Source organism: Rhinoderma darwinii, chromosome 4 (assembly GCF_050947455.1).
Source record: "Rhinoderma darwinii isolate aRhiDar2 chromosome 4, aRhiDar2.hap1, whole genome shotgun sequence".
NCBI classification, from domain to species: domain Eukaryota; kingdom Metazoa; phylum Chordata; class Amphibia; order Anura; family Rhinodermatidae; genus Rhinoderma; species Rhinoderma darwinii.
The window spans coordinates 334894458-334966546 of NC_134690.1; the positions used below are offsets into that span (position 1 = coordinate 334894458).

The window sequence follows — 72089 nt, forward strand, 5'->3', positions numbered from 1 at the left end:
ATATTAAGGCATATGTTCATCAGAGGGGTGTGGATTCCATGCTCAGGACCACCCCTTTTATGAGCCAGAGAATAAAGATCTGTTGGCGATTGCCTCAGGAAGCAGCTACAGAACCGCTTATGATTTAATCACATGCTATGGTGACATGCAGCACAGGTCTGCTTTTGCCTGGATTCCATGTGTGTAAAACCTCTGCTTTCTCCAAGTTGCACTTTATCTGGTCTATGATGACCCGGAAATCTCCCATCATCTTCTTTTGCATCTGTGATAAAGCCTGCTCCACCAGATTTTTCCTGAGCGGTGCTTGTACAAGATTGCCTAGGAACCTCAACAATAAATAGATCTTTGCATTAGTGCACAACCACAACTCAGGAATGAACTGATGAAGGCGGCTTTATCATAGGCCTGCAAGAAGATGGGTTACGGATCTATAACAGCGCAGACCAGGTACGTAAACCGCATTGAATTCTGCCAAAAGCTGACTGTGGACTCACATCAGGAGCATCAGTAACTTTACAGCCAGTAAGAATTACTTAAAATGGGTTGTCTGGTTTAAGCTATTTAGTGTTTTTGTATAATAAAAAGAAAGTTACACAATTCTCCAATATACTTTCTGTATTAATTCCTCACGGTTTTCAAGATCTCTGCTTCTTGGAATTCAGTAAGAACATCCATTGTTTTCTTCCAGTGGATAAAATTCTGTCCATGGTCATGTGATGAACGCAGTTACTGGCATTGTTAGAAGACACAGCTCTGATACACTGTAACGAGGTGTGCACCTGTGTGTCCATCACATGACCATGGACCGAATTTTATCCACTGGATGTTCCTACTGAATTACAAGAAGCAGAGATCTTGAAAGGAACGAATACAGAAACTATATTGAAAAATGTATATAAAAACATTGGCTGAAACTGAACAAACTCTAAAATGTAAACATAAATAACAAACACAAACTATGGACTATTTTATTAAAGAAAAATGTATGAATAACATTTCTAAATAAATATACACAAAATATAAAAAACAAAAAAGTTTTTTTGCTTAGCCGATTGCAAAGAAATGTTGAGGTCCTAAAAACAAAAATCGATATTTCGGTCAGGCTCAAGGTGTGGTCTTTGTGCAATCATATGTAGAATTTTCTGTAACAAATATGGAGTGGATCATTGTGATATGGAAATGTGCAGAACACGCACATAACGGAACTAACACACGTTACAAGAAAGTGCATAAGAAAAATAATAAAAAACACAAAGTACAGCAAGCAGCATATGAGTCAAAGTGTCAAACAAAAGAATATTAAAACACTGTTTGAACTTACAATAGTTTGGAAAACGCTCAAGAAAATAAAACCTTCAACAAGAATATCCGTATCAGAGCAGACAAAAACCGGAGACGTTGTCAACATCAAACCGATTCCAGCGATCACACTCCAGAGTGGGTTAAATGCAATGATCGGATTGGTTGCACATTTTCAGTTTCTCTCCAGTTTTCTTTGCATTAGACCCACGGTCTCCTCCAGTTTTATATGTGTAGTACTTCTGCTATTTAATGCATAGAACACATTATGCAAAGAGGAACATAAAAACACTCAAAATACAATATCAGATGTGTTGCAGTTAATGTGAATAGACCCGGTTATATGCATGTGCGCTTAATAGTTCACTTCACAAGGCATTAAATGGGACATTTCTGGGGTACATACCCAAAGAATGTCAAGGAAGCAGATCGCAACATTGTATTCCGCTTTAGAATAAGCTTTCTACACTATGTAGTTAAAAATACGATTGAGATCCAGAGAAGTATTTTCTGGTAAATCACAAGTGAATTCCTCGTATATGTGAATTAAAGCATAACAGTGATGATAGCCATTCTGTGGCCAGAACCAGCCAGAAGCCAAAAACATCAGATCACTAGGAACATGATTGTGACGGAAATCTCTGCAGTAATCATTTTTGGTTGTCAAATATTAAAAAGGCATAAGCTACGCAGGCAGTTTTTGGTAGTGAAAACATCCAAGCGCAGTCATCTGCATTTGGACATAAAGAAGTTATCCATACGTCCTATAAAGGGTATCCAAGGCAATACAGAAAATCTGCAGCGTTGTACAGTGGTTGAGATTTGAACAAATCTCATCCACACACTGCGGGGGGGGGAAAGGAAAAAAAAAAAAAATAAATAAAAAAAAAAAAAAAAAAAAAAAAAAAAGGAGCTGCAGTTTTGTATTGCAGTTTTACTGCAGATTTTCAGTGACAGAAAATGTACAGCATATCCGCACTGTGTGGATTAGCCTTTCGGGTATATGGACATCTTGGGAGGGGGGCATTTTCAGTTTTGCGATCACACAACCACAACTCCCTTGTGGAGCTCAGGTCTTGTGCCGCATTCTCATCAGAACTGGTTAAGGCTACACACTGACTGTATTCACTTATGTTATTGCCTACTGGAAATTTTCACATACTCAATTCTCCTACGAAAAGAGATTGTGTATCCTATGACGATATAAAATGACATAATCCGATCCATTAGACTCCCGTAAGTAAAGTTATCTGTAATTCCTTTTAGCCAGTCTGAGTCACAATCAGACTATCAAAGATGAGCTCACCATTCAATTCTAAGAACCACGTGAGCTTCCCCTGGACATTTCCCTCAAACTAATATAAGCCATGGCTCTATGAATGATTTAAGGCATATGATGGAAGCCTGTATAATTAATGTCCTGTTACTACTTGAGTCTCCAGCGCTGCTCATTGTATATGGATTTAGAAAAATTCTTTCCTCCAGTAGAAGTGCTTTTATGATGGTAAAGGCACTTGGACAATGTTCGGCACTGCTTATAGCATCATCACCATCAATGGTGAGCAGGAACAGAACAGTCCTTATAAACATGGCAGAAAATGTTTAAATGATAAGAAACCACTTTCCTCGAGAAAAAAGAAAAACTCCGGGAAAACACGGTTAGAAAATAACAGGAGACGCCCTCCGGACGTATGGCAAAATTATATATTCTCCAGTATCCAGTCATCATTAGAAATACGGGGTACTGATAGAGTGAGGTTTCCTTCAGAGTCCTCCCTGACACCTTTATGAAGGGCACCGGCTTCTTGATAATATTCCTCCTCTTCATCAAAAAATCCATTTTCCATGGCGTACGTACATTCTGCACTGGAGGCAGCCTGGCATGCGCCTTTATATTCCTGGATAGATTCATACAGTGAATACAGTTGACAAAGGAGAGACATGTCAAGTTGTCTTAGTCCGACCTGGGAAAACAAAACAAAAAGCCAATTTATGCACTACACAGCGTGAGGAATATAATACATTACATGACGGGCGCGCACACAAAATACCAGATCTCTCAGATCAAAGTCTCCAGTATTTATTTTTATTTTATATAATAAAGTTGTCCATAGACATAAGCTAAATGTCCGAGGAAACGGGTGACTTCGGCTGTCATGTTCTTTATTAAAATTACTGACCTAACCTAAAGTTTATGGTCCAATTATTGACCCAGCAGATTAGGGTGTTTTGTTTTTTTATTTCTCTCCCCATTACATCTGGAGATTTTTGACTGTGCGCACTAGTAAATGCCTGTAATGTTATCGGCCATACGTACATTTGCATTTCTGATCAGTTTTGTGTCAGACATAAGATGAAAACCGTCAGATTAAGAAAAGGCAAGTAAATAGACTGAACGGTCATTGACGGAAATTGAAAAAAAAACCAAAAACAAAATTACACTCCCTCTGGTCAGAGCATAAAATGGTTAAAGTAAATGTCCATTTTTTACTATTATGTTGTTTATAAGCCCAACTACTGTGCCTTTAAATTCTTGATATATTTTTATAGCGGTCGGGGCGGCATTTTTCTGCTACAATGCTCCAAATCTCCTGACTAAGGCAAATGATTGAAGTCAGCAAGGATTCCGTCACCAATAGGGGGAGCTTACATCTATGCACGGGACTTTAGAGTGGTGCTTCAGAAAAACGGCGCTCTTATGCCCTATAAAAGATATTTTTAAAAAAATGTAGCAGTGCAGAATTTTGAAACTAGATCTTTAGAAATACCTCAAGTAAATGCAGATAGCAATGCCTTAAAGGAACAGTGTCATCACATTTTTTTTTTTAATATGTTAAAGATGTTAGTGCTTTATTAAAAACGTTTATATTTATTTGTGTGTTTGTGTTTTACTTTTTCTTATTTTTACACTTTTTCTTCCCTATGGGGGCTGCCATTTTTTGTTCCATTTCTGTATGTGTCGATTAACGACGCATACAGACATGGAATACGGCAGCCACAGTCCCATAGGGACTGGGAACGGGTCCCGTCCCATCCACTTCTGTGTACGCCGTCTGTGTGGGAACTGCGCATGCGCCGCTCCCACACAGTCCAATTTGAAATTGGCGCCGTCCGGCGCCATTTTCCCGTGGACCGGAAGTCGCGTCCGGACAGTAAGATTACTACTTCCGGTCGCGGCTTCCGGACTTGTGCACTTGGACCAGCGGCAGCAGACGGAGCGGACAGGCCGGAGGGAGCCGCGGCGGCAGGAGCAGGTAAGAGATTTCAATGTGTGTTTGTGTACGTTTACTACTGTATGTAAACCTACTACACTGTGTGTTAGCTCAAAAAATGGCGACACACAGTGTAGGAGGTTAGACCGTTCAAACCCCTCGTTTATCCCGGCACTAGCCAGGATAAAGGAGGGGGGGGGGATGCTGAGAGCTCACTAGAGCGAGGGCTTTTTACCCAATTTTGCAATGCTGCAATTTTGGGAATAGCTCCATCTAGTGACCAGCAATGGGAAATATTATAAATTAGAATCTAATTTATAATATTTCCTGACTCGTGAAAAAAATAAAAAAAATTTGAACAATGTTTAATCACCTACACACTAAATGTTTAATTAAAAAAAAACAAACATGTTTTTCTGGCAACACATTGCCTTTAAAGTCTACCTCTTGCTACATTTATAAAATAAAGGACATGGCTACCTGCACATCATAAGTCAACAGCAGGCACAACCCAGGGTCTGTAAGGTTAGTCTTTTATAAAGTGAAAAAATAGAGAGCGCAGGTCACCAAGACTTCTATTATAAGGAATAGAAGCTTTGCAGAGGCTCTAGTACAGAATATGAAAGCCTAGGGAACCTGCGGTTTTAAGAGTGTTACTATTGGATTTTCTCTGGTTTGCCAAAAGATGCTGAGAAGCAGTTGAGGTACATTTCATTTACTGTTAAGTGTAAGCCACTGTCTATACCCTTGCCACCGGATCTCAGTGCAACCATGGAGAATCTGAATTCCCTGTGGCTACTCATCTGCATGTTTGGATCACTCCTACTGCCAACGATATATTTGGAAACGACATTCATTTATGACATTCTCTAATATATTATGCAAAACACCCACAATAACTAAATTATATTGATTTTATTTGCATGTAGAACAGTTCCAGCCTGGTATTCACATCTCAATAAGATTAGTATTGTAGAACTAGATATGGACCGCACATCCACAAAATATACTTTATAATCTATAGCTGCTAGGCAAGAATTTATAAAATGTGAACATGAACGTGAAATGTAACATTTTGATCAAATTGTATAAGCCCACTTGCCACTTCACAGCGACCTCTTTAAAGTGGGTCCCTACACTATTGGTTGCAGCACCTCATGGTGGCCACTATAACACCGCTCCATACCTCCCAACCGTCCCGATTCCGGCGGGACAGTCCCAGTGTCTCACCGTGTATGGGCCGGTATTCAAAATGTCCCGCTGGGCTCTGCATCAAAACAGCTGATCGCTGCTGACTGCAGCAGCGATCAGTAGAAGGCAGGAGTTGGTGTTCTCACTGGGATCGATGCCGGCCCGGGAGTGGACCAGTCCAGTCACCTGACCTCACCGGTCAGGTGACTGGACTGGTCCACTCCCGGGCCGGCACCGACACCAGTGAGAACACCGCCGCAAGACTCCTGCCTTCTTCTGACGGTGAGTGAAAGCAGAGCGGAGAGTGGCAGCAGTGGGGCCGGCTACCTATACCGTTCTCCGCACATAATATAAGGGGCTGTGTGTGGCGCGATCTACAGGGGCTAACACAAAGACGATATAACCGGATCCATAAAATCTGTGATATCCAGACAGTCTAGAGATCCGCAGTGAGAATGTGCGCGTGTTGTTTGCAGAGGGATCTGGCCGTAATTTGATGTGTTTATGCCGGATATTGGGCGTGGTTAGGGGCGTGGCTTAAAATGTCCCTCTTTTCCGAATTCAAAAGTTGGGAGGTATGCCGCTCCCGCAGAGGGAGCAGCCTAGAGGCCCAAAAGCACCCATGCTACTAGGCCACGCCAAGCTTCCTTGGCACTGAGCTCTTGTCTCTCCACAAGTGCAGCACTACAGCAACAGAAACCACAACATGTGAACAGATTGCATAAGCTCACCTTACCATGCCCTCCCAGGGACCAACAAAGCACAAGAGCAGGAACACTTATGAAGTCATTCCCTAATTTAAATTACCTGGGCCAAGTGTGTGGAGTGCCGGTGCCAAGTAAAACCAGAAAGAAAAATTTGGCCCAGGTGATTTTAATTAGGGCGAGTCGAACGTGAGAATTGGACCACGCTAGTGCATGCTGCGATCTTCTCTGCAGACTGATGGTCAGTGCAGAAAAAAAAAATCAGACATGTAAATGAGCCCAATGACTTTAATGGGTCAGTGTTCAGTCCGCGTGCTGTCAGTTATACACTCCGGCAGTACCAAGACGTGAACAACCCTAGTCCGATTAGGCTGCATATACGAAATTACCCTGGTCTTCTTGCAAAATACCCCTCTTATAACTTCTATTGTTTGGCAATGTTTTTTTCCTTTTCTTTTAAACATACGGCTATGTTCACATCTGCATTGATGACCGTTTGTATCCCTGTTACAATTAGAAATGGAAGCCATGACGATACTGTGAACATAGGCTTACATTTTCAAATAGATCATCCACTTTAGGTCTTATAAGGCTTTACTTAACTCTTCTATTCTCGGATTGTACTGCATCAAATAGTTCTACGTAAATAATAGCATAGTACCTCTCATTTTAAAAATCTCTGCAGAATTTACAAGTATATCGTAACCGGAGCATACTTTTCGTTAGTACATAACAGATACTTCATTCCCTACACGTTTAACTTGACAAAAAGTCACTTCCACCACTAGGGGTCTCCAATCTGGTGTATATGACAGCTAATAACCTGAAAAGGAGCTGTATGGGGATTCAACTTCTTAGAAGCTAAAACCACGGCCGGCTTTTTGACAAATTAACCAAGTGGAAGATCTGTGCACTGGTACCTATTAAATACGTTACAAAAATGTTTCGATTCTTCTAGTCTCCATGAAGTGGGAGATTTACCTTAAAAAGGTAAATTCGATATGCTACTACTTGAATTCATGTCATCTGAAGGAACAGCTTTTTTTCTGCCATTGAGCATAATAAAACGTCACCCAGAGTTCTCCTGGTTAACTGGTAACTGCTCAAACATGCATTAAAGAGGACCTGTCACCTCTCCTGACAGGTCTGTTTTAATAAATTATTGTATTCCCCATGAAACAATTCTGGAGCATTTTTTCTTAGAACTCTACGTTGTGCCGTTCTTCGGTTCTTTTTAGAAATACATTGACAGCTGGGTGTTACAAGGTAAATGGTAGCATCCAATTGTCAATTTATTCATACATTTCTAGGAGGAATAACAGAGGATTGGAACACAGTTATGAAATTATGTTCCAGTATTATTTTATGGGGGATACAAATATTTAGCAAAATAGACATGACAGGAGAGGAGACAGATCTTCTTTAAGTGACAACAGCAGATCTCTGATCTGCCATGGTCACTGAGAAATCATCTTAGGAACATGTCCCTAGATGACAGCTGGCCATATGCCAGCCATATAAGTCCACGCTGCTGCATGAATCATTTAATACAGCTGTCTGAAGAGAAAAATGCAGAAGCTAATTTTTACTGTTTGGTTGAAGTTCTATGTCAGCAAGATAATAATCAAGAAATTAAGTAACCTAAAACCATTGGGGGGAGGTGATGACTTACAGTAACCATGCAAAGGGAAAAAACACACAAAAAGACGAAGGAGCCTTGAACTTCAGTAAACTAAAATCCCTCATCTGAAACGCTCACGTAATATAACTCATATTCGGTCATATAACTAAAAGGTCCGTTTGGCATGACTACAATAGGGGAAGCTGGACTGTTAAAATAAAATTTCTATGTACGGGCGTTCCTTTAATTTTGCTTTTAATATGTCACAACTGACCTCTAAGTGAAAATACAGGGACCAGCTCTACAGAAACACTCATTCACATTGGAAAATGCTTATGGGACTTTAGGTGAACCTGAGCTAATATATTAAGGCCTCATGCACACGACTGCATTGGTTTTGCGATCCACAAAACCACGGTACGTTGTGGTCCATCGGACCGTAAAAAAAGAAGAAAAACTTTTGTTGTGCATCCGTGTGTCATCAGGACTCAACAATTCACCAGTATTGGTGAATCCGCAAATTCGGACCGTAAAAAGACTTGTCCCGGGTTTCTGCCGGCTGGATTTGCGACCCCCACATGTATCAGTTTAATCCACCATCGTGTAAATGGGGCCATAGAAATGAATGGGTCCGCAATTTATCCGCAAAAATGCAGCCACAAAAGCATGGTCGTGTGCATGAGGCCTAAGGATTTGCATATTTAGTAATTCAATAATACATTCTTATTATCCAAATTGCTCCAGTTACAAGGAGAACGGTTTTGAGAATAATTTACCTGCAAGGCTGTGCAGAGCTCAAATTCCTCCTCAAATACAAGCTGCTATTTACAGATTGGTATATATTAAGTAATTGTTAGTCAAGTTATTTCCTGATACACAACTGGGCGAATCTATACTTTAAAATAAGGGCATATAGTAACCCTACATAACCTCTGCCTCCCTGCGGAACTGCTGTTCCATACTGTATAGTTCGGTAGGAAACAGCACTTCCACTGGGAGCCGGGGACTCCTAGCACCATAAAAGGTTTATGACGGCAGGAGTCCCTTTCACCTGTACCGTGGTGGCTTAGTGCCCTAAAATCTAAATACAGGTTCCCTTTAACTGCTAAGAACATATGTAACACGTCATCACTTTAAAAGCTTACCGTGGCTAGAATTTAGGGGCTAGAGATGAGATATTAATATCCTATTAAAGCCCAGAATGGTAACTTTCAAATATACCAATATTCTGGGCGCAGTCCTTGTTTGAACCCGGAGAGCAGCATGAAAAGTTGAATTTCCTAGTTCCTGTAAGTGAGGGATGGTAGGAAGCTGCAAGTGACAGAATGGAGAAAGATCACACGGATACGATCTCACCCCCAAACAGCTTTCCAGTTCACCCTTGGGGGTGATACAGGAATTTTTCCTTACATTATTACCCCTATTACTGATGAGAGGCTGCGTGTGCTGGGTCTTATTTATTTTTTTTGGGGGGGGGAGGTCTTTTCCTACTAAACGGGCAGGAAGAACAGTTTTGCGTTTGTCAAAAGTCTGAAAATTATCCCGGCAGTGAAAGGATTAAATCAATAAGCTTTTAATTAGTCAAAGCCCCAACATTGTATGTGCACTGGATCGAGTATTGCAGCTAAGCTCAACGCCGGAGAGCCGTTACTGGACCCGCACTGATGCGATCATTATCTATAAAGTGCCTCTTTAAGTGCGGCGCCGCAAGGGTTATTGGTGGCTAAAGTTTATGCCAATGTGCACCACAAACATGATGTGAAAAAAGCCTAACAAATACTATAAACTTGAGAATGTTAATCTTTAATAATATACATTATATTTAAACATTTTATAGAACTGCATCTTCTAAATTATAGGCCCATTCAGCAAACACCTTTCATTCATTAACGCAGGACATAATATATGGCTAGTTACACGCCGACATATTGTCTCAACGGGCTCCAAAAAAAAAACCTGACAAAAGCAGGACATATCCTATTATTTATCCTGCTGAACGGTAAAACAATTAGATCACGTATTCTACGGATATCCTATCGGTTTACAGAAAGCGACTCGCTTAACTTTCACAAAAAGCATCTGTGCAGGAACTGTGGGGAGAAAATGTGCGACTTCTCCCAATGAAATACCTACACAGGATACGTGTGGATCACTTCACCGCCCCATTACCCACACATTATAACACTACGCTGCGGCTGACTACACCATGGTTGCCCTTTGACGAATGCCTTTCTTCTGGGAAATTTCACAGTATGATACAAGATAACCAGATTGTTAATCATGTTCTTAATTAAATACAGGGATTTTAATGTGCCATGTGCAATTAATGCGTCATTCTCATCTCCCAATTATATGGGTGGCACTCTGCTAACTAGAGCTGTTAAAGACCTGGCACAAATGTTCTTAATTTCATAATAAGGACCCATGTATAAAAATAGCAGATCCTGTTTCTCAATCTTCTTACTCCGCTATTAAGCTCCTAGCCGGAGACTTAGGCAGTCGGTAGACAATGCATGTCCCTTTACTTTAAATGAAATGATTCACGTGTCCCCGTGATTCTAGGGACTAGGCATTATAGGACTTACTATTTTAAGCTAAGACCTTTATCCCACTAAATTACTAGTTAGTATCCTAGCGGAGGATGATCTGAAAAGCAAAAGACAGAAATAAGAATGAGGTTTACTCTAAAAAAAAATCTTGGTGTTCTAGACTTTCATACTTCTCTGGAGGACACAGAAAATCTTCAGTAGACCCAGACTCTGCAGCCCGTCCTCCAAGACCCCTAACATTCAGCGCAGTGTTCTTACAATTATCTCTGGCTAGGTTCCCAACATGTTTTTTCATCCTGTTGAAACTTTTTTCTAAACACGGAACAGGAGGAGGTTTTTTTAAGAACATTACTTTTGACGGATCCGATTGCATCCGTTTTTAACAGTTTCCAAAGGAATCAAGTTGGTTTTTTTCTTTTAAAAAGGTGTTCGCTTTCAACGTTCTCACATTTGCATTCGGAGCCTCCGGTCAAAAATGGTGGACACAATAGCATCCTGCGCACTGTTTGGTAAAATAACAGATACCACCCATTATAGTCAACGGGATCTGTCAGGCACCGATTGCTTCAGGCACGCGATGGATCAGTCACGGTCGTAATTTTTGTTCTGCTACTATGACAGTGCAGAACAACGGAAACGAACAACGCAGATCTGAACAGAGCCTTAAATTGCAAGTTTACTGGAAAAAAAAGGACATTAAGGCCTCATGCTAAGCGACGTCAGTAAATAGTCACTGTCCGGGGAGCTGAAAGAGTTAACTGATCGGCAGTAACTCTTTCAGCACCCTGGACAGTGACTACCGATCAGTATAAACCTGTAAAAAATAAAAATAAAAGACGTTCATACTTACCGACAACTTCCTGCTTCCTCCAGTCCGGTCTCCCGCCCGTTGCCTTGGTGACGCGTCTCTCTCGACATCCGGCCCGACGTCCTGGATGACGTTTCAGGCCATGTGACCGCTGCAGCCAATCACAGGTCAATCACAGGCTGCAGCGGTCACATGGACTGCCGCGTCATCCAGGGATGTCGGGCTGGATGTGAAGAGAGGGACGCGTCACCAAGACAACGGCCGGGTAAGTATGAATTTCTTTAACTTTTATTACAGAAAAGGCTGTCCCTTCTCTCTATCCTGCACTGATAGAGAGAAGGGGCTGCCGATTTGTGCAGTGTTATTTTGCCGCCAAAAACGTGCCCGTAAATACGGGTGGAATACGGGTGACACCGGACCCATATTTACGGGCACGGGTTCGTAAATACTGGTGCAAAACGGGTGGAATACGTGTGACACCGGACCCGTATTTACGCCAGTATTTACGGGTGGGAAAAAATACGGTCGTGTGCATGAGGCCTAACCCCTTCCCGCACACGGGCGTGACTGTACGTCCAAAATCTAAGTGAGTTCCCACACACGAGCGTACAGTCACTCCCTGTAGATAAAGCGTGCACAGGCGCTGTGCGCACTTTATCTTCAGCTGCTTGCAGCTGTTATACACAGCTGACATGCCGCTGCAATGGCTGTTACCGCCGATCGCAGCCATTTAACCCCTTCAATGCGGCTGTCAATGACGTCCGCCGCATTGAAGTGGTTTACAGAGGGAGGGAGCTCCCTCTGTACCCCCCGGGCCTCCCCGCGATGGATCGCGGGTGGCGATTGTTGCTATGGCAACAAGGAAGCCGTTACTAGGCTTCCTGGTTGCCAAGGTACGGTAGCCTATTAGGTCCTGCCGAGGCAGGACCTAATACGCTAACTGTCAAATTAAAAATGACAGTTACGATGCACTGCACTACATAAGTAGTGCAGTGCATCATAGCGGGGATCAGAAGACCAGATCCTCAAGTCCCCAGGTCAGTGTAAAAGAAAAAAATTTTAAAAAAAAAGTGAAATAAAAATAAAAGTTAATAAATAAATAATAAAAACAACATTTGTCCTGTTTCCCTGATTAACTCCTTTATTATTCAAAAAAAAAAAATGAAAATATAAAAAAAAAAATATATATACATAATAGGTATCGCCGCGTTCGGAACGGCCTGATCTATAAAAATATCACATTTTTACTGCACGGTGAACACCGTAACATTTTTTCATAAAAAACAATGACAGCATTTTCTTTTTTGTCATCTTGTCTCAAAAAAAATGTAATAAAAAGTGATCAAAAAGTTGCAAGTAACGCAAAATGGTACCAATAGAAACTACAGTTTTTCATGCATAAAACAAGCCGTCCCGCAGCGATATCAACGAAAAAATAAAAAAAAAGTTATGGCTGACAGAAAATGGCGACACTAAAACATGATTTTTTTAGAAGAGAGTATTTTTATTGTGGGAACGCAGCGAAACGTAAAAAAACTATATAAATTTGGTGTCGCTATAATCGTATCGCCCCGCAGAATAAAGTTAACATGTTGTTTATACTGCACGGCGAACACTGTAAAAAAAACAAAAAAAAAAAACGCATGTGCCCCAAAATGAAACCAATAAAAAAATTACAGCTCGTTCCACAAAAAACAAGCCCTCACACAGCTCCGTCACCGGAAAAATAACACGTTATGACTCTCAAAACGCAAATGATGCAAAATGACGGCCCAGACTCATTTTTAGGTCCAGTAGAGTTTCACTAAATATCCACATCGTCATTTGCTGGACCCCACAGGTGGACCCCGTAGATGCAGTGGAGATGAGGAAACTTTAGGGCCTTGTGCGGCTTATAGGGCTAGTGAAGAAGTCAAATATAAGGCAACACTGGAGCGCAGATATTTTGTATAATACCCAATAATCCCGGACAGTGCATAAAGGATTGGTTCAAAGCGTACCACACCAATCCATGGATTATTCATTCTCCCCATTTATTACTTCATCCTATTATGCCCTGATGCACTCCGCCCAGCTTACATATGCCCCGATGCACTCCGCCCAGCTTACATATGCCCCGATGCACTCCGCCCAGCTTACATATGCCCCGATGCACTCCGCCCAGCTTACATATGCCCCGATGCACTCCGCCCAGCTTACATATGCCCCGATGCACTCCGCCCAGCTTACATATGCCCCGATGCACTCCGCCCAGCTTACATATGCCCCGATGCACTCCGCCCAGCTTACATATGCCCCGATGCACTCCGCCCAGCTTACATATGCCCCGATGCACTCCGCCCAGCTTACATATGCCCCGATGCACTCCGCCCAGCTTACATATGCCCCGATGCACTCCGCCCAGCTTACATATGCCCCGATGCACTCCGCCCAGCTTACATATGCCCCGATGCACTCCGCCCAGCTTACATATGCCCCGATGCACTCCGCCCAGCTTACATATGCCCCGATGCACTCCGCCCAGCTTACATATGCCCCGATGCACTCCGCCCAGCTTACATATGCCCCGATGCACTCCGCCCAGCTTACATATGCCCCGATGCACTCCGCCCAGCTTACATATGCCCCGATGCACTCCGCCCAGCTTACATATGCCCCGATGCACTCCGCCCAGCTTACATATGCCCCGATGCACTCCGCCCAGCTTACATATGCCCCGATGCACTCCGCCCAGCTTACATATGCCCCGATGCACTCCGCCCAGCTTACATATGCCCCGATGCACTCCGCCCAGCTTACATATGCCCCGATGCACTCCGCCCAGCTTACATATGCCCCGATGCACTCCGCCCAGCTTACATATGCCCCGATGCACTCCGCCCAGCTTACATATGCCCCGATGCACTCCGCCCAGCTTACATATGCCCCGATGCACTCCGCCCAGCTTACATATGCCCCGATGCACTCCGCCCAGCTTACATATGCCCCGATGCACTCCGCCCAGCTTACATATGCCCCGATGTACTCCGCCCAGCTTACATATACCCCGATGTACTCCGCCCAGCTTACATATACCCCGATGTACTCCGCCCAGCTTACATATACCCTGATGTACTCCGCCCAGCTCACATATACCCTGATGTACTCCGCCCAGCTCACATATGCCCCCACATTATAAGCTGAAATACCACTAATACACCAAGCAAAATCTGCACTTCAAAAGCCAAATGGTGGTCCAACTGAGCCTGGCAGTGTACCCAAACGGAAATTTATGACCACATATGGGGTATTACTGTATTCTGGAGAACCCGCTTAACAATTTATGGAATGCGTGTCTACGGTGGTACAAGCTTGGCACAACACATTGGGCACTGAAATGGCATATCTGTGGAAAACAGCAATTTTCAATGTGCAACATCTATTGTTTACTCATTTTTGCAAAACACTTGTGCGGTCAAAATGCTCACTACACCCCTAGATATATTCTTTGAGGGATCTAGTTTCCAAAATGGGGTCATTTTTCGGGAATACCTCTGTACTGGTACTATAGCTCAATGCAACATGGTGTCAAAAAACGAATCTCGTAAAATCTCCACTCCAAATACTAAATGGAGCTCCTTCCCTTTAGAGCGTTGCTGTGTGTCCAAATAGCAGTTTATGACCACATGTGGGGTATTTCCGTACTCCGGAGAAGTTGCTTTACAAGTGTTACGGTGCTTTTTCTCGTTTATTTGTTGAGAAAATTAAAAACTTTGAACTAATGCTTCGTGTTATTGGAAAATAAATGTAATTTTTCATTTTCACTGCCCATTTGTAATAAAATCTATGAGACACCTGTGGGGTCAAAATGCTCACTATACCCTTAGATGAATTCCTCAATGGGTGTAGTTTGCCAAATGGAGTCACTTTTGGGTAGTTTCCACTGTACTGGTACCCAAGGGGCTTTGCAAAAGCGACATGGTGCAGAAAAACCAATCCAGCAAAATCTGCTCGCCAAATGGAGCTCCTTCCCTTCTGATCCCGGATGTGTATTCATACAGTGGTTTATTACCACATATGGGGTATTGCTGTACTCTGGAGAAGTTGCTTTGCAAATGTTACGGTGCCTTTTCTCCTTTATTTGATGAGAAAATGAAACATTTTGACCTAAAGCTACATCTTCGTGGAAAAAAATGTAATTTTTACTGCACAATTCTAATGAAATCTATGAAACACCTGGGGGGGGGGGGGGGTCAAAATGCTCACTACACCCCTTGTTGAATTCCTCTAGGGGTGTAGTTTCCCAAATGGAGTAGCTTTTGGGGGGTTACCACTGTACTGGTACCTTGGGAGCTTTACAAATGAGACATGGTGCCGAGAAATTAATCCAGCAAAATCTGTACTCCAGAAGCTAAATGTCGCTCCTTCCCTTCTGAGCCCTGATGTGTATTCATACAGTGGTTTATTACCACATATGGGGTATTTCCGTACTCTGGAGCAGTTGCTTTACAAATGTTGGGGTGCTTTTCCTCATTTATTTGTTGAAAAAATAAAAAATTCTGAGGTAAAGCTACATCTTATTGAAAAATAATGTCATTTTTCATTTTCACTGCCCAATTCTAATGAAATCTATGAAACACCTGTGTGGTCAAAATGATCACGACACCCCTAGATGAATTTCTCTAGGGGTGTAGTTTCCCAAATGGAGTCACTTTTGGGGGGTTTCCTTTGTTTTTTCACCACAAGACCTATTCTAACCCAACATGGTGCCTGAAATATAATTTAAGAAAAGGAAGGCCGAAAAATCCACTAGGTGCTCCTTTGCTTCAGTCCAGTAGCGCACTAGGGCCACATGTGGGATATTTCTAAAAACTGCAGAATCAGGGCAATAAATATTCAGTTGTGTTTCTCTTGTAAAAACCTTCGGTATTACAGGGAAAATGGATTAAAATGGAATTTCTGCAAATAAAATAAAATTTGCAAATTTCCCTTCCACTTTGCTTTAATTCCTGTGACACGCATAAAGGGTTAAGAAACTTTCTAAATGCTGTTTTGAATACTTTAAGGGGTGCAGTTTTTAAAATGGGGTGATTTGTGGGGGTTCCTAATATATAAGGCCCTCAAAGCTACTTCAGATCTGAACTGTTCCCTAAAAAAATTGCCTTTTCAAATTTTCTTGAAAATGTGAGAAATTGCTGCTAAAGTTCTAAGCCTTGTAACGTCCTAGAAAAATAAAAGGATGTTCAAAAAATGATGCAAACATAAAGTAGACATATTGGAAATGTTAACTAGTCACTATTTTGTGTGGTATCTGTCTTATAAGCAGATATATTTGAATTTAGAAAAATGCTAATTTTTGCAGATTTTCTCTAAAATGTGGTGTTTTCCACAAATAAATATTGAATTTATCGACCAAATTTTTTCACTAACAAAGTACAATATGTCACAAGAAAACAATATCAGAATCGCTTGGATAGGTAAAAACATTCCAGAGTTATTACCACATAAAGTGACACGTCAGATTTAAAAAATTAGGCTGTGTCATAAGGTCCAAAAGTGGCTGGGTCCTTAAGGGGTTAAACAAAAGGGCACAACAGGATGCTTATCCTGTAGCCATATACTTGTATTGTACAATAAAATGGATCCGTCTGGATCCAGTTGTTCAACAGAGAAGAAAAATAATGGCCTGTTCACATCACATTTTGACCCTACGCTTAGCGTGCACATTGGGACAGAGCGTCCTTTTGGCCTCTGTTGGGTTGTTATACGCCACTATACATTTTTTTGGGAGGATGGAATAACCTAGTATACTACGCTACTCTATCCTTAGGGATCACGTTAAAAAAACAAAAACACTGCAGTATACGTTTTTTGTTTTTTTTACACGAGAGCCTGTGTGTGACTAGGGATGCACGATGCATCGAAACTTTGATACGGTTTAGATACCGTGCACCCCCAAACGGTTCGATACGGTTATTTCGATACTAAGCTGTTCGGCTACGCAGCTAAGTATAGTAAACACATGAATGTATGAGAGCGGGGCTGCGGCTGTGTAATACAGCCATTGCCCCGCTCCTGACAAGTGTGCGCTGTCAGGATGATGCGATGTGGCCAGCGCTGCACTAATGAGCGGCGGCACTGAAGACAGAACATGGCGGACGCACTACAAAACACCCCCATGTTCTGTCCTCAGTGCCTGAACCACCGCTCATTAGTGCAGCGTCGGCCGCATCTCCTCATGTTGACTGCGCGTGCACTTATGTCAGGAGCGGGGCAATGGCTGTATTACACAGCCGCAGCCCCGCTCTATAACGGCGGAGATCAGAGAAACCTCTTCACTCCGCCGTTATTCCCCTGAATGCTGCGATCAAAGCGGACTGCAGAATACAGGGGAAAATGAGAAAAGGGAATGCCACTTCTATCGCATCACAGGAATCCCTGTGACGCAATTGCGCGACATACCATATATGGGCAGACAGCCCAGGGTCTAATGAAGGACCCCAGGGCTGTATTACCATATTTCCTGTTGTTAGGGCATACTTAGGTATGTCCTAACAACTGTCTGTGTACTATCCGTACACAGGCTAACGTACTGGCATATAAATATATGCAAGTACATTAAAGTTTAAAAATAAAGTAAAAACAAAGTAATATTAAAGAGGCTCTGTCACCAGATTTTGCAACCCCTATCTGCTATTGCAGCAGATCGGCGCTGCAATGTAGATTACAGTAACGTTTTTTTTTAAAAAAAACGAGTCTTTTTGGCCAAGTTATGACCATTTTTGTATTTATGCAAATGAGGCTTGCAAAAGTCCAACTGGGCGTGTTTAAAGTAAAAGTCCAAGTGGGCGTGTATTATGTGCGTACATCGGGGCGTTTTTACTACTTTTACTAGCTGGGCGTTCTGACGAGAAGTATCATCCACTTCTCTTCAGAACGCCCAGCTTCTGGCAGTGCAGACACACAGCGTGTTCGAGAGATCACGCTGTGACGTCACTCACTTCCTGCATTTTTTTTTTTATTACCGTTGGCAAAGTATTGTTTTGGTATCGAAATCGCAATACTACACAAACGATTGGTATCGAAGTCCAAATTCTGGTATCGTGACATCCATGTGTGTGACAAATGCCGCTGCATGGCATCAGTCACATGTATGTGTTAAAAGCATACCTTGGGGAGCTTTCCCAGGGCCGGAATCCCCGGGAAGAGCATCAGGTATTGCATGGCCTGGGATTCTGACCCTGGGGAAGCCCCTACCGTCACTCTGCTTGCGAGGCTCTGGCCAAGGACTCCATGGTTGATAATCCTGCCATCATTGTCCGAATATGGACAGTGACATCAGAGGCTTCGCCAGTCTTAATAAATTCCCTAGCAATATGCCATCGATTTGTGCGATGGGAGTAATATCCCTTTAAATTATAAAATGATGACTACCCTCAGCCATCACTAGTAGGAGCTTACTGCTTGTTTATTAAGTTTAGAACCTGCTCTCTGCACAGAAAAATTAGAAGGGGCCTTCACCTTTGTTCTTGGGAGCATGAGGAAGGGGATATTGATCAGACATTGATGGCTTATACAATTGTTATGCCATCAATGTCTCTGGTGGAAAATTCCTATAAACCACTAGACTGCCCCAGAGCATTTTCCAAAGTAGTTTTTGTAACAAAATTAGGCTAAAAAAATATGAATAATTTCCGCAACTATTTGAATACCACCTATGTTTGGTATCATTTTCACTCCTTTCAGAAGATCAGGAAGGAGGGATTAGTAGAGCGTGTGAATACATAATCGAAATCTTTTAAGAGCAAGACATTTCAGTAATAAAGAAAATATCAATTACATTGGTACTGCATATAGCTGCAGGGTTTAATGTTATAGAGCATCTTCTATACATGGATATCAAAATGTGGTTGTAGGCAAAAGTGACAACTTGGCCATTTGCATTGAAAGACCTTATGCACATGATAAAGTGTGAGGCATAACAGCGTCTAGACACTTGTTTGCCTGCGTATACAAAGTAAAGGGTTAACTCACCATTTCTTTCCTAAGTAAAGCCAGTGCTGCGTCTAAATTTGGCGGCTTTGGGTGAGCTTGAGAGCTGCCACTTGACCCTCCACGGCTCAGGTCATCTTGAATACGAGACTTCTGTGCGTAGACTCTCTCCAGGTCTCGCCAGCCTGACCCTCCACTTGAGTTTAGGAGACCACTAAGGCTCTTTGGCAGGGGAGGCAATCCCTCCATGCAAGGGGTCAGCGGAGCAACAGCTGTGTGGGACCCACTCATTACGTGGACTCTGATGACCGCAGGAACAAATATTCCTCCTGAAGAATTACAAACATATGTAAAATATTAAAAGCATTGCAATTACAGCACTTTGTTTTTGCTACATAAGGGTCATTGTAGTAACCAGGTAACTAAAGGAACTAGAAATGCGTCAGGGACCGGCTTCAGAAATAAGTTCCGTGTTCCCGGGACCGCTCTGTTATGGTATATTGAACAACTTTTATTTGAACACGCGCCATATTGTTTTAGGACCGTGTACATTATCATACACAAATCTACCGAATAACAGAAGTTCCAGGCCAGCGACAGAATAACTGGATACATTGGGGCTAGATACACTACTTCAGAAGCAAATACATGACTGGCTACTTGTTCCAGTAACATTTCAGCCAGTGGAGTTTATACATAAGACCTCAGATTAGGCCGATAGGGACTCATATACCTGCAGGTAATAATTAGGACACTCCGGAGATACACAGGATTATTACCAGCTCCATTTAGTTGTTGGCTTTGTGGTCAGCAGATACTTCCTCTCATGGTGGAGATCATAACTGATGATCGTACCTCGAGTAGGTGCATATCGTGCACTGAGAATGCTATACCGTGGTATGAATACCTTCATTCCCAAGTGACAACCACTCGAGGTGCCACTTTGTGGAGATCATAGCGGCGGTCACCACCTCCTGTGCACAGGAATCCACAACAATGAACATCTATGCCAGGAGATCTGCCCATGAAGAAAGCCCTTTAAGGGCATATGAATATCATAGTTTACATGTAATGCCACATCAAATGTGTCACCGTCTGCAAATTCCCCCGTTTTCTGAGGATTTTTTAGAAGCCAGATCTGCAGCTTTATTAGAAAGATAATTTCTTGTAGTGAAACCTTAAAAGGTTATGTACAACTTTAGAAGGATTTTTTAAATTTTCATTATTAAATCAATGTTTTATGTGTTTTTAAGCAATTTTCAAATTTACTTTTATTCTTTATCATAGAAGTTATATCGTTCTCTCAGCCGAATCAGTTATGCTGAACGGGCGAATCGCCTGAGAGCAGGTAGATCCAGCTAATATCGATCACATTATGAACTAAATGTGATATATATTAGCTGGATCCTGTGTCAGAGACGCTCGCAGCTGAACCGTCAGTTCACCTGAACTGACTGATTCGGCTGAAAGAGAACGATACAGGTTATATGTATACAGGATAAATACAAGTTTTTTTTTTGTTTTTTTTTAATAATAATAAAAAAAAAAGTCCATTTGAAAAAAAAATCTTCCAATAAAAAGGTGTACATAGCCTTTAAACCAGCCATACACATGACATTTTTGTCTGATCTCGCGTGTTGCCGTATCCGACAGGAAAAAAGGATCAGAGAGGTTGCATTTCAGCATATAAGGTCGGATTGTTTCCCAATAACAAGTGGTACCTGAGGTATCCGGCGATCGCTTATCTCAGCTCCCACCATGGAAATAACATGCTTTTTCATCAAGCACAGAATGGCCATGTTTATTATGGAGTCAGGGGGAGATAGCTGGCAAACCGAAGGATTGTTTCAGCGACAGTTTTTTTTTTATAGGTCTATAGCCAACCTTAGGGGCCCTATTTGTTTGATCGCCCCTAATGCCATATTTACATATGGATTCTATCCATATGAAATTGCTGTAGAGCCAGTGTCTGACGGTGCTTTTCAAGTTGAACACATCTGTGGTCACACTTGCATACAGACATAAGTTGTAGGACGTGTACAAAGTATGGTTATGTTTATATATGCATTCCAGTAAAACAGAGGAGGACCATATGCTGTTTATCCTCCGTACTTTATCAAGTATGTTGTTTCTGGATGTAACCCCACTTCCTAACGCTTGCCATAGACATAGCGGTTAACCAAACCAGTATCCTATCCGACCCCTAAAAATATTGGCCCAATGTGCATGTTATTGCAGTAAGGAGCGTGAGATAAGCACATGCCAGATCAAAACTGATCCTTGTTTCCCCCCTCAGTAGGAGACATTGGCCAGACCCCATAGACAGAGGAGAAATGTAATGTTTATAGCACAGTCATTTGGTGCCCCCTATAGAAGTATAAAAACACAAAAAGAATAAGGGTATGTTTTTGTGCCGTAAAAGCCCCGAAAAACGGCTAAAAATGCAGGGGCTGAACTCCTCCAAACATCTGCCCATTGATTTCAATGGGAAAAACGGCATTCCGTTCCCACGAGGCGTTTTTTACGCGGCTGTTTTTAAAAACAGATTATAAAAAGAAGTGAATGTCACTTCTTCAGCCATTTTTGGAGCAGTTTTTCATTGACTCAATAGAAAAACAGCTCCTAAAACGGCTGAAAACCAGGGGCTTTTTTTCCCCTTGGAACCAGCTCTGTATTTCAGATGTTTTGTGTAAAGCGTGTGAACATACCCTAAGGGTTCAGACGTGGCAGAATTGTCATGGATAGAGTACACTAAAACCCCATGTACATGTAGCAGAAAAAATAAATCCATGCAGTATTCAGGAAACGCTGCGGATTTTCAGATCTACATCATGCCTATTCTGTTGTTAAACGCATGCAGATTTGTAATACAAAGTATGAAACCCGCAGCGTAAAGTATCCGCCACGTCTGGCATCAGATGCTCTGGTCTCTGTGATCCAGAACTGCAGACTGGAGAGGGCAGGTAAACACAGATGAGTGACATTAGCAGCCTCTGCCCACCCGCTCAATAGAGGAACCGTCTAGCATCACGTGCCGTCCTGGTTTAGAGACGTGGACTAGACTACTGCATTCTATGTGGCTGATGTTACGCCAACATCCATTCCCACCCGCTCAATACACTGATGGCTCTAATGCAGTGTTCCCCAACCTGCGGCTCTCCAGCTGTCGCAAAACTACAACTCCCAGCGTGCCCTGACAGCCACCGACTGTTTTACGTAACATAACCCTCTGCCCAGAATGTCACTTTAAGGGACTTGCAGCTGGCGGTCACACAGGGTGGCTACTTCACTAGTATCTGTAATCTTCCCTGGCAAGCAAACCCGTCTGCGGTCTTGAGTCACCATGAAGCCTATAGCAAAAGGTGAAACCTATTTCTCTACATTTCTTGCTATCACAGCGGATCAGTCATTTCTTTCCATTTGATGTGTATGAACATAGACAAATAACAGCGTCCTATATTAAACAAATAGAATCTAGCAAATCGCAACACTGTTCATTACACCTGGCTGGAATTTTGCCCTCTCCCTTTGAGCCTGCCGTCTCCTGCCTTGGCCGGGCTGGTTGTAGAGATGACGTCCTGCTGGTCACTCCACTGAATAATAACTTGTATACTGGTGTTATGCTACTTATAGGTTACTGATCAAATTGAGCAGAATATAATAAATCTAGCCATCATTCTGAACATGGCGACTTCATTTACAAGGATTATTGCACGTCCTCATCAGAACAAAACGATAGGCACATTAATAATGAATGCACCGTCTGTCCAGCCCAGCTATACAGCAAAGCATATCAATGCAATATTCCAGCCGAGCACTCCGCAGTCATCCTGTGCGCGACAACTCAATGTACAGACGCTGAAACGGCTCATGGAAAGAGATTTCTCCAATCAGAGGCCAATCACAGAAATCCAGACAAGAAGCGAGTGTTCTGCTCCTTTAAGGAATCAGAGTCATGTAAGGTTAATATAAGAGCACTAACCTCAAGGGTAGGGATAACGGAACATCACTACGTCTGGAGACCGCACAACCATTTATAACTGGTAAGGACACTATAGACTTAAGCCTGATGCCCACGAGGACACAGCCAAGCTGGCAAGCACCAGGCTGCCATCAGATTAATATGATCATATGACTACAATAAATTGGAATGATGGGACCATTGCAAAACCGCAGGTTGCACTATGGACATCGCTCTAATAAAGCTAAACTAGCGTGGACATTTGTACCCACTCAACTGCCCTATGGCACGGAAATAAGTATGCGCTCTATGTAAACGATGAGCGACGCTACATGAAGCCCCAAGAAGGTTCTCACGTGGACAACCCTCAGACGGGGTTAAAAACAAATCTTTTCGATGAACCCTCCTGCCACTTTGACGGACAGGGCTCACGGGGTCGGTCCGGTTTCATGCTGTGCTGTTCTTGCCACCAGAACTTCAGGTTCTATCCATAATGATGCCATGTCATCGTGGACGACAATATAAGTCGGTGATTGTGGCAGCGACTGCCCGTCATGTCACGTGAGATCACTAGGATGGCACCGGGGCAGAAGAATAATGTACATAAATGATAAAGTTTGCTATTTTGCGCTTTTAGGAATATAAAATCCCTTTTATTTCCAGCGGTCTGACTTAAGGGACTACGACACAAAACATTTTTGAGGTCCAAAAAAACCGCGTCCCACTGAGTGGACCAGACCGTTATGGTACAATACACAATAGTTATAATGTTTTACACATAATAGTTATAGTTAACGCGTGTCTATGTGTCATGTTCTGTGAAAAATTGCTCTGTCTATGGTAAGCGCCAATGTAATATTTAATTGAAAAAAACTGTATGTGACCCCCAGAATCCGTCAGCAGGCAAATAACGTGGTCTCGCGGCCGTTTGATGTCAGACTCGCTACAAGTCACAAGCCCTGTCCTATTAGTGTGTGTGGCCTGGAGGACGGGGCTGCCCAGAAATCGGGACCCCCAGACACAATAGGCGGCGGGCGGGTGGCCACTGTCCCCTCACATAATACTCACAGCTCCTCCTGGACACGGCGGCTATGTAGCTCCTCAGAGTAGGAAGAGCCTCGTCTTCTATGTGTCTGTCGCCGTTGTCATTCCCTCTAATGTGCACGTCTCCTCTCAGCGGTGTCTGCCCCGTCCTGCGCTCTCCTCCCGCCCGGGCTGTGTGCCGCGTCCCCGGATAAGTCCAGTGTGTGAGGAGGAGAGAGCTGCTGATGTGTGTGATGGGGGAGGGCGGCGGCGTGCTCTCCTCAGCTGTGGGTGGGTGGGGGTTTAGCTGTTGGTGCAGGGAGGAGGAGGGGAGGGAGCGTTCTCTGTGGAACACCCAGACCCGGCAGCAGCCTGTGGACTCTACATGGGGACCGTCACCTGGAGCTGACAGGCGGTGAGACTCCAATAGAAACAGCACAGCCTCTCATAGACTTGTATGGCAGGAGCACTGACTCCAGTATGAGACTGCTAATATCAGTGTTTCTGGAGGATCTCAGCACTGAATTCTATTCACACCATGCGTTTAAATCAGAAGTGACTCAAATGTATCAGTAAGGGCTTGTCCACACATAACGGAATTGCTGCATATTTTCCGTCCAGAATTGCGGATGGAAAATACGCAGCAGAATACAGTAGCAGCAAATTGGTTGACATTTAACAAATCTCATCCACACGCTGCGTAAAATTTCCGAGCAGAAATTGACCCACGGTGCGTATTTTTTGGACCACAGCATGTGAATTCCTGCTTCGGAAAGTGGACTGAATTGTTGCGTTTTTCAGATGGGACGTCACCATCTCTCAACATTGAGAAAAACGCCGCAAAATCCGCACCATTTTCTGCAGTCAAAAGTCTTTAAGGGCTTGTCTAGACACAACAGAATTGCTGCAGAAAATTTCTGCAGCAATTCCGTTGAAAGTCAAAGGCTTTCCGCTGCGGCAACAATACACCACTTCCTACGGTTTTTGTGGCAGAAAATAGTGCGTAACTTGCTGCGTTTTTCCCAATGTTAGAAGATGGAGACATTTCCTATGAAAAACGCAGCAATTCAGTCCACTTTCCGTAGCAGGATTTGAAATGCTTTGGTCCAAAAAATACGCACCTTTTTTTCCTGCCATCTGCAGAATGAACGTCGGCCAATGAGCTAATACACATTAAATGGTTGTCCGGTCCTGCCGAAATCAGCGGGTTTGGCTGATGTTAGTCTAAAGTTTATGGCCACCTTAAAGGGGCTGTCCAAACCCTAAAAATGTATGGCCTATCCTCAGGACAGGCCATCAATAGCTGATGGGTCGGTGTCCGACTCTAGGGAACCCCACCGATCAGCTGTTTTGAACAGGGTGCAGCGCTTGTACGAGCGCTGCTTCCCTTTCATTTCTACTTGTTCACTGTGAATCGTTGACAAGGATGCAGTGGCGATTCACAGGCATTGCAGCCTTTTCTCCAATTGAAGTAAATGGGAGACGAGGATGCAATACCTGTGAATCGCCGCTACATATGTGTCGACCATTCACAGTCGCAAGGAGAAATGAAGTGGAAGCAGCGCTCGTACAAGCGCTGCACACCATTCAACACAGCAGATTGGCAGGGGTCCCGGGAGTCGGACCCCGACCCATCAGCTATTGATGGCCTTTCCTGAGGATAGGCCATCAATTTTTAGGGACTGGAAAACCCCTTTAAGATTAAATATACACGCGGCAGATTATTTGCAGAAATATCTGTAAATGAAAATCCGTTCCATTCATCTGAATGACGCTAAGGCTACATTCACACGACAGTGAAAAAAGGGCCGTGTGATGGCCGTTTTTTTAACGGCCATCACGCGGTCATTTTCACAACAACAAAATTCTATAGGTGTATGCACATGGCCATTTTCTTTACCGTGAATACTGTTATCAATATCAAGTCCTATTTTTGGCTATTTTCACGGCCAGACAGCTCCCATAGAACTCAATGGATCAGTTTTTCCAGTACATCCCTCATGACAGCACCACAGGAGGTTGCCCTATTGACCTCTATAGGGACAGGAAGACAGAAAGGTTAAAAGGCCTCTCCCACCACCCACTTGCCAGTGTTTTTCCTGTCCCTACAGGGTCAGGAGCAGAGAGGCATCGCTCCTGGATAAACTCGGGCAGGGGGCGAAGTCGGGGAGTCCGTGCACTCTCCCTTCTATTCCCCCTATGTGCCTAGTCTAATTACCTCTCTAACGAGAGGTCCCTTAGCTCCCGACCAAAGCCCCTACCTTACGAATCCTAGGCAGGGTTCCGGTAGTGTGAGGGGTTTGGGATTCCCAAGCCAGGCTTTGACTCGAGGCTGCGTGACCATGTGAGGACCGGCAGCTCCATAAGGTTGGTAGTGCCGGTAATATCCTTGTGAGCGGCCGCATAGCCGGAAGTACTGCGTCGCCTGCTATGACATGGCCACATCTCAATGGAGTAGGCGTGACAGGAAATGACGCCGGGCTACTTCTGGTCCACGGCCATCTTGGAAGGCGGGAAATTCAAAATGCCCGCATTTAAAGGGACCCACACAGGTATGTAGTTAGAGCTAATACCTCTAACGTAGAATTATATATACAGCCTTAAGCATATATCTTGTGGAATTGGATATTGCATTTGACTGTTGCTTGTTACAGTGATGGAACTACCTCGTTCTGACGGAATTCCAGATATGTCCCAGGGTCATGTGAGTCTCACCCTTCGGGTAAGGGTTACGACTCCGTATGTAAGTACACCTTACTTTACCTGCCTTTTGTTTTCTCTAGGATAAAGATTCCTCTCAGAGACAAACTGACTCTAAAAAGAAGGTTAAAAAATGTGCGACTTGTGGGAAAAAACTGCTAGAGTCACATAAGAAACAATTGTGTCAAGACTATCGCAAAACTACTAAAAGAGGAACAACCAATGTTTATGTCTGAACTTAGGGCTATGATTCGCGAGGAAGTAAGTCAGTCAGTAGCCTCCCTCGCCCCTCCTCAAGAAACTCCTTCACACTCCCGGGCAAAAAGACCACGGACTGAAGTGGAACAAATGGTGCCCGCCATCTTAGGGGTCTGACTCTGAGCAGAAGTGTTATTACTTATCGGAGGGTGAATTCGAAGAAGGAGAGGAACTCTTGCCTTCAACCTCATCTACTCAGGAGAAAAAAATAATTCTTCTCTTCGGAGTGTCCGATACCTTAATCCAGGCAAAACCGGAGACAATGGATATTCTCAAAGAAGACCAACCCCATACCATCCAGGATGAGATGTTTGGGGGCCTGACGGAGAGGAAAACAAAGATTTTTTTGGTAAATGAGAATCTCAAGAAAATGGTAACGATGGAATGGGAGGATTCTCAAGAGAATTTAAAAACAGACTTCTCTTTGATCCAGAAGACACAAAACCTTGGGATGAGATCCCAAAAGTGGATGTTCCAGTAACTAGGGTTGCTAAAAAAAAAAAACGCAATCCCCTTAGAAGGTTCCTCTCAGTTAAAGGACCCCATGGACCGGAAGGCAGACGGGTTGCTGAAAAGAGCTTGGGAATCTTCATCTGCTTTATTCTCTACAAATATCGCGGCCACATCTATAGCAAGATCGATGTTTATATGGTTAAACCAACTGGAGACCCATTTAATGATAAAAACATCAAGAGAAGATCTATTAGAATCTCTACCCTTACTAAAAATGGCAACCGGATTCTTGGTAGACGCATCAGCTGAATCCATTAGATTTGATGCCAGGAATGAGGCTCTCTCAAATGCTGCTAGAAGAGCATTATGGCTCAAGAGGTGGTCAGGAGACACGAAGTCCAAAAACAAACTATGTTCTATCCAATTTACAGGATCTCTGATGTTTGGTCCTCTCCTGGATAACAACGGATATAAAGAAGGGGTTTCCAGAAGGGAAACCTAAAAAGCCCCCTCAGTTTTGTAAGTTTCGCCAACAGAGGGAAGCAACCTTACAGAACTACAGAGGGAAAGGGAAGTCCGGTCGCTGGAGTTACCCCAAGGGGGGAAGGGGTTGACGATATCTCCTCAACCCCAATAACTCATTTCAGCCCTTAAAGCAATGACGCCAAGAGCGTAGGGGGAAGACTCCTACATTTTTATTCCAACTGAACCAGAGTAACCCAGAACCCTTGGGTTCTACAGATTATAGAAGAAGGGTACAAAATAGAATTCTCCATTCCTGCAGAGAAATTTCTAATAACCAAGTACCGATCAAGTGATCTTCATCAAATCCTTATCCTGGACATCCAGAAACTGCTACAATTAAAAGCAATTACTCCAGTTCCTCACAACGAAAGATTCAATTGCCACTATTCGAAAATCTTCTTAGTCAAGAAACCAAACGGTTTTTACAGGACGATAATCAACCTGAAGTTACTGAACAAATGGGTGAAATATCGCAAGTTCAAAATGGAATCTATCAGATCGACTATTCCTCTAATAAGGGAAGAAGCGTCAAAGAATTTGGAAGAAATTCTGTTCCTGGTATGGAGATCCGGGACCAGACCCCTTTCTTCCCAACATCGTGAAGATCCTAGATTTCTTGCAATCCGGATTCAAAAAAGGGCTTAGCCCTAGTACCTTAGAAGTGCAGATCTCTGCCTTAGGCCAGATTCACACGAGCATGTGCGTTTTGCGCGCACAAAAGGTACATAACAGTTCCGTGTGTCAGCAGCGTATGATGCGTGGCTGCGTGATTTTCACGCAGCCGCCGTCATTATGACACTCTGTTTGTAAAGAGTAAAGCACGTGGTGCTTTTCGGTTTTCAGTCAAAGTTTTTTCTGCTGTTGCATTGACTTCAATGGGTGCGTGATGCGCGAGAAATGCACAAATATAGGACATGTCGTGAGTTTTACGCAGCGGACACACGCTGCATAAAAATCACTGACTGTCTGAACGGCCCCATTGACTAACATAGGTTCATGTGAGGCGCGTGAAAATCACGCGCGTTGCACGGACGTATATCACGTTCGTCTGAATAAGCCCTTAAAGGAACAGTGTCATCACAAATTTTTTTTTAATATGTTAAAGATGTTAGTGCTTTATTAAAAACGTTTATATTTATTTGTGTGTTTGTGTTTTACTTTTTCTTATTTTTACACTTTTTCTTCCCTATGGGGGCTGCCATTTTTTTTTCCATTTCTGGATGTGTCGATTAACGACACATACAGACATGGAATACGGCAGCCACAGTCCCATAGGGACTGCGAACGGGTCCCGTCCCATCCACTTCTGTGTATGCCGTCTGTGTGGGAACTGCGCATGCGCCGCTCCCACACAGTCCAATTTGAAATGCGCGCCGCCCGGCGCCATTTTCCTGTGGACCGGAAGTCGCGGCCGGACAGTAAGATTACTACTTCCGGTCGCGGCTTCCGGACTTGTGCACTTGGACCAGCGGCAGCAGACGGAGCGGACGGGCCAGAGGGAGCCGCGGCGGCAGGAGCAGGTAAGAGATTTCTATGTATGTTCGTGTTTGTGTACGTTTACTACTGTATGTAAACCTACTACACTGTGTGTTAGCTCAAAAAATGGCGACACACAGTGTAGGAGGTTAGACCGTTCAAACCCCTCGTTTATCCCGGCACTAGCCAGGATAAAGGAGGGGGGGGGGATGCTGAGAGCTCACTAGAGCGAGGGCTTTTTACCCAATTTTGCAATGCTGCAATTTTGGGAATAGCTCCATCTAGTGACCAGCAATGGGAAATATTATAAATTAGAATTAATTTATAATATTTCCTGACTCGTGAAAAAAATAAAAAAAATTTGAACAATGTTTAATCACCTACACACTAAATGTTTAATTTAAAAAAACAAAACATGTTTTTCTGGCAACACATTCCCTTTAAGTTATTTTTTCAATACTCCTTTAGCAGAACATAGGTGGATCAGAAGATTCACTCAAGCAGTTTCTAAATTGAAACCTTCCCTAAAGAAATCAGTACCTACCCGGGATTTGAATTTAGTGTTAATGGCTCTTTGCGATCCCCCCTTTGAGCCGCTCGACGCGAATAATATGCCTTTTTCTAACTCTAAAAGCTGCATTCTTAGTCGCTATTACATCAGCAAGAAGGATTGGAGAAATCCAATCTCTGTCGGTGATAGAACCCTACCTAAAAGTTCAAGAAAACAAGATCATTCTAAAACTAGATCCTTCCTTTATTCCGAAAGTATTTACTGCCTTCCATAGAGACCAATAAATAATTCTACCTTCCTTTTGTCCAGATCCTAAAGACCAACAAGAAGAAAAATTCCATTGCCTGGATGTCAGGCGAACAATTCTTCAGTATCTGGATAGAACCTCCTCTTGGAGACAAGATAAAAATCTATTTGTCCTGTATGGGGGAAAGAATAGAGGAAAGAAAAAATCAAAAGGCTTTCTAGCGAGATGGGTAAAAACTACCATACAAGAAGCCTACAAGTCCCAAGGACTATGTGCCCCAGAAGGCATTAAAGCCCATTCAACGAGGGCAGTTTCGGCATTCTGGGCAGAAAGAAGAGAAGGCTCTATGGACCAAATCTGCAGAGCTGCCACCTGGTCAAGCCATCATAGGTTTTGCAAACATTATAGACTAGATGTTCTGTCAGATACGGATTTAAATTTTGGACGGAAAGTCCTCCAATTTGTTGTCCCGCCGTGAGCATTATAATCTGGTATTTCTCCTGTGGTGCTGTCATGAGGGATGTATTGGAAATTAGGAATTAGACCTACCGGTAATTGTATTTCCAGGAATCCATCATGACAGCACCCTTACATTCCCTCCCTTTATTGAAATTCTGATTTGTGCAAGTAACATGTCCATTATTATCCCCAGAAATAAAATAGGGTTGCATCCATCCTGGTGTAGTAATTGAAAAACACTGCCAAGTGGGTTGTGGGAGGGGCCTTTTAACCTCTCTGTCTTCCTGTCCCTATAGAGGTCAGTAGGGAAACCTCCTGTGGTGCTGTCATGAAGGAATTCCTGGAAATACAATTACCGGTAGGTCTAATTATTACTTTAACGGCCGTTTTTCAATAATCAATCCGTGTAAACATTCGGTAAAAACTTATTCTGGCCGAGGACTCTCCGGACACAGCGATACTGTGGACAGTGAAGGCAGGGCTTTTAACAATGGAGTTCCCGTTCAGAGCATCGCAAGATCTCTGGCTGGGGACTCTTGTCTTGGGAAAGCCCTTGACGTCACTGTTCCTATATGGACCGTGGAATCAGGGGCTCCCTCTGACCCACCCTGTAGATAGCACCAACCCCCGATGTAGATGGCACCCCCCATATAGATCGCGCCACTGTAGCTCCTTGTCGGAGCGAAATCCCCAGCGACCAGACCCCGCTTTGGCCGGTGATTCCACTCCTATAGGGTAACCATGACATCTCTGGCGGGACTCCCTCTAAGAGCGGAATTCCCTGCCAGAGCGTCGACAACGCTCTGACCGGGGATTCCGCTCCTGGAGAAGCACCCGGCCTTACTATCCATGTATGGACAGTGATGTCAAGGGTTACTCCTGGAGCTGAATTCCTGGCCAGATCGCTGCCGATGCTCTGGCAGGGGATTCCGCTCTTTGAGGAAGCCTCTGACGTCACTGTCCATATATAGACAGAGACGTCTGGGGCGCTGTCTAGGAGCGGAATCTCCTGACAGGGGGATTCCGCTGCTTCAGGGAGCTACTGTGGCGCTATCTACCGGGGGGGGGGGGGTTTGCTATCTACAGGGGGGTGCTATCTACAAGGGACGGGTGCTATCTACAGGGAGGGTGGTACTATCTACAGGGTGGGTGGTGCTATCTACAAGGGGTGCTATCTACAGGGGGGGATTCTATCTACAAGGTGCTACTATATACAGTGAGGGTGGTGCTATCGACGGGGGTGCTATCTACAAGGGGTATGAAGCTATCTACATGGGCAATGTGGCACTATATGGTGGTGTGGCACTATCTACAGGGGACACTGTGGCACTATCTACATGGGCACAGTGGCACTCTGGGCTCTGACACTTTGTATATGGGCACTATGTCACTTTACATGTGGGCACTGTGGCACTATCTACAATGGATACTGTGGCACTATGTGGGCACTGGCACTTTATATGTGGGCACTATGGCACTATGTCACTTTATATGTGCGCACTGTGGTTCTATGTGGGCATTGGCCTTATGTGGGCATTATCTACAGTGCGGACTGTGGCACTATCTACAGGGACATTGCAGCACTATCTACATGGGTATTGTGGTGTTTTCAGGGGTTGGGACGAAAAACAACCCTGACAAATTAAATCCATCCATTTTTTTTAGACGGCCATGAAAAACGGATGGCCATTAAAAAGCAGACAGACGAACTGGAAATGGATGTAAATTTGGAGACACACTGATGCAAAATGAGCATGAAAAACTGACAGTTAATCAGTTTCTAATAGCAATTTTTTTTCTAGGGCTACATTCACATGAAAATGGAAAAAAAAATGGATCGTGCCAGTGCCCACATATAAAGTGCCATAGTGCCCACATATAAAGTTCCACAGTGTTCATGTAGATAGTGCCACACACAGTGCCCATGTAAATAGCGCCACAGTGTCCCCTCTAGATAGTTCCAAAACAGTGCCACAGTGCCCATGTGGATAGTGCCACACATCTCCCTAGATAGTGCCACCACCCAACCCTGTAGATAGCACCACACGCACCCCACTGGGTAGATAGCGCTACACCCCACTGTACATAGCGCTATTGGAGCTCCCTCTAGGAGCGGAATCCTCAGCCAGAGCGTTGCCCACGCTCGGGCCGGGGATTCCGCTCCCGGAGGAGCCCCTGATGCCACTGTCCATGTATGGACAGTGACGTCAGGGGTTCCCCCTTTAACGGAATCCGTGGTCAGAGCGTTGCCGACGCTCTGGCCGGGGATTCTGCTCCTGGATGAGCCCCTGATGTCACTGTCTATATATGGACAGGGAACTCTGGGGCTCCTCCTGGAGCGGAATTCACAGCCAGAGTGTTGCCAACACTCTGGCTGGGAATTCCGCTCCTGGAGGAGCCCTTGGCGTCACTATCCATATACAATGACATCAGGAGCTCCTCCAGAGCGGAATCCCCGGCAGGGCGTCGACAAGGCTCTAGCTAGGCATTCCGCTCCTAGAGGGAGCCACAATGGCACTATATACATGGAAGGGGGTAACGCTATCTCCCAAGTAGGGTGCGTGTGACGCTATCTTCACGGTGGCGTGTATGTGGCGCTATCTACACGGAGGGGTGTGTGTGCCGCTATCTACAGGGGGGTGTGTGTGGGCTTTCCCAAGACAGGAGTCCCTTGCCAGAGAGATTGCGATGCTCTGGCCAGGGTCTCTATAGTCAGTGACATCAGGGGCTTCCCTTGGCTCAGCTCTTAAAGTAGCGCTGTGCCCTGGCAGTCCTCTTGGTCAGGATCAGTTTTTAAAGGCCGTCATAAGGATTGATTCCATTAAAAACGGATCCATTGAGTTCTATCAGGGCCATGAAAACAGCCAAAAATAGGATATGTCCCATTTTTGGACGGCCAGTATTCACGGGCTGTTAAAAAAAAAAACAGCCGTGTGAATACACCCATAGAACTTCACTGTTCTGAAAACAGCCATTACACAGCCGTTTTTCACTGTCGTGTGAATGTAGCCTTACAGAAATCCATGCACCTGCTGCAGAAACAACCCTATTCAGATAAATGAAACAGATTTTCAGTCACAGAAAATTTTTGCAACAAAATCTGCCGTTTGTGTTTGCACCTTTATTTTTACAGCTTATGAACATCAGAAGAATTGTCCTATATCTTCTTGACCTATAATATTTTTATGGTAATTGAGTAGCAAAAACGTGCCTTGTGCCTCTTGAACAAGGGCTGTCACAGTAAAGGCACTTTTACACCAGCCGACAGTAGGCCAGTGCAGCGAGTGCCAATCAACTAAACATAGTTGATCGGAGCTCGCTTGCTCCTGTCACATGGAGCTATGGATGGGGACGCTCGTCCCCCTACAATATTATCATGTCGGCAGCGCGTCTCCCTGTTTACACAGGGAGATGTGCTGCTGACAACGATAATCTTTTACTTTTTTAAAACTATACGACCAGCAGATGATCTAGCGTTTGCTCGCTCATCTGCTGATCGTTTAACTTTTTACACAGGGCAATTATCAGCAACGAGCGTTATATGAACGCTCGTCTGCCCGATAATCGTCATGTGTAAAATCCCCTTAAAAAGGTTTTCTAGCTTCTGACAACTGATGACCTATCCACCGGATAGGTCATCAGTACATGATCTGTGGGGGTCCAACACCCGGGCCCCGAATAGATCAGCTGGTCCGGTGCCTCCGTGCACCGGACGTACAAGCCGGAAGCAGTTAGCTCCGGCCACGGAATAGCGGCCGAGCTGCAGTACTGTAGCTCTGCTCCTATTCAAGTGAACAGGAGCAGACCTGAAGTTCTGCAGCACGGCTGCTATGCTATGTACGGAGCCAACTTCTTCCGGGCTCCGTACATAGCATTATGTGCCACAACATCCGGTGCCCACAGGCCACCACACCAGCTTATCGGTGCGGGCTCCAGGTGTAGGACCCGCACCAATGACATACTGATGACCTATCCAGTGGATAGGTCATCAGTTGTCAGAAGGTGGACAACCCCTTTAAGGCTTCATACACACGACCGCAGTGTTTTTTACTGTCCACAAATACGGATTTGTAGTCATCCGCATATCTGGCACTAGTGCATCTGTAGTGCATCAGTATTTCCGGATCCGCAAAAAAAAGTAAGGCTGCAAATGATGTCAGCAACATGTCCCAACCCCTTGAAAAGGTCATGATTGCCAATTTCTTGGGGAATCCCCCGCCGTCGCATAGCAAAGCTTCCGCAATTACAGACGGCTACGGATGCACATTCGTAGATGTCCGCAATTTTGCACGCGCCCATAGAAAGGAATTACGGACAGGAATAGGACATGTTCTATATTTTGCGGATAATTTCTATGGCCCGGGCACACATCCCGAAATATACGGAAAGATGTCTGCGGCCTATCTAAGTGAATGGGTTCGCAGATTATCCGTAATTACGGATAAAAACTACCGTCGTGTGCATGCTGTCTAAATTCATGTGCCTCCTGCTATGTCCTAACCTGGCAGTTCTAAAGGAAAGGTGACAAAGGTCACAAATCACTGATCCATCAGAAGGGTGGTTCTCCACTGTTATCAGTTTGTTTAGGTTGGCATGCTGTAGCAATGTGTGACAAGAGGGCGTTTAATTTCTTGCTGAATGACCAGTTTGCTAAATAATCTCTACAGGGGATTGCCTGCAGCTGCTGTCTGCTTGCGACATCCTGAAAAACAGAAGATCCTTCTGTAGAGCGAATAAACATATGCCTAGGATTTATCACATTCATGCATTCCGGGCACAGTATTTAGTGTTGTTTGTTTATTTTACCTCTTAATGCCTGTTTATGTGTACCAAGTATTACTACAATTTTTTTAATGATAATCGTTTATCATTAATAAAAATTGGATTTTCATACATAAAATGTATTGTTTTTTTGTGATTATTTCATGTGAGTGGTCGTCTTCTGAACTCGTCCCTATAGTACTGATCGAATATCAGTAAAAAAATGTTCCTAATATGTCATAGTCTAAACCAGGGGTCAGCAACCTGTGGCACCAGTGCCACAGGTGGCATGTGGGGCATGGTTTGCTGGCACACTTCCCTCTCCCAGTGTTCAGCGCTGTTGTGTTCTTGGCGGCACTGAATACAGGGAGAGAGAGCGGCGCTTCATTAAGCACTTGGCGGCGCTGATCACCAGGAGAGAAAGCAGTGCTTCATTGTGTTTGTCGCTACTGAACATTTGGCAAGCACACAGTGCAGTACTGCTCTCTCTCCTGGTGATCAGCGCTGCAGTAACCTCTCTGTAAAAGAAAAAATTAGCAGCTCTCTCTCCTATGTGCACCGCCCAAGATGGTGTTCAGTAGCCGCAGTCTCTCCTATGTGCAACCCACTCAAGCTGTTATTCAGTAGCCGCAGTCTCTCCTATGTGGAAACCCATTCAAGCTGGTGTTCAGTAGCAGCGGTCTCTCCTATGTGCAACCCCGACAAGCTGGTGTTCAGTAGTCGTTCTCCTGTATGCAGCACCCTCCCCACAAGCTGCTGTTGTTTAGTAGCCGTGGTCTCTCCTATGTCCACCTCCCAAAGCTGGCAGTCAGTATCCACCGTCTCTCTCCTGTGTTCAGTTCCCCCTAGCTAGTAGCCTTGGTCTCTTCTGTGTGCACCAAGTCAGGGACAAGGGTTAGGGAATGTTCACACAGCTCCATATTTTCAGACATTTTTTGCTAAGCGTTTGAACATACCCTTACACTGAAATGTAAGTTTAATTACCTGATTAATTATTTTATGTCACTGTGGTAACAGTTTGTCTTATATGACTTTCGTGTTTGCATGGCACACTGAGTACTTCATAATTGATTATTTTTTTTATCTAAACATTTATTTAAGGCTGGGGCTACACCTAGACTTTTTGTATCACTACTAATTTATTTTAACCATTGAGTTGCAGCTGCAGTCCACATGAATACATTGAGTTGTATGCAATATTGTGGACTGCAGCTGTCACTCAAGATTTAAAATTAATCAGTAGTGATACAAAAAGTCTAGGTGTAGCCCTTGTCTTACGCTTGTAAGAATTTAAGGGATCTACAAAATCGGGTCGTTAAAAAATAGGTAATAGGTTTTGAACCTTAAGGACACGGCCAATTTTGGCCTTGAGGACAGAACAATTTTTGTATATTTCCCTCTTTGCATCCTAGCGCTCATAACTTTTTCATTTTTTGTCCGACGTAGCTGTATGAGATTTTGTTTTTTTGCAGGACAAGTTGTACTTTATGTAGGTACCATTTTTTGGTACATTTACATTAACGTTTAATTTACATAAATTTTTATTTTGGCAAAAATGTAGAAAAACAAGCAGTTCCGCTGCAGTTTTATTTATTTTTTATTACACCATACACCGATCATCGTGAATAACATTATACATTTATTGTACGGGTTGTTACAGACGTGGCGATACCAAATATGCATATATTATTTCATGTTTTGGGACTTTTATTTTGAAAAGTTTATTTATTGTAAAAAAAATGTTTTTTTTTACATTACTTTTTTTATTTCTATTAACTTCACTTTTTTTTTTAATCCTATAGAGGGATTTTTCTTTTTGATTTTGATTTTTTTAACTGTAAAGTACTGGCATAGATTTATATGCCAGTACATTAGCCTGTGTACTGATTGTACACAGGCAGTTGTTAGGGCATACCTCAGTATGCCCTAACAACAGGGAATATGGTCAGTCAGCCCTGTCTACCCATACCAGGTATAGCCATTGATCGCGTCACAGGGATTCCCTGTGACGTGATCAAAGGGGAGACCACCTTCTCACTTTAGCTTTGAATGCCGCGAGCAGCTTTGATCGCAGCATTCAAGGGGTTAACGGCGGAGAGAAGAGGTTTCTCTTCTCTCTACCGTTAGAGCGGGGCTGCGGCTGTGTATTACAGTCGTTGCCCCACTCATCGTGGCGTGCGGACACTGGCTGTCACACAGGATGAGAATACTCGTCCTGATGCGCCAAGTACCCACCACTCAGGACGAGTATTCTCGTCCTGTGTCGGCAACCAGTTAAGGCCTGGGCTACACACACAGGGGCTTTTTGTAGCGCTACTGAACTGACTGATTTTTAAATATCGTGTGACAGCTGCCATCCATAAGATTGCATAGAACTCAATGTGTTCATGTGGACTGCAGCTGTAACTCAATGGTTAAAATAAATCCTCAATCATCATAATCAATTGTGAGTTTAATTTTTTTAGCTTGGGTCAGACTTTTAGTCGCAAACATGAATGTTTATGCTTTTTTTTTAACTAAAAAATTACACTTTGACGCTAAACTAAATGACGCTAAACTTTACACCCTGTGTGTGTAAAGTGCTGAGTAGCATTTTGACAATGTGCCAGATATCTAGTTTCAGAAAATATATGGGTATGGGGGTTTAGTATGAACTTGTGTATTTTATAATTCAGGTTTAATTTTACAGTAAAAAATGTCCAGATACATTGTTGGAAGGAGGACTGGGGCTCTTGGCCGCTTTTTCCAATGTTGTTGTGTCTGGTTCTGTTTTTCACGTAACCCATCTGTTGTGGTGTTGAATTAATTTGGCAGAGTGGGAAGTAATTATTTTTGTATAGTGAGTTGTGCATCCAGTGTTGAATTCTTCGCTCTCTTTTTTATTTAGAAAGATATCTTATTTTTATTATTCACATTATTCAGGAGTCATCAGTATGTTGGTGCATGTTTTCTAAATCCGGCCGAATTCACACGAGCGTGTTCGATCCGTGATATACGGACCGTATGCCTGCAGTATTACCCGGACCGAACACACTGCAGGGAGCCGGGCTCCTAACGTCTAAGACACTAGGAGTCCCTGCCTCGCTGCGGGAAAACTTTCCCGTACTGTAATCATGTTTTCAGTATGGGACAGTTTTCCGCAGCGAGGCAGGGACTTCTAGTGTGATTGATAACTATGACGATAGGAGCCCGGCTCCCTGCATTGTGTTCGGTCCGGGAAATACTGCCAGCATACGGTCCGTATATCACGGACCGAACACGCTCGTGTGAATCCCGCCTTAGGCCTAGTTCACATAGAGTTTTTTGTCAGGCAGAAAAAAAAGTCTCTGTCTCATTGAAATCAATGGAGGGAGATTTAGGGCGTTTTTTCCTGTGATTCCAACGCAGTTTCTGCATCAAAATCAGCGCCAAAAAAACTGTGTGAAGTAGTGTATATACACTTATATAGCCACCAGCTGCTAGCTCATCTATTGAGCTTTATATGGTGGTGCTAGACAGTTGTGTATGGATAGGTGAACATGAGCAGGGCTGCCTGCTGTACAGGAAAAAGGCAGATAGTGATTACATCAAAACTATTTCAGCGAGCTAGGCTATGGGTTCCCTTTAATAATGCTAGGATATTAGCTAAATGCCTCATGCACACCTCTGTATTGTACGACTCCCTGCTATATGCTTATTCTGTAATTCCATGTGCCTCTGATTTCACTATAAAATTAGAGACACATTGAGTTCGGAGTTCCTCTTTCATGTTAAGGAATAGTGACGTCAAGGGCTACTCCTAGAGCCGAATCCCTAGCCAAAGAGTTGCCGACGCTCTGGACAGGGATTCCACTACTGGAGAAGCCCCTGGTGTCACTATCCATCCCCGGAAACAGCGTAGCCGATGTTCTGGCTGGGTATTACGCTACTAGGGGGAGACCCAATGGCGCTATCTACAGGAGGGGTAGCACTATCTTCAAAGGGGGTGCGGCACTATCTACATGGGCAATATGGCACTATATGGGCACTATCTACAGGGGACACTATCTAAATGGGCAATATGTGTTGCACTATCTACATGGGCACTGTGGCACTATGTGGGCACTGGCACTAGGGGTAGCTAAGGGGACATTAAACTGTATGGGGCAGCTAAGGCGGCATTATACTATTGTATGGGTGAATTAGTGTGGGCAATATACTGTATGGAGGCATTATACTGTATTGGGGCATTATACTATGTGGGGGCAGCTTTTTGTCATTATACTGTGTGGGAGGCACTAAGGGTTATTATACTTTGTGGAGATCAGCTTAAGGGGCATTATGCTGTGTGTGGGGTTCTATGGGGGCATTATACTGTGGGGAGGCACTATGGGAGTATGATACTGTTTAGGCTGAACCAGGTGTGTATGGGCGGGGATTGGGCGAGATTAGAAGCGTGACTTAAAAGGAAAAAAATTGGCTACACAAATTTTACTTCTATGGGAGTTAGGGAAACAGCAAAGCTCAGCGAGCTTGTCTCTTTCTGTAGTCCCAACCACTTTGTTACTTTTTTTCCCTCTTGTATGCAGCATCCAGGGGGAACCCCGTTCTCGAGACCCATTCTCAAGTCCCAGACTAGCATCTATCAGACATTTAGGCATATCCTGGGGATATACCATAAATGTCTAAGATAAGAATGCCCCTTTAATAATCACAGAGTTTTGGTCCAATTCAGACCCGAACAAATAATGGTAGGTTTAGGCATTCGATTATGGTGCATAATGTATAAAACGGTGGTCTTTCCTCCAATCGTTGTTCAGTGATTAGGTGAAATATTTGGAGTGAACCTGGGCTGTGCTTGTGACGAGAGTAGGAGAGCTGTGATAAACTGCTGTGGAAGCGACGGCACTGTCGTTGGGCCAAGACTGGGCCCTGGAGCAAATTGCAGGTGATGGGCAGGAACCTCCTCGTGATATGGTGTGTAAGTCGAGGGAGCAGTGGTGGTAAGGGCAAGGGCTTTCCCATGTGGACAGCCAACAAGCAGTTGCCGCCTACTAGGCCTGCATTGTTGGACCAACCCCTGTTTGCGAAATAGATTAAGCCAGCTAGCCAGCCATAATCCACTTGCCTGAATCGAGTGAAAGACTGTCTACCTCTTAGGCCGGGTTCACACGAGCGCGTGCTTTTTGCGCACGCAAAAAACACGGCGTTTTGCTTGCGCAAATGGCACTTTACAGCTCCGTGTGGTCTCCGCATATGATGCGCGGCTGCATGCTTTTCGCGCAGCCGCCATCATTATGACACTCTGTTTTTTCTGTGCTTTTCTGTTTTCATTCATCCTTTTCACAGCTGTTGCGCGAATCACGCTGGTCGCACGGAAGTGCTTCTGTGTGGCATGCGTGGTTTTCATGTACCCATTGACTTCAATGGGTGCGTGATGCACGAAAAACGCCCAAAGAACGGACAAGTCGTGACTTTTACGCAGCGGACTAACGCTGCGTAAAAATCACGCACATGTCTGCACGGCCCCATAGACTAATATAGGTCCGTGCGACGCGTGTGAAAATCACGCGCATTGCACGGACGTATATCCCGTTCGTCTGAATAAGCCCTTATATTAAGAAGTTATCAGAATACTTGCTTGGCCTTGTGCACCCTGGCACCAGTCAAATAAAAGTTGAGTTTTGGCACTATCTGCCTGCTTCATACCATCTTTGCAGCAACATACCAGCATCGGGCCCTTAGGGCTTGTCCACACGTAGCGGAATTGCTGCGTTTTTTCCATCCGGAATTGCGGCTGGAAAAAACGCAGCAGAATACAGTAGCAGCAAAGTGGATGAGATTGAACAAATCGCATCTACACGCTGCTCAAAAAAACGCTACGAATTTGAGCTGCAGTGCAGAAATTTATTCCACAGCATGTCAATTGTATTTGCGCAAACGCTGCTTATTTGTTGCGGAGTTACTCATTCCTCATTGGTTGTGTTTTTTTTGCAGTGGGTTTGCATCGATCCTGCCGCATAAAACGCAAAAAAAAAGCCTGGTACTTACCCAGAAGTCTGCGTTCCTTCCTCCAGCGCGGCCTCCTGGGATTACGTTTCATCCCATGTGATCGCTGCAGCCAATCACAGGCTGTAGCAGCGGTCACATGGGATGAAACGTCATCCCAGGAAGCCGGCCTGGGTGACGTCATACCACCGCTGAAGCCAATCATAGGCTGTAGAGGTCTCCTTGTATGAAACGTCAGCGGTTTGTCACAGCAGTCACAGTTTGGTGCGGTTTTCCGCCCGGAATTCCCTGACGCACACAGAACGGATATACTGTGTGCTTTTATGCAGCGTATCCGTCCCGTGTGAACTCACCACCTAGGGGCCACACCTTACATGCAGACTTCCCAGAGCTAACCATTCTAGGTTGACGGTACTCTTCAGCCATCTTCGCTTCAGTAGCAGCCTACACAATGAACCAATAGGCCTGACCCATCCACAGATTAACTTTATCAGTCTACAGACCACTAGTGGTCACTAAATTAGATCACCATCCGCTTCCGGGGCACACGCTCCAGGCCTTGTTTGGCAAAGCAGCTATACTACTTTTCACTGAAAGACTCACTCAGGAGACCCTCTACTCAGCTCTGCACAGGCCTTGTCAAGTCTCCAAACTTCTGATCCACCACCTCCTCAGCCACAGTCTCCAGTCTTGCCCCTGCATCTTCACAGAGGGACAAGCCTGCTTCCAATAGAAACCAGATCCTGATCCTCTACTTCTTAGGGTATGTTCACACACACTAATTACGGACGTAAATCAGGCGTATTAACCCCCGAATTACGTCCGAAATTACGGCTTGAATGCGTTGACAAACCTGCCCATTGAAAGCAATGGGCTGACGTTTGTCTGTTCACACGAGGCGTATATTTACGCGCCGCTGTCAAAAGACGGCGCGTAAATAGACGCCCGCGTCAAAGAAGTGACCTGTCACTTCTTGGGGCGTAATTGGAGCCGTTATTCATTGACTCCAATGAAAAGCAGCGCCAATTACGACCGTAATGGACGCGGCGTTCAAGCGCCTGCACATGCCGTTACGGCTGAAATGACGGGGCTGTTTTCTCCTGAAAACAGCCCCGTAATTTCGGCCGTTACGGACGCTGCCGTGTGAACATACCCTTAGACTCACAGCACTTCAGTTTAGCACAACATGCACTTAGCCTAGTGATGCCAAATCTCCTCCTTATATGGGCTCTTACTGTCCCACCTAACTGCATGGTGGCACAGCTCATCAGTGTCACAACGCTACGATTCCAGCCAGCACCAAGCTCTTCCTGGGCCTAGTCAAGTCCTCTGTCACTTTCCTTCAGAAGCCTCTCATTGCTTTGTACAGTGACAGCATCACAGTGCTACATGGTCGATCCTGCAGTGATCCTGTGAGACTACTACTATCAATGTTTGTCTATGGAGACTGTATGGCTATGTGCTTGATTTTATGCATTTGTTTGCAATGGGTGACACTATAGCACCTGAGCTAAATAATTTGGAGTGGTGTCCACATGCATTTTTTACAGAGTATGAACGGATTATGTAACTACCGGCTACACAAAAGTTATTTTCTAACTGCAGAATAGATCAATAATCTTATTCTTAGTATAGTATTTCATATTTTAATATTTTTCATTTATGTCATATTTCTGGACATCTTGACATTTTCTTGCAGTCTTTATGTTTTTTAGTGACTTTCCCAAGTTCCTGACACATTTCAGTTTTTCCAGTTTATTATTAACAAGCGCTCTCATGTGAGTGAAGCCAGAAGGTACATAAACAAAGCAATGTGTATGCAGGCCTGTCAATGAATATTTTACTATGATTCTCTGCAGTACATTGTGCAATAATCAAAAATGGTGCACACATGTTCGGTATTTAAAGAGAACTTGGCAAATTTCTGTTCAGTGGTTCATTTACTATTTTTTTTCTTTCTGGATTTGTGTCTTGCATTCATTCAAGAGACAGCACATGAAAGTACCGTGCATTTTATGGAAATACAGGGTTTGTCGGGAATACAATGACCCACGTTTAATAATGGCCTATTTTGCACCAATGATTTTGGAAAGGTTATTTGGAGAGAATTGCTCTTAAGCTATGAAAAGACACATGCATCTTTATAAATCTGGTGTATCTAGGATTGTCTGACTATTTTAATGTCTTTTTACACCTGCTATAAGCAGCCGTACATTTGCACCACTAATTTGCAACTTTTTGAACATTTGCCTTTGATAATTGAGTATAAAGGCATGTCCACACGTAACGGAATTGCTGCAGAAAATTTCTGCAGTAATTTTACAGAAACTAGCAGGATTTCCGCTGCGGAAAACCCACACCATTTCCTGCGTTTTTTTTTTTACTACAGAAAATGGTGCGGAATTTGCAGTGTTTTTCTCAATGTTGGAAGATGGTGACATCTCCTCTGAAAAATGCAACAATTCAGTCAACTTTCCATAGCAGGAATTGACATGCTGCGGTACAAAAAATACGCAACGCAGGTCAATTTCTGGTCGGAAATTTTTAGACAGTGTGTGGATGAGATTTGTTAAATCTTACTCACTTTGCTTCTACTGTATTCTGCTGCGTATTTTCCGTCTGCTATTCCGGACAGAAAATACGCAGTATTTCCGCTACATGTGGACAAGCCCTAAGGCAACTTTTACACAGTTTTATTTAGGTCAGTATTTTGCTTCAGTATTTCTAATCCAAAACCAGGAGTAGGCCCAAAACATGGAAGAAGTACAAATCTTTCCGTTATACATTTTCTCTGTGTAGATCCACTCAGGGGTGGGATCTGGCCTATTCTCCAAACTGGTTGTTAACCCCTTCCCCCTGCTTGCATTCTGGGCCCTAATGTCCAAGCCATTTTTTACATTTTTCCATTGTCACATTCGAAGAGCTGTAACTTTTTTATTTTTGCGTCGGCATAGCTGTATAAGGTCTTGTTTTTTGCGGGACGACTCGCAGTTTTTATTGGTACCATTTGAGAGTAGATGCGACTTTTTGATCACTTTTTATTAACAGAAAACAGCAATTTTTCCATTGTTTTTTATTTTATTTTTTACTGCGTTCACAGTGCGGGTTAAATAATGTAACAGCTTTATAGTCGGGTCGTTACGGACGCGGCGATACCAAATATGTGTAACTTTTTTGCTTTATTGTAGTTTTTTTTAATAGTAAAGCATTTTGTAAGGGGAAAAAGTGGGTTTTTCATTTTTTTTGTTTCACTTTTTTTTTTAAATTAACTTTATTAAACTTTTTTACTTTTTTACTAGTCCCACTAGGGGACTTCACTATCCTCCGATCGCTATTATAATACACTGCAATACTTTTGTATTGCAGTGTATTACTGCCTGTCCGTTTAAAACGGACAGGCATCTGCTAGGTCATGCCTGCGGCATGATCTAGCAGGCATTCGCTCCAGGCAGACCTGGGGGTCTTTATTAGACCCCCGGCTGCCATAGAAGACAGACACTCGGCGATTTTATCGCCGGGTGTCAGTGAGATGAGAGGGAGCTCCCTCCCTCTCTCCAAAACCATTCAGATGCGGTGCTCGCTATTGTGCACCGCATCTGAAGGGTTAAACGGGTGAGATCGATACTAATATCGATCTCACCCGGCAGAGCAGGGACGCCCCCAGCCCTCAGCTGCCTCTGGCAGCTGAGAGCAGGGAGATTTCACGGCTCCCTGCTCTGTTTACTTTATTCTACAGCAGCGACGTAGAATAGCGGCGCTCTAGAATAAAGCCCACTAATGACCGCCGTAAAAAGGCGTATCGGCGGTCATTAAGGGGTTAAAATAGCAGCCCATTCGTGGAAGCAGGATCCAAACCTGGTCCCTTGCATTAACTTGTATCCGTGTGCCTAAAACACAGATACAATTGAGCAATCACTAACGCTGGGGAGGCAAGGGATCGATTAGTTCCCTGCCCCGCCATTCCGCCCTTTATCAGTGATGCAAACGGTGCAATGACGTCATCGCGCCACCTTTGTCATTTCACTGGTGCAGGCCTGGTCAGAAGCCAGCAGAACTGCATCGCTGGAGGACGGCGTGTGAACAGTATATTGACCTGACGAAGGGACCGGTCCTTAAACGCGTAGTCTGCACGAATAGAGAAAGATAAATTTTATACATATTGCAATTGTTCTTACTAGTCTGGCGCCGTCACCTAAAGACTGGATGAACTTTTTCTCAGTTTTCCCCTGCATTCAATCTCATCCCCACGACAAGGATTTATCCTTCCAGGGATCGAAGTAGGAGGCTGCGGCATACATTGCTACTGTTAGGGATCTGCCAGGTACTACGTCTAGGTATACTCCTGGGATTAATCAATCCACACCTGAGGCCAGACCTGTTCGACTGACACCATCTCCCACCAAACAGGGTGGCAGGCTCAGGAGTGGGAGAGCCTATCGCGGCCTGGTCAGTCGGAGTTAGCTCCGCCCCCTGTCCTTTATTACCTGCTGTGTTCTCCTCCTCAGTGCTTGTAATTCTTCTGGATTCCTGGCCTCACTGCTGCTTGCTCCAGCCTGCTTCTGCCGTGCTTCTGCCTTGCTGCTGTTCTGCTTTACCCGCTTTGCTTTGCCTCCGGCTTGCTTCCTCCTCCGTGCTCACTTGGGTATACTCCACTTCATCCTCGTCCTGACAACTCATTCACCGCTCCGTTTCCTCGCGGCGTTCCGTGGGCTACTGCCCCTTCCCTTGCGTGTTCCCTGTTTGTTCTCCCATGCACTTAGACAGCGTAGGGACCGCCGCCCAGTTATACCCCGTCGCCTAGGGCGGGTCGTTGCAAGTAGGCAGGGACAGGGCGGTGGGTAGATTAGGGCTCACTTTCCCTTCACCTCCTTCCTGCCATCACATAATTACAAGCCCCTTACCTAGTCTACCATTTCCCCTACGCCGACGCTATCATGGACCCCCTTGAGACCCTGACCCAGCAGATGCAGGGCCTCTCCCTACAGGTCCAGGCCCTGGCCCAGAGGGTCAACCAGGGTGACGCTGCCGTAGTAGTTCCCCTCACCTCACCTCTAGAACCCGACCTCAAGTTACCTGACCGGTTCTCAGGGGACCGTAAGACGTTTCTCTCCTTCCGGGAGAGTTGCAGACTGTATTTCCGCCTTAAACCCCACTCCTCAGGTTCCGAGAACCAGCGGGTGGGTATCATCATATCCCGACTCCAGGAAGGGCCCCAAGAGTGGGCCTTCTCCTTGGCTCCTGACGCCCCTGAACTTTCCTCTGTTGATCGCTTTTTCTCTGCCCTCGGACTCATTTACGACGAGACTGACAGGACTGCTTTAGCCGAGAGTCAGCTGGTGACCTTACGTCAGGGTAGGAGACCGGTTGAGGAGTACTGTTCTGATTTTAGAAAGTGGTGCGTAGCTTCTCGGTGGAACGATCCGGCCCTAAGGTGCCAGTTTAGGTTAGGATTATCTGACGCCCTGAAGGATCTGCTGGTTAGTTACCCCTCTTCTGACTCCCTTGACCAGGTTATGGCCCTAGCAGTACGACTTGACCGACGTCTCAGGGAACGTCAGCTTGAACGCTTCAATGTGCTCCCCTCTGACTTTTCTGCGATTCCCCCCGAGGTCCCGTCTCCTCGCCCCTCCACGGAGGACTCGGAGGTACCTATGCAACTCGGGGCCTCCATGTCCCCTCGACAACGTAGGGAGTTTCGCAGGAATGAATGGTCTCTGCTTCTACTGTGGGGACGACAAGCATCTTCTGAACACCTGTCCCAGGCGCAAGAATAAAAAGCCGGAAAACTTCCGCGCCTAAGTGATCATCGGGGAGGTCACTTGGGCGCACAGGTATTTCCCGTTAATGTGAAACGCAATAAAATTTTGCTTCCCTTTCAGGTCTCGTTTGCTGGCCGGTCTGCCACTGGCAGTGCCTTCGTGGATTCTGGCTCATCTGCTAATATCATGTCTGTGGAATTTGCTATGTCTCTAAAAATGCCTTTTATTGATTTACCTTATCCTATCCCTGTAGTGGGTATCGACTCAACTCCCCTTGCTAATGGTTATTTTACGCAGCATACTCCTGTTTTTGAACTCCTGGTTGGCTCCATGCATTTGGAGCAGTGCTCTGTACTGGTGATGCAGGGATTATCGTCTGATCTGGTATTAGGTCTTCCCTGGTTGCAGTTGCATAATCCCACGTTTGATTGGAATACTGGGGATCTCACCAAATGGGGTAGTGAATGTCTTATGTCATGTCTTTCTGTTAACTCTATTTCTCCCCGGGAGGAGGTAAACACGCTTCCTGAGTTTGTTCAGGACTTCGCCGATGTGTTTTCTAAGGAGGCCTCCGAGGTGTTGCCCCCCCATAGAGATTACGATTGCGCCATCGATTTGGTGCCTGGTGCCAAGCTTCCTAAGGGTAGGATATTTAATCTTTCATGTCCTGAACGTGAAGCTATGAGGGTGTATATCCAAGAATGCCTGGCCAAGGGTTTCATTCGCCCCTCGACTTCTCCTGTAGGTGCTGGCTTCTTCTTTGTGGGGAAGAAGGATGGTGGTCTTAGCCGTGCATTGATTATCGTAACCTGAATAAGGTCACCGTAAGGAACCAGTACCCACTTCCTTTGATTCCGGATCTTTTTAATCAGGTTCAGGGAGCCCAATGGTTTTCTAAGTTCGATTTACGGGGGGCATATAACCGTATCCGCATCAAAGAGGGGGATGAGTGGAAAACTGCGTTCAACACACCCGAGGGTCATTTCGAATACCTGGTCATGCCCTTTGGTTTGTGTAATGCCCCTGCTGTCTTCCAGAATTTTATTAATGAAATCCTGAGAGATTACCTGGGTAATTTTCTTGTTGTGTACCTTGATGACATACTAGTGTTTTCCAAGGACTGGTCCTCCCACGTGGAGCATGTCAGGAAGGTGCTCCAGGTCCTTCGGGAGAATAATCTGTTTGCTAAGACTGAAAAATGTGTCTTTGGGGTACAGGAGATACCATTTTTAGGGCAAATCCTCACTCCTCATGAATTCCGCATGGACCCTGCCAAGGTTCAGGCTGTGGCGGAATGGGTCCAACCTGCCTCCCTTAAGGCGTTACAGTGTTTTTTAGGGTTCGCCAACTATTACAGGAGATTTATTGCCAACTTCTCGGTCGTCGCTAAGCCTCTTACGGACCTTACTCGAAAGGGTGCTGATGTCCTCCGTTGGCCCCCTGAGGCCGTCCAGGCCTTTGAGACCCTCAAGAAGTGCTTTATCTCGGCCCCCGTGCTGATTCAGCCCAACCAAGAGGAGCCATTTATTGTGGAGGTTGACGCATCCGAGGTGGGAGTGGGGGCCGTCTTGTCCCAGGGTACCAGCTCCCTCACCCATCTCCGCCCCTGTGCTTACTTCTCTAGGAAGTTTTCGCCCACGGAGAGTAACTATGATATTGGCAACCGCGAACTTCTAGCCATTAAATGGGCTTTTGAAGAGTGGCGGCACTTCCTGGAGGGGGCCAGACACCAGGTAACGGTCCTTACGGATCACAAGAATCTGGTTTTCCTAGAATCGGCCCGGAGGCTTAATCCTAGACAAGCTCGGTGGGCACTTTAATTTCTTGGTTACCTATAGGGCTGGGTCCAAGAATATTAAGGCTCATGCCCTGTCACGTAGTTTCATGGCCAATCCTCCTTCCGAGAAGGATCCTGCTTGTATTTTACCCCCTGGTATAATCGTTTCTGCCACGGATTCTGATTTAGCTTCTGATATCGCGGCTGATCAGGGTGCAGCTCCCGGGAACGTCCCTGGGGACAAACTGTTTGTTCCCCTGCAATACCGGCTAAGGGTACTCAGGGAAAACCATGACTCCGCTCTATCTGGTCATCCTGGCATCTTGGGCACCAAACACCTCATTACCAGAAACTATTGGTGGCCTGGGTTGCCTAAAGACGTTAGGGCTTACGTCGCCGCTTGTGAGGTTTGCGCTAGGTCCAAAACCCCTAGGTCCCGACCTGCGGGCCTACTACGTTCCTTGCCCATTCCCCAGAGACCTTGGACCCATATCTCCATGGATTTTATCACCGATTTGCCTCCATCTCAGGGCAAGTCGGTGGTGTGGGTGGTAGTAGACCGCTTCAGCAAGATGTGCCACTTTGTGCCCCTTAAGAAGCTACCTAACGCCAAGACGTTAGCTTCTTTGTTTGTGAAACACATCCTGCGTCTCCATGGGGCCCCAGTCAATATCGTTTCTGACAGAGGGGTACAATTTGTTTCCTTATTTTGGAGAGCCTTTTGTAAAAAGTTTGAGATTGATCTGTCCTTCTCCTCCGCCTTCCATCCCGAAACTAATGGCCAAACGGAGAGGACTAACCAGTCCCTGGAACAATATTTAAGGTGTTTCATCTCTGACTGTCAATTCGATTGGGTCTCATTCCTTCCCCTTGCTGAATTTTCCCTGAATAACCGGGTCAGTAACTCGTCAGGGGTCTCCCCGTTTTTCTGTAATTTCGGGTTTAACCCAAGGTTCTCCTCCGTTTCCCCTGGTTGTTCCAATAATCCTGAGGTAGAGGATGTTCATCGGGAACTGTGCACTGTCTGGGCCCAGGTTCAGAAGAACCTAGAGGCGTCCCCGAGCGCACAAAAGATTCAGGCGGATAGTAGACGTTCTGCTAACCCCCGGTTTGTCGTCGGGGATTTGGTCTGGTTGTCGTCCAGGAACTTGCGCCTTAAGGTCCCGTCCAGGAAGTTTGCTCCCCGATTTATTGGGCCTTATAGGGTCATTGAGGTCCTCAACCCTGTATCCTTCCGTCTGGAGCTGCCCCCATCCTTTCGCATACATGACGTCTTCCATGCCTCCCTCCTTAAACGCTGCTCCCCGTCCTGGTCCCCCTCGAGGAAGCCTCCTGTTCCCTTTCTCACCCCTGAGGGGTTGGAATTCGAGGTGGCCAAGATTGTGGACAGTAGGATGGTCCAGGGCTCCCTCCAGTACCTGGTCCATTGGAGAGGGTACGGGCCGGAGGAGAGGACTTGGGTACCTGCCCATGATGTTCACGCTGGGGTATTGATCAGGAGGTTCCACCTTCTCTTCCCTACTAAACCGGGTCCTCTTAGTAAGGGTCCGGTGGCCCCTCTTAAAAGGGGGAGTACTGTTAGGGATCTGCCAGGTACTACGTCTAGGTATACTCCTGGGATTAATCAATCCACACCTGAGGCCAGACCTGTTCGACTGACACCATCTCCCACCAACCAGGGTGGCAGGCTCAGGAGTGGGAGAGCCTATCGCGGCCTGGTCAGTCGGAGTTAGCTCCGCCCCCTGTCCTTTATTACCTGCTGTGTTCTCCTCCTCAGTGCTTGTAATTCTTCTGGATTCCTGGCCTCACTGCTGCTTGCTCCAGCCTGCTTCTGCCGTGCTTCTGCCTTGCTGCTGTTCTGCTTTACCCGCTTTGCTTTGCCTCCGGCTTGCTTCCTCCTCCGTGCTCACTTGGGTATACTCCAATTCATCCTGGTCCTGACAACTCATTCACCGCTCCGTTTCCTCGCGGCGTTCCGTGGGCTACTGCCCCTTCCCTTGCGTGTTCCCTGTTTGTTCTCATGTGCACTTAGACAGCGTAGGGACCGCCGCCCAGTTGTACCCCGTCGCCTAGGGCGGGTCGTTGCAAGTAGGCAGGGACAGGGCGGTGGGTAGATTAGGGCTCACTTTCCCTTCACCTCCTTCCTGCCATCACAGCTACAATATAGATTCACGACCCCTGATGTTATGCCTACTACCAGAGAATACCAGAGTTGTACTAGACAAAATTTCTCAAGGTACAGACTGTACATTAAATAAAATTGCCTCTGAGGAGCGCCACTGACTCCCTTTTTTTCCTCACTTTCTTGTATCCACTATCTACAGAGGGCACTGTGAGTGGCACTATCTTCAAGCGGCACTGTGGCACTTTCATCATGAGGCACTATTTCCATGGGGCGCTGTGGCAGCTTATCCAGGGGGCACTCTGCACTGTTAGTGACTATCTACAAAGGACACTGTGAGTGGCACTGTCTCCAGGGGGCACTAGGAGTAGCACTATCTGCAAAGGGCGCTATCTTCAGGGGCGCTATCTACAGGGGCACTTTTTCTAGGCGGCACAGCATGTGTGTGGTGCTTTATTTCACAGTGCATGTTATGATTGTATTTAGGGGCACAGTGTATTATGCTACTATATTCAGGGGCATAGTGTATGGCACCATGATGATTTTGTCTTAGTTTATAGGTGCAGAAAAGTGAGGAGACAAAGACATCTGAGCTGCAAAATCTACCGAAATCAGTTGTGGCCAGGAAAAGTCATCATTGAGGTCTGGATCGCATGGAGAAGAAAATAAAAAAATAATGACTAGAATCTGAGAAGACGTGACCTGTGAGTCACTAAATGTAAATGTTTATTCTCCCTTGACTGAGCAGTACTGTAGTCACTGTATGATCTGCAGCTAGTTGATGGGTGGTATCATTCTTTTTTGTGAAACAGCACCTCCAAGCATATCCTTACCATTGTTCAGGCCATACTGGTAGCTGTAGTTTCATGCTGTAAAAACTTATATGTCAGGAGTTAAACTGAATTTGCAAATTATCAATTCACTGAGCTGTATTGGTGCTGTATATATGCACTGATCTTGGCTCAAGTACTGTATTTATGTATTGATCTTGGTTCTACTGCTGTATATATGTATTGAGCTTTGTTCTGGTGCTGTATTTATGTCCTATACTTTGTTCTGGTGCTGTATTTATGTGCTAAGCTGGGTTCTGGTGCTGTATCTATGTACTAAGCTTTATTCTGGTGCTGTGTCTATGTACTAAGCTTTATTCTGGTGCTGTATTTATGAACTGAGCTGTATACATGTACTGAACTTGGCTCTGGTACTGTATATATGTACTGGGCTTAGATTTTGCTGCAGTATTTATGTACTAAGCTTTATTCCACGGCTTTATACGTGTATTGAGTTTTGTTCTGAGGCTGTATTATGTACTGAGATTAGTTCTGGTGCTGTGAGTATATGTACTGAGCTTGGTTATGGTGCTGTAAATATGTACAGAGTTTTGTTCTGATGCTGTATATATATGTACTGAGCTTAGTTCAGGTGCTGTATTATGTACTGAGCTTGGTTCTGGTGCTGTATGTAGGTATTGAGCTGGTTTCTAGTTCTCTATTTTTGTACCGAGCTGTATACATATACTGAGCTTCGTTCTGGTACTGCATATATATGTACTGGGCTTAAATTTTGCTGCAATATTTATCTACTGAGCTTTGTTCTGGTGCTGTATTATATTCTGAGATTGGTTCTGGTGCTGTGAATATATGTATTAAGCTTGGTACTGATACTGTATATATGTACTAAGCTTGGTTATGGCACTGTAAATATGTACAGAGCTTTGTTCTGGCGCTGTATTTATTGAGTTTGGTTCTGGTGCTGAGTAATGAGTTTGGTTCTGGTGCTGTATATAAATATGTGCTGAGCTTGGTTTTGGCCTCTCCTCAGATAAGCCATCAATATGTGATTTGTGGGGGTCCGACTCCAAGGACCCCCGCCGATCGGCTATTTTTAATGGGCTGCAGCGCTTGTACCAGCGCTACTTCCCCTTGATTTCCTTTACTACTCACACTGTGAATCGCTGACACGCTTGTAGCGGCGGTTCAAAGTATTACAGACTTCTCCTATTCACTTCAATGGGAGAAGTCTGTAGTAATGTGAACCACCGCTACAACTGTGTCGGCGATTCACAGTACGACCATGTAAGGAATGAAGGGGAGGCAGTACTATTATGAGCACTGCGGCCGCTTTAAAACAGCTGATCAGAGGGGTTCCCGGGAGTCAGACTCCCACCGATCAAATATTGATGGCCTAGCCTGAGGATAGGCCATCAACTTTTAGGGACTGGGCCACCTCTTTAAGCTTGAGGGTATGTTCACACGAGGGCGTCCGTAACGGCTGAAATTACGGGGATGTTTCAGCCTGAAAACATCCCCGTAATTTCAGCCATAACGGCATGTGCAGGCGCTTGAGCGCCGCGTCAATTACGGACGTAATTGGCGCTGCTATTCATTGGAGTCCATGAATAACGGTTCCAATTACGGCCAAAGAAGTGACAGGTCACTTCTTTGACGCGGGCGTCTATTTACGCGCCGTCATTTCACAGCGGCGCATAAATATACGCCTCGTGTGAACAGACAAACGTCTGCCCATTGCTTTCAATGGGCAGATGTTTGTCAACGCTATCGAGGCGCTATTTTCGGACGTAATTCGGGGCAAAAACGCCCGAATTACGTCCGTAATTAGTGCGTGTGAACATACCCTGAATCTGATAATCTTTTTGTACACTAAACTTTTGTATTTGGGGGTTGTGGCAAATAGCCGAGAGATTTCTCAACCCTTCTCACAGTGCACAGCGTAACTGAATGAACTGTGCACGCTTAGGATACTGGATGTGCACATATAGGTATATATGTAATGGCTGAGTTTAATATAATGAGTGTGGATAAATAGGTATGATGCTTATGTAATTATATACATAGTGTGGTAATCCAGTTAAACATTCTGCATAAGGAGCCACACAAGCTTGGAAAGTGTATTTGGAATATTGTAATTGTTTTATTTTATTATAAGAGTCGTAATCCTTTTCTGTGGCGTGACACACCATGAAACCCCTCCCCAGGCACATATATCTTTTGTCAGCAAATTAGAGAACTTGTTAAAAATTTAAATCCCACGCCTGGTTCCACTCCTAGTATTGGCTTCCAAATACTGACGTGTGAAAGTGACCTAAAATAATGTTTACAGCTTGGCCAAGCTCACTTTTCTTGCCTGTTTACTTTTTTGGAATTAGAATTTTTTTATGTGACTTTTTAGTAGTAATATTAGGTGTAAATTTTTAACTTTTCTGCCAAAATCAGGCTTGAACTGGAGAAATGTCGACCAATTTGTTTGTCTATGTAAGTATGCTACGTGTTGATAAACTACTGCTTACAGCAAACATAAAAATATATACAGGAATTGTATTTTCATTTCAAGTATCATGTTTATTTAATGCGTTATGAAACACACCAAGACACATCTAGAAGTAAGGTTGAAAATATGGAAAAAAAATAATAATTTTTGAAAAAATACTACCACACATATACAATTATATACAGTACAAAACATGCACATGTGGCATGGAGTTATGCAGCTCTCAATGCCTTTCTAGGGGTCCACAGCACAATGAGCAAGTATTTGCTTTATATGCTGTCTTTTAGGCCGGAATTACACACCGTGTTATTCTGCATTTTAAGTGGCGTTTTCTAATGGCATTTATTTGCTTCGTTTTTTTGCTGATGTTTGAGTGCAGCCAGATGTTACATTAAAGCCTGTAGTAAAATATAAAATGCACTACATACGACTGCGTTTTAGTTTGGGGCGTTTTTTACTTCAAAAACGTCAGGAAAAAAGCATGCAACAAAATGACACCAAATGAAAAAATCCACTAAAATTACCCTTTCAGGACTGAGCCATTTTTTGCTTTTTCATTTTCTTTTTTCACTCCCCGCCTTCCAAGAGCCATAACTTTTTTATTTTTCCGTAGAGTAGAAGGCTTACTTTGGTGTGAGGGCTTATTTTTTGCAGGAGAACTTATAGTTTCAATTGGCATCATTTGAAGTACCATATACTGCACTGGGAAACCGAAAAAAATTCTTTGCTGGCTGAAATTAGAAAAAAACCTGTAATTCTTCCATTGTTTTTTTGGTTTCGTTTTTTCGGCTTTCACCATGCAGTAAAAACAACAACTTAACTTTATTCTGCGGCTCAATACGATTACGGTGATACCAAATTTATAAAGTTTTTTTTAATATTTTACTACTTTTTGTAAAAAAAAAATATTGTTTTGTTTCACCATATTTTTCGATGGATTGAGTAGTGCGAGGGCTTATTTTTTGAGGCACAAGCTGTAGTTTTTATGGTACTATTTTTTGGTGCATACAACTTTTTGATCCATTTTTATAAAAATTTTTTTGCACCGCTAAGTTGACCAAAAAACAGCGATTTTGGTAATTTTAGTTTTTTTAGTGCGAGTTAACCAATGGTACAGTGTAATAGTTTGGACTTTTATGGACGCAGCAATAACGATATTGTTTATTTCTTTGATTTTTTTAAATTACTTTAGAGGACATAATATTTTTTTCACTACTAATAACTTTTTTTTACACATTTCATTAGTCCCTCTAGGGGACCTGGTACAATACACTGCAATACTAATGTATTGCAGTGTATAGTCAGTTTTACAGGGAGAGGCAGAGTGAAGGCAGCCCTGTGGGCCTTCATTAGGCCCCTGGGCTGCCACGACAAACATCGGCACCCCACAATCATGTTGTGGGGGCGCCGAAGTGCTGTCAAAGGGCTGCCAGTTCGTTGGCGCCCCCACAACGCAATCGTGGGCTGCCGATTGTTGACGCGATTGTGGGGTGCCGATGGTAGTCCCCCTTTTTTAAATTCCTCAGTAGTGAGCGTGCTCCATACATCACCCCCCACACCATGACGTAATAGCATGTTGTGGTGCGCGAAGGGGTTAAAAAACGCATGTTGCATTTCAATAACACTTGTGTTTTTGGAAGCATTTTTTTTTATAGAGTTTAAATTGTCATAAAGATTCTGTGTGTGAAGAAGGCCTTAAAGAGGTTTTCTGGAACTTAAACATTGATGACCTTTCCTTAGGATAGGCCATCAATGTTTGATTGATGCAGTCTAACCTCCGAGACCTCCGCCAGGTGACCCTTACTCATCAATTAAACTTTGATAGGTGGAGTCCACCAAAGCGGCGGCGCTAGAGTGGTGGGGGATTTAACAGGTTTAGTTATTCACTTATTTTGTTATTTTAGCACATCCTCTGCCTGTAGCCTGTCTTTTTTAATGTCCCGGACAACCCTGTAAGGTGGGAACCTACGAGTGGGGCAAAGACAGAGCATTTAGGCTAGGTCCAGGGGCAGGACAAGTTAGTCCGGCACTCTATGCTCTGTACTGGAAAGTATAAATCAATGATCTAAAGTAATTGCAGGCTGTTTTTTTGTTCATTTTTAACTTCTATATCTGAAGGCATTTTCCTAATTCTTTTTTAATTCCATTTGGATTAAACAGTATATATATATATATATATATATATATATATATATATATATATATATATACACACACGGTAAATTCCTTTAATTCATTATTAATTGTGCTTTACATGTGCCAGATTATCAAATGATTTGGATTATCGAATACTCACGAACAAGTATATGCAATTTACTTTTAATGCATAAGGACCTTAAGCAAGACAGCTTTAGCCGTTTAATGACCGCCCACTGTGTTTTGACAGCAGGTGGTGCAGGTCCGGAGTTTACAATGACGTAATGGTCATCACTGTAGAAAAGGCTAATGAGCCCTACAGTGAGCGCTAATTCTCTAAGCAGGTTCTGTTACTAAGAGCTCCTGTTTTTAGAGAAGCTTCCACCACAGCATGATTAAAGTGGACTCCCCACTCTGAACGTGTCACCAGGCTTGACGGTGACATGATCGAAAAGTGTGGGAACCCTGTGCAGAGGACCTGGTGAACCCTGGGGAACTGGAGAGGACCCTAGGGCTGTCACAAGTAAGCCTGCTGTTAGGGCAACGTTAGTGTTCCCTAACTGCAGCCCGTTTCTTAGTGACAGAAGTATGCTAATACATTATAAGTATAAAAAAACGTTGTAAAATAGTAATCCCTTTACGGGATTACAAAAAAAAGTAATAAAAATATAAATTTATAAAAAAGGGGATTGCCGTATTTAGTATAAAATAAATGTTATTGTGAATACCATACATAAAAACAAAAAAATCTACACATATTAGTTATCCACACGACCGTAATAACCTGAGGAATTTATTTACTAGTTTATATAATGTAAAACGTGAACAGTGTAAAAAATAATGCTGAAAATCAAAGTAATTTAAATGCACAGAAATTTATATTTACCCCAAACTGCGCCGAAAAAACCACAATATCTCCCAGATAAAACAAAGCCTCAGAATCAGAACTGGCGTCTCGAACTCCCAGATTCTCCTCACTGCACTCCCTGCAGTGAGAGGGAGTTTGAATGGAGCGGCGGTCGAGCATGCAACCACGGCTCCATTCACTGTCTATGAGAATGACGAAAACAGTCGAGAATATTGAATGGCGCGGCTGTGGTGGGCCCCCCAGTGATCATAAAATGATCACCTATTCTGTGGATAGGTGATAATTTATGATTTTGGGAATCCTTTAAGGTCCATTCACGGACTGGTCAATAAGGGGTTAAATAAAATAATAACATAAAATATTGCTTTGGTTTTAAATCAGAGAAGTCTCGTTATTTAATATTGCTGCTAATTCTCGTGCTCCTCGTCTTGTGAGATGCCACATTAATTTACAGTTCTTTGCAGGATTGAAAAATTGGACTGTTAGATGCCAGATTAAATTTTTTTTAGTGTATACATCAGTTTTTCTTTCCTCTTTGACAGATTTACTGTATCTGTGTAGGATACTGCAGCATTACCAGACTTCCTGCCCTGTAAAAGAATTTGGTTTTATGGAAGAGACAAAAAAAAAAAAAAAATGCATCAGATGATGTCCATGATTTCTCTCTGCTATAGCACCTGCTTCAACTATGACTGTAGTTTTTTTGTACTAAAAACATTTCGTTTATACATCTGGTTTTTGAGTTAGCAGCAAGCAGTAAACTATTTACTGAATGTTAAGCTCTGTCATACATTATAAAAGGCTAGTGCATACAATTACTTGTGCAGCAGAGTCATGTCCATTAGGCTATGTTCACACAGAGCGGATATGCTGCGTAAAAGCACACAGCGTACCTGGGCGCTGCAGGGAATTCAGGCCAAAACACCACACCAATTTGTGGTGCCGTTTTTACGCCCAGAATATCACAAAAAAAGTTTCATGCTTGCGTAGTCATGGCGACGCGTCCGTCTGCCGTCCTGCAGGCCTGCTTCCTGGGATGATGGTTTCTTCCCATGTGACCTGCTGCAGCCTGTGATTGGCTGCAACGGTCACATGGGATGAAACGTCGTCCCAGGAGGCCGTCCTGGACAAAGAAACACAAAATTCTGGGTTAGTATATGATTTTCTTTTATTTTCTAGGTTTGTGATTTTTTTGCCGCAGAATCGCAGCTTTTCCACCGTAAAAATTTAATTTGAATTCAATGGGGAAAACCGGCAACAAAAAGCAGAGATTGCGTAAATAACAATTGACATGCTGCAGATTAAAACTCTGCACCTCAGGTCAATTTCTGAGCGCTGATTTGTCCGCCCATAATTTAAGCAGCGCATGGATGAGATTTGTTCAAATCTCATCCACTTTGCTGCTACTGTACTATGCTACGGATTTTCCGCAACAAAATCACGAGAAATCCACAGTATTTATGCTACGTGTGAACGTACCCTTAATGGGGGGCAGGAACTGCTTGCCCCTAGAAGATAAAAGACTAAAGTGGTAAATACATTGCAAAACTAGTTGAATATTTGCAGTAATAAAATATTATAGGAATAATTGTAAGGTGTGAATGAGTTGTGCTTGCAGTGCCTTAAAATTATTTTTACACATTGTACCATGATGACATGGTACACAGGATATGTCATAAATGTCTGATGGATGCGGGTTCCAGCTCTGGCACCCACACCTATTTCCCGAACCCCTTTAATTACAATGCATTTATTACATCATTCATCATTTTTTTTGCATAGTGAAATCAGTGCATTTTCAAATCAAATAATTTAAGTCAAGGGATACAAATTATGTAAAGGTTTGTTTTAAATCTAAGTGTATATAAAAAAAAAGATTAATGGGGGTCCATGAGTGGGGTCGTACTAGCTGACTGCTAGAATGAAGGTTGCCCACAGTTTCATGCCCTTTTGACATTGATGTGTATAGATGCCTTCGAACACTATTTTGTTTTTTTTAATTTAAAAAGGTCCAAAACTCAATACGTTTATTTATGCATCTTTAGAGCAGTTGGAACCTCTATTTTTTTTTATAATAAAGAGCTCCATACCCCTGCAAAGGCATAGATGTAAAACACAACATTTTGGCTTCCTGCAGCCACCACTAGAAGGAGCTTAGGAGCTTAGTGCATACTATCATGCACTGTACTCAATAACAAAACACAATATACAGTAATCTCCTAAACTTCCCCTAGTGGTGACTTCAAGAAGCCAGAAGTCAGGGCCGTCCTTAGGATAGATGACGCCCCGTGCGAAATGATCTTTCGGTGCCCCACCCCCATGATTAAAAAAAATGCCCCTTTAGTGCCCCCATACAGTATAATAATAATATTTAATAATAGAATATATTACAACCCCTTCAAGGACTCAGTATTTTGACCTCTAATTGTGCCCACAATATTATGCCCCCTGTAGTACCCCTACACAGTATAATGTCCGCTTAGTGGCCCCCACACAGTACAATGCCCCCTGTAGATTTTGCCATACAGCCTCCCTGTGGACAGTGCCATAATCCCCCACCTCCTCCTTGTAGATCGTATCATACAGCCCCCCACCTCCCCCTTGTAGACAGTGCCCCCAAACAAAAACAAAAATTGTACTCGCCTAGGCCCCATTCCCACGACGAACTGAGCTTCTCCACAACGGGATCCTTGCATAGGCTTGCATGATCTTGTAGCCTAGTACAGAGTTTCCCAACCTTTTCGGACTCGAGGCAGCACTGGAAAAATACAATTTCCTCAGGGCACCCCTACTAAAAATTGTTTAGAGAAAAACAGAAAACGGCTAATAACACGCACTACACTCGTAGGGTATGTTCACACAGCGTTTTTTGTAAGGCAAAAAAATTATCCTTAAAATTCCTTCAGGAATTGACAGCGTGGATTGACCTTTTTTTTTTTTTTGCATTTTTTTCTTTTTTTTTTACTTTATCAAGATTTTTATTATGCAAAAAGATTACAGCATATAGAACATTGTACAATATTGGCAGAAAGATTTGTACGCAATATAAAAAAAAAATACAGATTTTTACAGTATACGAACAGTATATAAAATGCATGGACACAATGGGAGGTACCCTCCCAGCCATCTAAAGTGCGTATAAATCAAAATACAGTGGTACTAACTGTACCATATTCACATCAAGATAGTAAAATAAGTAAACATGGGGACCAGGCCCCGGTAAAGTAAGAGTTGGTACGTATAAGTGCCACAAATATAATATAACACCAACACAAGACATCAGACAACAAAGGGAAACACAGACACACATAGTGCATGGAGTAGGATCACAGAAGTTGCTCAGAACCTTCCATCCAGCCAGAGAGGTAGATCAGTACCACCCCGGAATCCAGACCACATTGCCCAAGTTTGGACAAAGAGCACAGACTTGCCCCTGTCAGCGGACAGCAATTCCTCCATCCTCATAATCCTGTTCACCTCTGTCACCCATTCCGTCAAAGAAGGAACAGTATGAGACTTCCAATGCCTAGGTATCACCGTTCTCGCCGCAGTCAGGAAATGCCTAAAGACACCCCTTTTGAAGTGTGGGAGTGATCCAGGAACCATGGAGAGTAATCCTATAGAGGCCGAGGTCGGGACTTCAGTGTGAAAGAGCTTATTGCCCAAGTCAAAAATCTTTCCCCAAAAGGGACGTATCCTGGGACAGTCCCAACAAATATGCAACATGGTTCCAGGAGCTTCCCCACACCTCCAACAATCAGCAGACACGTCAGGAAATATCCTATTCAACAAAGCAGGACAACGATACCACCGAGTGAGTATTTTGTAGTTTTTTTCTTGAGCAAAACAAGACATTGGTAGTTTGTAAGCTAAAAAGAAAGAAGTACCCTATTCCTCTTCAGTATGTTGAACCCCCATTTCTTCGTCCCATGCCTTAGTGAAGGACAATTGGGAGAAAGAAAATTTGGGCAGGAGAACCCCATGTAGATAGGACAAGACATGAGAAGGGGCGGTTGATAAAGACAAATAACGTTCCAAAGGAGTCTTATCCTGTAACAACACCAGACAGTCTTCCATGGAAGAGAGATAGGAACGCAACTGTAAGTATGACCACCAGGTTGATCGTCTCCCCGGGCAAGCCTCAGAGACAGCATTCATTGATAATATGGCACCGTCAGGAGTAAGGGTCTCAGCCAGATATTCACCCTCTCCTCTCTCCCAACAGAGGAATGTATCAACACCCACCGCCGGAGGGAAGGAGGGGTTGTCAAAGAGAGGAGTCAGAGGACCCGGGCGATGAACAAGGCCCGCAGCACCCAAGACTCGCTCCCAGACTACAAGAAACTGACGTGTGAGGAAAGGCAGAGATAGCATATGGCGCTGTAGGACAGTCAACCACGGCAGAGAGGACAATGCAAGAGGAGACATGTCTCTTTCAATGCGCACCCATTGCTTACCTGTTTCCGAGCGGAACCAATCCACTACCCTCATAATCAATGCAGCTTGATGGTATCGTTTAAAGTCTGGAAGACCCGCGCCCCCGTCTATTTTTGGACGACTAAAAACAGCAAAACGGATGCGAGGCTTAGAGGAGCCCCATACAAATTTAGTTATGGCCCTGTGTAAGGTCTTGAAAAAGCCCGATGGTACTACAATAGGGACGGTCTGGAAAAGGTATAAGAATTTGGGCAAAATATCCATTTTGACCGCGTTGATACGCCCAAACCATGACATACGGTTCCCACCATACTCTGCCAATTCCTTCAAAGTACGCTGCAGAATAGGTGTGTAATTCAAGGCGAACAGATCTGCCTGCTACGTGGGAACATGCACCCCCAGGTATTTTAAGGATGTAGGTTGCCATTTGAATGGGAAAACCCGAGCGAGGTGGGCAGCCAGAGGAGCATCAAGAGATATATTCAAGGCCTCAGATTTAGCGTAATTAACTTTAAAATTGCTTAGATGACCAAAACGCTCAAATTCCTCAGTCAAAGATGGCAAAGAAATCATGGGAGTTGTAATGTATACCAGAAGATCGTCTGCATAAAGCGCCAATTTATGATGCTGTGATCCAATACGTACACCATTGACATTAGGGTTGCTCCGCAGTGCCACTGCCAGGTGTTCCATGACCAGAACATACAATAGAGGCGAGAGTGGGCACCCCTGTCTCGTGCCAGTAGCAATAGACAAGGAATCAGATAGAAGTCCATTAACACGAACCCGAGCCGTAGGTCTATGGTATAATGCCATTATCCTATCCACCATAGTAGTGCCGAGGCCAACCTGCGCCAGGACACTGCGGAGGAACACCCAGTGCACTCTGTCAAATGCTTTTTCGGCATCTGCCGAGAGTAAACACATCGGCATCTTACGGGATTGGCAGTATGATGTTAAAAGGAGAGTTTTGTTAGTGTTATCCCGTGCTTCCCGACCACATACAAACCCCACCTGATCATCCAGTATCAGGCCAGGCAACAACGGTGACAAATGAGAGGCAAACAGCATCGCAAAAAGTTTTACATCTACATTAATTAGTGAAATGGGTCTGAAGTTAGCGCAAGATGTTGGATCCTTGCCTGGTTTTGGTAAAAGGGTGATGTGAGCCTCGAGGGACTGGGGCGCAAAGGGACACGAGGAAGACACAGAATTAAAGACTTTCGTCAAAAAGGGAACCAGTTGAGCTTTAAATGTCTTATAAAATTTGTTGTTAAACCCGTCTGGCCCTGGACTCTTGCCCAAGGGTGAGTCACCAATAACACGTTCCAATTCTGATTCCACAAAATCTTCCTCGAGCCCCGAAGCCTCCCCTTCCTCCAAAGACGGCAACGCAGTATTATGCACATAATGATCGATTTTATCCCGCAACGCCTCAGCCTGCATATCGTGAAATTGACCCTTAATATTATATAAAGCCGAGTAATAATGTCTAAAGCAATCAGTAATACCCGCCGGGTCATGAACCTCACTGCCCGAGGGAGATAGAATTTTAGGGATGTAGGACGCTTGTGTACGGGGATGCAATAACGGCGCCAAAGACCTACCACACTTGTCCGCAAATTCGTAGGAGTGTTTCCTCATCCGATCTCTAAACCGGGCGTGGGACTGATCTATGAGGGATCGCAAGGACTCTCTGGCCGTAGTAAGATCCGCAAAAACCTGTGAAGATGGAATTCGTTTATGACATGATTCCAGATCCCGAATCTGAGTCAGGAGACGCGCCATAGTTACCCCTTTCTCTCGCTTCAAACGTGCCCCGTGTTGTATTAGGACTCCTCTAATGACACATTTCAATGCCTCCCACTGGAGTGGCAAGGGGGTAGGGTCATGTTCATGGACCTCGAGAAACCCAGAAAGAGAGTCCTTAAGAGCCGACACACATACTGTATCCCTTAATAGATTGTCATTAAGTTTCCAAGACTGGAAATTCGGGACCGAGTCAGGAAACGTAAGAGTCAGAAACACTGGGGCATGATCTGACCAGATCATGGGGCCCACATTAGTAGTAGGATGCCAGGTAAGCAAGTGGTGACTAATCAAAAAAGCATCTATCCGGCTGTACATATTATGCAACGGGGAAAAGTAAGTATACTCTCTTACCTGAGGGTGCAGAATCCTCCACACGTCAATCAATTGCATGGAATGCATCATAGTCTTTAGTGCCCCCAAGTGTGATTTAGAAACAGTAGACCTGCCCGAGGAGGTATCAAGCCTGGGATCAAAAGTCAAATTTAGATCTCTCCCACAATTAAGACGCCCTCGGTAAACTCTTCCAATTTCTTCAAAAACAAGCGCCCCACTCTAACCTGGTCTTGATTGGGGAGGTACAAGTTAGCCAAAGTAAAAATCTTATTGCGTATGGACAATTTGAGAAAAACATAACGACCTCCTGGGTCCACCAAAACATCAACGAGTTTATGAGAGAGTGACTTGTAAATTGTGGCGTATGGCCCACCTGGAAGTGAGTCTCCTGTAGGAACAAGATATGTACTCGTTCTTTATGCATGTTATATAAAATTTGCGCGCGTTTTTCTGGGACATTAAGCCCCCTAGCATTGAAGGTACAGACTTTCAATTGTGCCATCGCTTCCTCCACCCAGAGGAACACACAAATAGAATGCGCTACTGCAGTGGTGAATAGGACAAGACAGACAAGGAGGGGAGACACGATAACAAAGACACTAATCACCCACTCCTTGAGCTACTCAAGGAGAAACAATCTAACAGACACCGGAATCAACCAGTGAGTCCCTAAGAGGAGAAGTGTCAGGACAAGGACTAGCCAGTGCCCCGCACCCCCTAACCCGGCAAATTACAATAAAGCAAATAACGATAGAACATTAGAGACAGGAAAACCAAGGCACTTCGCATGATACCCAATAGTAATGAGACAAAGGTATGCAGCATTAATATATACCTAAAGATACCTCAGTGGAGAACACTCTTGGATACATTCAATGTCATCATAAATGCATATACATGTTAGTGGTACATGGAACTTTTATAGAAACATTAAGCATTCGCTTTTGTAGTGCATTAACAGCAATCAACCTACATCAATTGACCATCAGGTCTCCAGCAGCAATTATTTATAATGAGTGGTAAACACAGACAGCAATGGCTATAGGAAACACAGAATGCAATCAAATGAGGAACACAATAGCTGTTGTATTAAACTCTAACAACAGAACGCAATGAGACCTAAAAAGGATATCAGATCGGCTCAGCGAGGCGACCCTCATGTCGTCGCATAGGAGAAGCAGGAGAACGACCTCGCCTGCGCGACCGTGGACGCGGTGGCGGAACGGGAACATAAGGCCAATCAGGTATGGAGACTCGAGGTAAACGGAGAGCAGCGCAGAAGTCCGGAACATCCCCTGGGTCCCGAACACTCAGCAATGTCCCATCTTTACGAACCTGCAGCTGGAAGGGGTGTCCCCAAGAATAAGAGATCTCATGCTCCCTCAATACATCCAGCAAAGGACGGAGCACTCTGCGCTTATACAGAGTCATCCTGGACAAATCAGATAGCAGCTGAATCTTGACCCCCTGTAATAAAACCTCGCCTTTATCTCGGGCCTTCCTCATTATCTGCTCCTTGAGAGAGAAGAAATGGACACGGCATAGCACATCTCTAGGCCTATCAGGATCCGGGTTCCGAGGGCCCAGGGTCCTGTGGGCTCTATCCAGCTCCATAGGATCATCAGCAGAGCGCCCCAATAAGGTGTTAAATAGAGACTGTAAAGCAGGGATGAGTTGACCCGGAGAGATATCCTCAGGAATGCCCCGAAGCCGAATATTATTGCGGCGGTTCCGATTCTCATGATCCTCAGCCAGGTTAAATAATGTATGAATCTGATGAGAGTGTTGATCCAAACGGGCGTCATGAGATATTTGCTGTTGTGAAATAACTGAAACATCGCTTTCCATGCGCTGCACCTGATCAGAACACTGGGATAGGTTGGTGGTAAGAGATTGTATCTCAGACTTGTATGTCGTCTCAAGACGGTTAACATAACGCTCCATGTCCTGCTTAGTGGGTAATGATGATAACTGTCGTCTCAAGCCCTGTAAATCATCCCCTAAGACAGAAGAAACTCCCAGTGGCGATGAGGGGTGAATAACCATATCTGTAGGAGAGGTAGAAGGCAGCAATGCAGGCCCCAGCACATGAGGGAGGGATGATGGAGAGACCCGGCCGCCATGACAGGCACCACGTGGCGAGCAGTCCCGCGCAGGCAGCGCCATCACAGCCCCAGAAGAGCTCGGTGTTACCCCATCCAGCCGGGAGGGAATCCGCCCAGATGAACCGGACAGTGAGGGGAAGGTACTAACGGTACCTGATGCAGCAGCGCCTGCCGCAGATGATATCCCCTCCGGAAGCAAGGACCCGGTGCCATCTCGCCTCTCCTCCGTCGGCGCCATCTTAGAGGATGTTCCAGCAGCACCATCGGTCAGAAATCGCTGAATGGAGCCGGCTGCAGACATCTGCCGAGTGCAATAAGGAGTCCCCGTGGAGGCCTTGGATTTCCTGACCATTAGGTTAGTAAAAGGATGCTTTTTAATGAGCTTATGATCGGGTTAAAGGAGTGCAGGAGCGGAGCTCTCAAGCAGCACGTCTGGTCAGCGCCATGTCCAAGCCACGCCTCTTGCATTTTTTTCTTAAGCAAATGAAGTTAATGCAAAAGGCGCAGGTATTTTCTGTCTCCCATTAATTTCAATTGGAGGTCAGAGGTGTAAACCACTTGAACACCATCAGCCCCCCCCACTCACAGTAAAATGACCATCAACCTTCCCACTTACAGTAAAATGACCATCAGCCCCCCACTTACAGTAAAATGACCATCAGCCCGCCACTCACAGTAAAATGACCATCAGCCCGCCACTCACAGTAAAATAACCATCAGCCCGCCACTCACAGTAAAATGACCATCAGCCCGCCACTCACAGTAAAATGACCATCAGCCTGCCACTCACAGTAAAATAACAATCAGCCCACCACTCACAGTAAAATGACCATCAGCCCCCACTCACAGTAAAATTACCATCAGCCCCCCACTTACAGTAAAATGACCATCAGCCCCCCACTCACAGTAAAATGACCATCAGCCCGCCACTCACAGTAAAATTACCATCAGCCCACCACTCACAGTAAAATGACCATCAGCCTGCCATTCACAGATTCACCCTGTAGATAGTGCCACACAACACCTTCTAGGTAGTGCCACACAGCGCCTTGTAGGTAGTGCCACACAGCCCCTTGTAGGTAGTGCCACACAGTGCCCTTGTAGATAGCACCACACAGCCTCCTTGCCACACAACCCCTTGTAGGTAGTGCCACACAGCGCCCTTGTAGATAGTGCCACACAGCCCCCTTGTAGATAGCGCCACACAGCCCCCTTGTAGATTGCGCCACACAGACCCCTTGTAGATAGCACCACAGCCCCCTTGTAGATAGCGCCACACAGCCCCCTTGTAGATAGCGCCACACAGCCCCCTTGTAGATAGCGCCACACAGCCCCCTTGTAGATAGCGCCACACAGCCCCCTTGTAGATGGCGCCACACAGCCCCCTTGTAGATAGTGCCACACAGCCCCCTTGTAGATAGTGCCACACAGCCCCCTGTAGAGAGTGCCACGCAGTCCCCTGTAGGTAGTGCCACACAGACCCTTGTAGGTAGTGCCACACAGCGCCCTGTAGGTAGTGCCACACAGCCCCCTGGTAGGTAGTGCCACACAGCACCTTGGTTGGTAGTGCCACACAGCCCCCTGGTAGGTAGTGTCCCACACCGTCCTGGTAGTGAGTGCCACACAACGTCCTGGCAGGTAGTGCTTCACTTCCCCCTTGTAGGTAGTGCCACACAGTCCCCTTGTTGGTAGTGCCACACAGCCCACAGCCCCCTTATTGGTAGTGCCAAACAGCCCCCTTGTTGGAAGTGCCACACAGCCCCCTAGTAGGTAAAGCCACACAGCCCACAGCCGCCTTGTAGCTAGCACCCCCATTCCTGTAGATAGCGCCACTGTAGCACCCTGAAGAAGCAAAGATACCTCCCTGCTCTGCTATAGTGCCGTCGCTACCACTGTAGCAGCCACTATGGCTGCTACAGCGGTAGTGACGCTACTGAGTGAAGAAGCGCCCGGGTGGAAATGTGACGGCTGTGTCGCCGGGCCCGGCCGCTTCTGAAACAAGCAGGGGAAGGGAGCCAGTGCAGTGCTACTCTTCCACCTGCTGGAGTGATGCGCACTGTGCAAAGGCATAGGTCACACAACCCTAAGGCCAGCCCTGTTTTAAGTCTACACAGAGGGTTCTGAGCTATGTTTCCGAAAAATTTAGATATTACCACTATACTATATTAAGAAATTAATCAACACAAAATGTTGGATCTGATTACAAAATGGTGTTAAAAGGTGGAAATTCACGTTAAATTCAGAAATATGTGGGTCTACAGGAGGATTGGAGCTCAGAAAATGCTTAAAGAGATTGGAGGAGACCCCAGCTAAAAGACCCCACCAACGATTTCTTCAGACATGCAAGACATGTCAGAAAATATATAAAAGTGTACCTTCTCTTCAAAGTAAAATTTCAGAAAGCCCCCTTTCCCATCAGAGATCTGTGACAACTGATCACCGGGGTTCCTGCCACTATCAACTCTTGTTATCTGGGAAAACCGCTCACAAGTTTTGCAGGGGAAATTAAAGATTAGATGACATCTTTCAAAATCAATTGTTTAGGTTCTCCAGACAGAGAGCTCTTTTCAGTGGCTCTCTATTCTGCCTTTTTTAGGGAAGGTCTCAAGAGACAGAGCACCTTCCATTACATCTTTATGCCCTATTAGGGCATACGGATGGGGATCACTAAGGTAGACCACCTTTATAAATATTATATTAGAACATTTCTTTATGACAAATTTACCAATATAACACCATTACCAGAATAAGCTGCTGGCAGAGACTGTTGCAGTGTGATGATCATCTACCATTTTTGATCTTGTATTTAGTTCTCCTACATGTAAGGGGATACTTTGCTCTTTATATAATGCTGATTTCAGAGAGCAGTTGCAGCAACTTGCGAACAAATGTTTTCTTGGAACATACAGTATAAGATGATATCCGGATACCGTCTCTAACATACTGTAAGTTCTTAGAATTCCTGTCTTGTCTATCCCTATCCCTATTGGATCACTGTTGTTATCACTAGATGTTGGAAACCTTCGCTTTGGAAACATCAGATTTTCTTACTCACCCTCTTTTAAATGTGGTGTTAAATATTTGAGGTCATTGTATACAGTTTTGAGTGCTATGAAAAGTAGCTTACTTATTTGCTGCGTTATTAGTGCTTGAAGCTACGGGTCTGATGCCGGATGTAGTTCATTTGCTCTTGTGTCACCATGACAACATATTCTGGTCTTGTTCATACTTGTCATAGGGACCAAATCCCATATTTGTTCCAAATCACTATCCATACCAATGCCCAAACCTTAACTGGATGGCAACTATATGTGTACATGTTTGGACATTGTCAGAGAGAAAGCTACATGAAGTCCACATACCTCTAGCTACAACTTCCCCAGTGATTTCAGCTGTTATTCAGGGGCCTCAAAAGCCAGATCACTTAGGATCAGTTGATTATCGCACTGTATTTATTTGAAAGACAGGTTGTCCTAGTAATACAACTCCCTTAACCCCTTAAAAACCAGGCCAATTTGAGTTTTTTCATTTTCGTTTTTTTTCCTCCCCGCATTCGAAAAGCCATAACTCTTTTCTTTCTTTTGACATAGCCATATGAGGTCTTGTTTTTTGTGGGACAAGTTGTAGTTTTAGATGGCACCATTTATTGTACTGCATAATGTACTGGGAATCTGAAATAATAATTAGTTGTGGGGTGGAATAGGCAAAAAACAGCGATTACGCCATTTTGTGGGGGGTTTTGTTTTTACGGCGTCCATCAGGCAGTAAAAACTACATATTCCTCTTATTCTACAGGTTGATACGATTACGGCAATACCAAATTTATATGTTTTGTTTTATGTTTTACCACCTTTAAAAAAACAGAACTATTTGCTTAAAAATAAAAATATTTGTGTCGCAATATTCTGAGAACCATAACTGTTTTATTTTTCCATCAATTTAGCAGTGTGGGTGCTTACATTTTGCTGGGTGAGCTTTAGGTTCTCTGATACCATTTTGGGGTAAATGCGACTTTTTGATCACGTTTTATTCCTTTTTTTAGAGAGCTAAGGTGACAAAAAAACAGCAATGTGCATGTTTTTTATATAAAACAGCAGCACTCACTTTAGGAAGCAATTGTATGTATATCTGGGTGCCCAGCAAGTAGTCCCGATCCTTGGACTAAGTACAGATATAGATAAAGAAAATCTTGCAGCACTCCAATAAGCAAAATCGTGAAGTTTATTCAATCCACATCAAACAAAGGTGCCTTTGTTTGATGTGGATTGAATAAACTTCACGATTTTGCTTATTGGAGTGCTGCAAGATTTTCTTTATCTATATACGTATATATATATATATATATATATATATATATATATATATTTTTTTTTTAGGGCGTTCACCGAGCGCGATAAACATTGCTATATTGTGATAGATCGGACTTTTATGGACGCGGCGATACCAGTTATGTTAACTTTTAATTTTTTAACATTGCTTTATGGAAAAAATTGGTAAAGGTTTTCTTTTTGAACTTTTAATATATTTTTTCTGGAACATTATAAAAAACTTTATTTAACTGTTTTTACTTTTTTTATTAGTCCCCCTAGGGGACTTGAACCAGCGATCGTTGGATCGCTTGCATGTTATACTGCAATACTAATGTATTGCAGTATATCGTGATACAGACAGTCTCCTTTGAAGCCTTTCCAGAGACAGATGGCAGACCTGGTGCTCCTTCATTAGGCCCCAGGCTGCCATGACAACCATTGTCACCGGTCGGTCCCGTGGCAGGGGGGCGCGATGGCGCGTTTGAGGTGGCGCTTCCTGATTCTAACAATTTAAATGCCGTGGTCGCAATTGACAGCGGCATTTAAGGTGTTAAACGGACGGAATCAATGTGGTCTTTGATTCCGCGCATTGCAGTGAGGTGTCGGCTGTATAACACAGCCATCAGCCGCTGAGTATGGAGTGAGCTCAGCCCGTGAGCCTGCTCCATACTTCCCCCTTAACGGCTACGTGGTATGTTGTTAACGGGTTAAAGGGGTTGTCTCATGAAGACAATTTCTGTCCATTTGCCCTATTAGGGTATATGAATATCATAGAGGAGGGTTACTTGCCCTGAACCTCCCTCGATGAGCCAGAAAAGGCTTCCCCGGCCACTGCAGCTGCATGATAAGACAACCTCTTTAACCTCCTTTATCTGTACTTTCTAGATATTAATAAAGTTTAGGTTACTTGTAGAACTTTTTAGATGGTGTTTCTTTAGGCTCCTGCTTAGCACACTACACACTATAATGAGAAGTTAGTGAGAGTGATCATATACGAGATGCAATAACCTGTCATTCTTGATTTGCAAGAGGACGCCTAATTGTTAAATATAGCCTCACACAAATATGCAGTATATTCCCAACCTCTGCATTATTTTATACGTGTGCAGTTATAACAGAAGCCTATATAAATGTTTATATTATAGCTCTGTAAAAGTTCTCAATAAACTTTTCATAAGCATTTCCAGTCATATCACATTACACTTTTTGGAACCATAATGTAAAGTTTGCTGATTGCGGTTAATCTTCTCATGGTTAAGGCCAGGATCAGACACACAGTTTGATACAGTTTTTGTGGCAGTTTTTGGCTCCATTTGAGACGACACAAAAGAAAGGAGATGCATCATTCTTTTGTTTATACCTTTTCATCCTTTTGGATCCACTTCTGGCTTTGACTCAAAGATCAGAGCCAAAAACGTAATCAGAACTGTGTGTATATAATCATCT

The 72089-nt window shown here is 44.3% G+C and overlaps 1 protein-coding gene across 1 annotated transcript; it reads right to left on the minus strand.

Moving 5' to 3' along the window:
- Positions 1-2203: 2203 nt before the first annotated feature.
- On the minus strand, positions 2204-24716 carry FAM89A (family with sequence similarity 89 member A). Its single transcript, XM_075864441.1, has 3 exons — positions 24385-24716; positions 19398-19684; positions 2204-3263 (listed from the first exon to the last, which is right to left on the minus strand). Exons 2-3 carry the CDS (start codon positions 19644-19646, stop codon positions 3000-3002), a joined length of 513 nt encoding a protein of 170 aa, XP_075720556.1. The 5' UTR covers positions 19647-19684; positions 24385-24716; the 3' UTR covers positions 2204-2999.
- Positions 24717-72089: the final 47373 nt, after the last annotated feature.

Coding starts and splice junctions, on each gene's coding strand:
- FAM89A (XM_075864441.1), bottom strand. CDS start 19,646: ATGAGTGGGTCCCACACAGCTGTTGCTCCGCTGACCCCTTGCATGGAG. Junction 3,264..19,397: donor CTTTACTTAGGAAAGAAATG/GTGAGTTAACCC, acceptor TTGTTTTCCCAG/GTCGGACTAAGACAACTTGA.